This window comes from Cavia porcellus, unplaced genomic scaffold (assembly GCF_034190915.1).
Source record: "Cavia porcellus strain 051 isolate PalLab524CR breed Dunkin Hartley unplaced genomic scaffold, mCavPor4.1 scaffold_16, whole genome shotgun sequence".
In the NCBI taxonomy this organism is placed as follows: Eukaryota; Metazoa; Chordata; class Mammalia; order Rodentia; family Caviidae; genus Cavia; species Cavia porcellus.
The window spans coordinates 2669047-2741135 of NW_026947499.1; positions in this window are offsets into that span (position 1 = coordinate 2669047).

Below are 72089 nucleotides of genomic sequence, written 5' to 3' on the forward strand. Positions count from 1 at the left end.
GGCCTGGATCGATTACAGTGCAGTTACTTTTCATGGTCATCTTGACTTTGGAGAAGAGCCAGATGTAGCACAGTGCCAGACCTGGTGAGTGGCACTGTCATGTTTCTACTCGACAGGAATTGCTTGCAATGATCCATTAATGAGATGCAATCAAAGCAGACAGCAGATGTCCAGAACATTACCTCAGTGAAAGCTATTGTCATTAATCCCTAAAGACACTCAGAACATTTCCTCTCTTTGTGAGCATGCTTAGCCCATTGTTCTTGATGATGTGTACTTTACAGTAATAACCATTTTTCAAAAAAAATAAATTATTTGCCAAATTTACTGATCACCACTTCTAGAAAAGATTCAAGTACACACTTCTGGAGTGGAGATATTGAAGTGTGGGTGGAAAACTAAGACCGAGAGCCTTGGATCTTGTAGCTCTGAGACACTGCAGACACACAAACCTACAGCCCCAATGGCAATTTGGGGAAAGCCAACCTGGCCTCACAGCCAGGCAGGATGTGGCCCAAAGATCTGTCATTGAAGTGGCACTGTGCCCCCACTCTGCCCTCGGAGCTCAGCAAGGGTCTCCTCTCTCTACTCCCTTAGCTCTCAGCTCCCTACCTGGGCTCCCTCTTTTCCTTGAAGGGGGAGAGATGGCACACAGGCATCACCTGGACTGAAGTGCGTGATGTGTGCAGGAGAGGGACATGGCTAGGATTTTTAGCCTTCCTTCTGCCTGGTTTCCCCTGCTGTCCACAGCTGAGCCTGGGACCAGTGCGAATCCAGCCATCTTCATGTGGGATGTCAGCTCCCCCATTGGTGTCTTCCAGGGGACACATTGTCTTCCTCATTTTCCCGGCTGCTGAGACAAAATACCTGATATGCACAGCTTAACAGAAAAGTGTATTTGGGCTCATGCGTGGTATTTAGTTTTCAGTCCATGGTCTGAAGGCAGGAAGGACATGCTGGACAGGGCTAGTGGAGGAGAGCTGCTCACATCATGGTGGCCAGCAAGCAGAGATGCAGAAGCTGGGGAGGGAGAGCTCCCAGCTCAACACCCCAGACCCTGCTTCTTCTGCTCAGATCCCACCTCCTACAGAGTGCTTAGCTAAAGCCCCCAAGAATCCAACCACATTCTCAAAGCCCTGTGTCTGAGCACATGAGAGTTTGGGGTCATTCTTGATCTAAGCCATAGTGGAACACTAGTGGAGATGCTGCTAGTCTGGGGGATTCCTCCAAAATAAACAATTTCCCTAATTGAGGCTAAAGAGACACTGGTGAAGAACAAGCTTTGGAATCACTGAGGGGACTGGTGCAGGGTGGCAATGATTGCTCCCCTGGACATGGTCTCATGGGCAGGAACAGAAGGTCAGCAGGGACCGGGACCCACGGTGACAGTGGTCACTGAGCTCCTGTGCCATTCAGGTGCTGGAGATGTAGTCCACAGTGGGCAGGATAAAGTTATTTTCTCTGTGAAATGACATTCTGCAAGACAGAAAGATGAAAGGTAACTCTACTACAGATCACGGAGGAAAAAGCGATTGGAAAAAATAAACATTGGTAGGGAAAGACAGTAATCCAACAAGACATAGAATATTTTATATTTTTGCTTTTGTAAGTTGTAACTCTTTGTTGTGGAAATAATAATATTTGGAATAAAAGCATTATATAAATATTATTAAAATATTGTAATAAGTCCATTTGGTTATCAATTTACCAATTACTAGAAACCAAGTTACTTCATTTTATCTGTTTCTTTTTTTTTTTTTTTTTTTTTTTTTTTTTTTTTTGGTGAATTTGAAAGCAAACTGCTGACACTGTTCTATTTTAAATGACACTCAGAAAATAAATCTAGCAATGAATTTTGGCATACACGCAATGTAATTATGATCTCTAAAACATTAATGACAATTACTTAACATTATGGAAAGCTCAGCCAGTGTGAAATTTGATGATTGCTTCAATGTGTTTTGTGATAGCCATTTTGTTCGAATTAGGGTGAAAAGAAGTAATGTAGCCCCAGCTGCATGGGGTCCATAGTCTGCTCAGTGTCTTGTGAACTGTGAACTGTTTCCTTCTCTCTTGTCCTGTGGTGTCTATCCAGTGAAAAGGCCGTTTTATGTTTCTGCTTTTTCCTTTGTCAGCCTTGTGTCATTTCCCCACGTGGGACGAGATCTTCCCGTCTTGTAAATGTGTGCAGAGTCCTTGTTCGTGGCTGGTACTCGCTGTGATGTGGTGTCATCTCTCCAGACTTCCTGCAAGTGGGCTCCGTCCTTCGGGCCTGACCCATTTGCTGGTTCTGCTCATCCCTCCTGCTGCTCTGGTCCTGGGCACAGGAAACAGGCTCGTGGTGGAGTCTTGCCCGATAGCATCTGCCTTCTGTCCCCAGCGGGCCTTAGCGCAGGCGGAGGCGCCAGGCCCCTAGTTCACTCAGGCTTCTGAATGTGAACTTCTTATCTACCTTGCCCTCTGCACGGTGAGCCAGGCATTTTGAACACAGAGAACACACACACACACACACACACACACACACACACACACACACACACACAGAGTCCTTCCCAAATTCTTTTACCTGTAAACTCAGACTACCAAAAAGACAATGGCATTGTATCTAATTAAGAAGATTATGTAATGAATTCACAGATATGATTAAAACCTGCAATAGTAGAAATTCCTGGGGGACACTTAAACATCCTGAAATGTCAAGATCTGGCACTTAGAACCTCGAAAGTCAAGACTTAAAGCAACTCTGTCTTTCCGCCACAGTTCATGAGGGAAGAAACAAAAACATGCTGTAACGTACCTCTCTCCTCCTTTCATCCCTCCCTTTTCCTCTTCCTCTCTCCCTCTTTCTCTCTCCCTCTTTCCCCTCATCACTTCACCTCTTCTTCCTCTGCCTTGCCTCCCTCCCTCCACTCTCCCTCCTCCTTCTTCCTCTCCCTCCTCCCTCCCCTCCTCACTCCCCCCAAGAGCTCACACAAAAATTTGAGGGCGTGAAATGCACATGTGATGTGATTTGACTTTTCTGTTCTTTTTTTTTATTTAAACAGAAAAAAGAGAAAAAATCAAAGCAGAATTTCAAAAAAAGATATACAGTAAGAAACCACTAGTTAATAGATTACATATCGTCATCTTAGAAACAGTTGTCCAAATTAAAAAATTAAAGCGTACAAAGTAGACATTCATACAGTGACATTGCAGACAGTTCTGTTCAGTAATTCAACAAAAACTCAGTAATATGGTTTTCTATCCTACACACTTAAATATACATGCACTTATATCCTTTAGGCTACTTTCTTTTCCTCTCTTTTTTACAATAACAATTACACTTTTGGGGTTTTATTACTCCCATAGTTCTTAATACTTTTTGTTGAAGAGAATAAAACCAAATGTGACAAATCAAAACAGAGGCATTTAGAACAGAAGGATGGACATAGTAAATGATGCAAAAATATAATATCAGGTGATCAAAAATGATTACCATTAAGCCTCTTGCTATCTTGAATAGAGTTGCCCATATCATCAGTTATAATAGAATTGAACAAAACAGTATAGAACAAGACCAGTAAAACCTACACTGGAGACCTTACAGGACTTCAAAAAGAAGATAATAGTCAAACCATAATGGGCATCATAGTAAATCTTATTGCCTTCAAAGTGGTTGCCTATACCCTCAAACCTGATACTATCAAACAATACAGAATGTAGTAAAATCAGACAGAACAAGATGGGGAGAGCAATACTCGGGTTCAAATCAGGTTAATAGAAAAAAAAAGAAGTTACCACTATTTTTAAATTTAGTTTTCCTTTAATTAAAAAATAAGAAAAAAATAAATTAATTTTAAAAAAATATGGGAGATTGAGATAAAAGAGGACATAGTAACAGAACAACACAGGTGAGAACCGAACAATTTAAGCATCATTGTGTTACACCACCAGATAACCTGACATAATAGTAGTCACCATAGTGTCTCTTTCCTTGAATTATTTGAGTATAATTTCGTATACTATAGTATCAAACATATTAAGACAGTGTGAAGTCATTCGAGAGAATTTAAGAATTTAGAACCAGCTAACAGAAAACAAACAACAGTATCTATATTATCTCTTTGCCTACAAAAAGTTTTGTTTATACTATCACATAAAGTAAAATAGAAGAAGATACAGCATGTTAAAACCCATGGAAACTAACAAACAACAGATCACATTAAGATATTTATAAATAAATGGACACAGCTTGAGACCATGGTCATAAGTGAGATAAATCAAACTCACATGTATAAATACTGAATAGTTTCCCTAGTGTAAGAAACGATAAGAATACATAAAAGTATGTGTTAATCATGATTCCCAATCATATTGGTTTGAAGCCATATAGTGTTTTCATTGATTGGAATGGTTTTGGTCTGGGTTGTTCCATTTTATTGTCTGTGATGGTACGAATAGCAAGAAGAAAACAAGACATCAAAATAGCTAGTGCTGATTTAATTTCATCTTGTCTTGGAGTTCCATCAAGCTGTTGACTTTTCTGTTCTACAAGGATGTTCCTAGAACAAAGAGCAGGAATGTGCCCCCCAGTGTGTAGGGACGCTGAGCTGCTACTGCCATGGGTTCTCCTGGCTGTCTCCTCCGCGTGGGGAGCCCCTGCTCATCTTCAGCTGGGTTTCCCGGCCGCTCTGGGTCCCTCAGCTCCTTGAGTCTTGCTGTCTTTGCACTTGGCATTTTCCTCCTCACCTGGCCTCTGTTCCCCGTCCAGCTGCCTGACCCACCCGCTCCTCACAGCAAGAGGCACCTGTGTCTCTTCTGGATGTGTGGGTGCTGGCAGTGCCACCTTTGCTTCCCAGTGTCCACTCTAATTGGATGCACAGGGGGATACTAATTGCATTAATTATCTAATCAATTGTTTGTCCATTTGCCAAAGCCGCTTATTGGATTTTCCTCCTGAGAGTGTTGCTGATGTGGGATGCTGCAGGACTTTCACTTTCCACTCAGAAAGTCGGAGCCCGGGAGGTGCTGCTGGCGCTGCTCTTGTACACGCTTCGTTTGCTGTGAGATGATTCATGTGTGCTTTGAGCACCCGCGTACGATGCATGAACACTCTGGAGCTGCTCCACAGAGGAAATTCCATGCTTGGAGAAAGATGCTGCTGTTTGCAAGCAATAGTTTTCCTGTAAAAAATGTCCACTGTCCACAGCCCCAGAGTGAAGTCACCTGGGACTGAGCACATCTTCAAAGTTTAAATCAGGTTTATTTGTCATCTTTTGGGAACCATCTGGCCACCATCTCATTTACACCTGAATGTCTCTGTTTGTCATGAGGCTGACTTGGTGGCAGAGGCTTAATTTACTGTCCATATGTAACCATTTCTCCTCATTTTCACAGAGACAGGCACAGAGTACTGGGCCTGTTGGGCGTCAACAGAATTACCTGATAGCTTCAACATATCAGACACAACCGGAATGAATGAGCACACCAGACCCCGGTGTTTCCCTGTTTGTGTTGTCAGTCTCATCCAAAGTAACCCAAGAATTTCAAGGCTGCACTCAGATCACTGTTTTTGCAATAACTTTACTTAATGGAATGAAGTAGCTCATGGTGCTTATGATTCTGGGGTCCCGGAGAGCCAGTTACCACTGAGAAGTGAAGCAGGGGCCCCTCTCCTCTAACTCCCTTTTGAGCGTCTCTTTTCCTGTGTGTGCTCATAGCATGATGGCTGCTGGAGTGTTTCCTGGTGGACCACGCCTTTCTGGAGCTTCTTTGACCCTGAACAGCTCAAAGCCCAGGTTGGGGCTCTTCTGTCTAGGAAGACCTTCTCCGCTTGGCAGCTAGGACACTGTCCATCTGGTTCTTCTTCCAGGTCACGGCTGCTGATCTCTGTTCCTGCAGCACCTCCACCCCCCCTGCTGCATTTGCTTCTCAGGCTCAGCCCTTCTGCTGCAGCAGGGCAGGCCCTTGGTAGGAGGAGACCTCATGGGGACAGAGATGGAGGGATTAAAAGACTATGAGGTACCAGTATCTCCCTAAGGGGAGCATGGCCGATAGGGAGAAAATGCCCTAATATGAGGGAGGAGTCTTGGAAGCCATGCAACCCTCATTGTCCAGTGGAAATCACCAGGTCTTAGCCTGCTTCAGGGCACCAGGGAAATTAATCTTTTCTTTTGCCACTAGGACAGTCTGATTTTCTCTGCCAGATTCATGCCCCCTTCTGCTCTTTTTGTCTGTTAAACTAAGGCTTCTCCCCTGTTTTCTTTTGCTTCCTGACCTTTCTAACTCATCTGCCGCTGTCCCGTGCTGAAATGGTTTTCCTGTGATAGAAGTGGATGAACTTAATCCATGCAGGCAGGCAACTTGAGGTCCCATCTCCTCTTTGGAGAACCTTCACTAATCCCATATTGTGAAACACAAATTTTATGATTTCCACCTAAATTGCAGAACAGAACCCTTGCTGACTGGGGACACCACCAGCACCATTTTCTATCCGATCTTTCCTGTCTGAAGTCCTCAAATAGGTTTGGTGATGGATAAATTTATTTCCAGAATATATATTTACCTTGAACTCCAAAGTCCACTCCCAACTGTGTAATAGACATCTCAGGGCAGTGCCCATAACCACTTCAGCTTAGTTCACACAACACTGAGTTCCACATTTCCCTAAAACACCTCACACTGACTTACATGGCAATAAACGTGGTGTCCTTTGTTTTCATGGGCCAAGAAAAAGCATCCTTAGGTACATGTTCACCTCCCTTTTCTCTCACAGTTCACATCCAATCTGTGAGTAAATCTTACTGGGTCTTTCTCTGAAAATGCCCTCAGCATCTCAACAGTTCAGGACATCACCACTCACCGCCAGCTGCCTCCCGTCTACTAACCATGTTCTCTCGGTGGTTCAGAGCAGTCTGGAGGTCTGGTTCTATCACCATGACTGATTCTGTCCTGTGTACTGGAAATTGGGGGGAAGCTTAGGCTCCAAGGGCTCGCATCAGATTCTATACGTAGATATCAGCAGTGAGCTTGCCAGTGTGGGGTCCTCTGTCCAACAACAGGCTGCTCACCTTAAATGTGTTTCTTGACTTCTTAGTTTTTACTCATAGATCACGAAGTGTCCTTAGTTCTACCAAGGCTGGAAAGGAGGTACTGTGTGAATGCTGGGCATGCAGGACATACAACCCAATGTCTTTTCTGCCTAGTTTTCCCACAGTTTCTGTAAACCCAGAGTGGTAACGTACACTCTTATGCCATGGAAGGATCTCAGAGCCATCGTCACCGATGTTGGTGCAAACTCCCAGGTCTAGCGTGAGCTGAACACAGAGGTTCACTTGTCACTGCCTCCCACAGCTCTGCTCGTTGGAGGATGATGTCTATAGTATATGGCTCTACACAGTGTACCTGAGGTCTTGTTTCAGAAAGATTTCTGTCCTTGTCTTCTAAAATTTATCACGGGAGAAACTTCGAGAGCTTCGTATGATGCAAAGCTTTCCTGACACATATGCTTAGCAGGCTTTAAAAAAGTGTTCCTTATCAGAATATTCCGGCAGTTAGGTGTGGGTCTCTGCCCCCTGGCTGTATGTACATCTGAGTCACCCAGGAAGTTTCTGTTAGTTACTTTGTATGATTCTCGGGGCTGACACTAGACCAGGAATCTGAGTCTTCCTTGGGGGTGGGTTTTGAGTCACCGAGGAGTAAAGCTGGAAATGGGCCCAGTTAGGACAGTGGAAAGGGGCATCCTCTCTAGACTCCGGTGGCTCTGAGCTGCATAGCTGTTTGTCAAATCTTCCCCCAGATCCCCATCTCACAGATGTTAGCTCTCAAATAACCACCCCGATTTTCTTTTAAAATGTATCCTATTCTCATGGTACAGCTTCAGAAGTCTGGGAAATCTTGGGAGAAATTTAATATACCTTTTTCAGGAGAGTTTTGTGAATATTTAATACATCTTAAGGTGTCTTTAGTTGAACATGTGCATGAAGGAACTCAAATTCTTGTGTTGTCTTTGAACACTCAAAATGAAATTTAGACTCTGTCTTTCTGATGAGCTGCACTTTAGCAGAGTAACAGGCACAAGAACTAGAGTTAGAATTATGAAAGAAGGTAAGGGAGAAGCTCATGCATTAACAGAATGCATGCACACACACATGCACACATGCATCACCTGTAGAGTGCTACCCTGTCCCTCACCAGCATAAAAGTTCCACAGTTCCAGCAGTTGGATCTCAAAGTCTTCTGAACACAGTCATGGTTCTCTCCTAAAGAAAATGTTCCCTTAATACACTCTTCATAATAGAAGAATGTTATTTCTTTGGGATGTTGAAAATACAGTGATTGTTGTGGGCTTCAGGGGAAGGAGCGGTGGGAAGGCAGAGGAGATGGGGCTGAAAATGATGAAGATCTGACATCTATGCACTAGTATCTCGAGGGGAATGGAAATATTACGTGTTGCAATCATATCACAGCTTTTTGAGGGTGTGTTTTATGAAATTTCAATGCATCTAAGGAGTAGGTAATTAAATACTTATTTAGGATAACTCATTGTTTTGTTTTGTTTTGGTGCTGGAAATCAAATTCACGATCTAGGACTTGCCAGGTAGGTGCTTAAGCCATGGAGCTAAATCCCCGGCCCCTGATAACTCATTATTTATAAAGTTTTTAGTTTTCTTGGTGCATATGCACAGGACTTAATGATTACACACAAGCTGAAATATCACGTGGTTTCCCTTCTGTGGGAAATGCAAAGAAAAGGTAAAGATCAAAATAAAAGAAACTCGGAAACAGGGAGAAAGCATTTGCAAAGGGAAAGGGAAAAGGAAGGGAGAGAGGAGGGGAGGAAACATCAAAAGAACTGAGACGTGTTGTAAGGGGATTCTTAAATCAACACACAGAAGTTTTCTAAGTATTTCTTTAATTTCTACCTCATGTTTTAGGTCTGAGAACTTAGGGGCAGTGGCTCCCCTCCGGAAACCGTGACCACAGGACTTTACAGCCTGCCCACTCCCTCTCTGCATTTTTTGCACCTGTGAGCCCTGCAGCATCTGGCATAGTTTGCAATCCTTGGTGCAGGAGACAGAGCCAAGCTCACAGGCTGACTCCTCGGCCACCAGACGAGCTGATGCGGCAATCTCCATGCCCTCAGCTGCACAACGAAACAACTCCACCATCTCGGTGACTCACGCGTGGCACCCAGCTATGTCCAGCACTGTGACACACCCAGTCCCTGCTAAAATCACGCAGGAGCTCGGACATATGTGCAGCCTGTGGGCATCAGAAAAGAAAGCCACGCAAAGGTGAGTTCTCAGGATAGATGTGGTCACTAGGGAGCCACTGTCCAAGGCTGTCTCAGCCGCCTCAAGCTTCCAGGCTCTTGTTCTTCTCAAGCCAAGCAAAGGCCCCACCAATTATGCCCACAAGGGCTTAGCTTGTTTATGTGATGGATGGACAGACTGCAACACTCATGATGAGACATTAATAAATTGCTGCTTGATTTTGTGGAATATCACAAGCAATGTGTTCATTCATTCTAGAAAACGGAGTGGAGAGACTGTGGATTGAGTCTCCTCACTAAGTTAGTGTTGGTTCACAAATCCTCTGACCAGGACTGATCAGCCTCTCCTCAGTGGGAATCGTACATGTTAGCAGCAGAATGCGGGGAGCTTCTGACTGATGGATTCCACACAGACAAGCGTCCAGAGAAGTTCAGAATAAATGAGGGAGGAGGGGCTTTTGTTAACAAAATTACTAAGTCCGCACAGAAAGCTCCACTTCCCTGAGTTGAAAATACCAAGGGAGACTGATAAACTGAGGGGTTTTTGCTCACATACCACAAATCGAAAGGAAATTGGAAGCTGGTGTTTGTCATTCATCATGTGTGTCTTCACTCAAGTTTTATTTTCTGGGTCATACAAAATGGCAAGTGGATATAGACCAAGATCAGGAAAATAAAACCTAAAAATGCGTCTCCTGAGAATGTGTGTGAGTGCAGCTGACGACAAACACTGCGGGCTGGTTCACACTCAGGAGGGCGAGGCCACACCTAAGGAAAGGTCCCCAAGGGTTACTCCTGCATTGATTATTCAGCTTTTTCCTGGGAAAATTTCAAACCCACAGTCAACCTCCCAATCCGTGGGTTCTGCATCCACTGACTCAACCAGCCAGAGATCTGCAATGTTGTTTGTACTGAACAGACAAGCTAGTTTCTTCCAGTTGCACCTGTCCACAGTGCAACAGCTGTTTACACTGTCTTTGCTTTGTTAGGTGTTGTAAGTAATCCACAGACAGCTTAGAGTATAAGGAGGACACAGATCCCTTATACACATATACTGTGCCTCTTCACAGAAGGAGAATACACGTTTGGTCTCCTCCGCAGAGGCCCCGGAACCAGTCCCCTTGATACAAAGAGGGGATGACACTCAAGCAGGAAGGAGGAAAATCCAGGCAATTGTCCCTGTACTGTAACACTTTATACCTCTTTATTTCATACCTCCCATTGTGAAATCAGGTATATTAAACTCAGGCCTTGCTGACCCTGCCCCATTCCCCAAGGCGCTGGTCTTTAATTTCTGCTGTACACCAGTATGCTTGCCTCTTTCTCTCCCTCCTTCTTTTCTTTTCCAGCTTTGGAAGGTTTTAAGAAATTTCTGTAAACTTCCTACAGAACAGAAGAGCTCTGGGCGAGCACTTGGGGGCAGTGTGGTGTGATGTAAAAGGACCCCGGGAGCCTCTGCACACACAGCAGCGGTTCAAACCCCACTTGAAGAGCCCAGCAGAAGAGACTCAGGGCCTGCTTTGCCTGCCTGCAGGAAGCCAGGACCCCACAGCCCGGAGCTCACAGCTTAGTGGGAAATTGCACAGTAAATAATGACAGTGAAAACTACCTCTAGACATCACTTTCCAGGTAGCTGAGCCCTACTTTGCCCATTTATTCAGCTTAGTTCTTACCTCTGCCCCACTGGCGCCTTCCTCCCTCTCACCTCGGTCTCCTTTTCCCCAGGCTGACTCACTGTGTGTTTCTTGTTTGTGTTCTGTCTCTGTTTCCTGGGGGCATTTGGCTCACACCATCAAGCCCTCAGCTTGTGCCAGGGCCAGAGCTGCATTTCCCTGCCCACTGCCCCTCAGCACAGACTCAGGGGGCTGCGTCTCCCTGCTGGGTGACTGGGATGCAGACCGAAGGGTCACAGCTGTGACTCAATTCTGAAGCCAGCCCTGAACTCCAAGGGCTTTGGTTGATGAAGAAAAAACAAGAGTCAGGTTCGCAGGCCTCGGCTAGGGAGTGGCTCTGTATGCATTTCCTTTAATGTTGCATCTTAATATTTTGTTTCATAGCACACAAGTCCAAGAGCTCCCTAAAGCTGGGGCTTGAGAATCTCAGTAGGAAAATTCCCCCTAAGTATGGAGCTTTCCTGATACTGTTTCCTGCATACTTCTCAGTCCATTCTCTTTTCTGCTGTATATATTTTTCATTAATTTTTAATATAGAAATTAGAATTCTGATATTTTTGCCTTCTCAAGGCACACAAACTCAAATGCAGATATCTCTTTAGCCTGTAACTGTGAGGATTTTTTTCAGAAATAAACAAAAAGTCCACCTGCACTGATGGTTTTGCTCACTTTTATCCTGGGATTACTTCACCTCCAGTGGGTTTTCTGTGCAGGGGTCCTCCCCACGAGAACATTTCAGTGTGATAAAAGGTGAAGTGACCGAGGCCTCTCCCCCCTCAGCCTTCAGGGCTCCTTCCTTCACACCCAGACCCCTCTGCTTCCTCCCCGACACTGGCTCCACCCTTGAGCACCATCTCTGGACTGATCTGGGCATCACTGGTGCTGCTACAATCTAGGACCAGGTGATAATGTCCCTGCTTGCTGGAGGAGGGTGTCTCTGGGAACGCCTTGACCAAGACACACAGACACACACAGTGGAAGAAGCTTGAATAGATAATTACCTTGACAGGAGCAATATGAACTGTGCTAAGAGTCACAGGGAAGTGTTAGAAACGGGGAAGAAATAAGCCAGAAGGAAAGAGATGGAGAAAACAGCTCACACAGTGAGCAGCAGAGGAGAGGGCAGCTCTAGGCAGGCAGGGGAAGAACCAGGCTGCGGGTATCGGGGAGGTCAGATGAGCAATCAAGTACACAGGCACAGATTCTTACTGGATTCAATGGAGAGAGAGGTCATCTCTTTTCAAATGATTATAAAGCAATATTATAGGCTAAGATCTTGTTCTCAGATGCCCCCTAAAATCAATTTTTATGATTAAAAACACAAATGATTCCAGATTTCTCTGTGTTAACAAACAGGGTGTTGCAGACAACAAAAATTTACTTTGGAATATTGTCATTAAGTTAATAGGGCAATTAGAATTAACTTTTTAATTTTAGAAATTAATTTAGACCTCATTATCTCTAGTTAACTAGGCAGAATAATAGAATTGAGCTAACAGAGTATTTTGAGGATGAAATTAGTGGTTGTCCAAATGCCTGTGGTTTAGCACAGGAGGAGGCTGGTAATGCTATCTACCCCAGATATTTTAATTTTCTTGTAAAGCCCAGAATCCAGTTGTTCTCAGTTCTCGGTGAGTGTAAAACTGCCTTCAGCAGCTGTGTGAGAGCACAGTCAGGGCGCTTGCAAGAACACTTTGCTGACAGTCAGACGCTGACACTGTAGAAGCCGGTGCCCCTCACTCAGGTCCAGCAAGTGTGCGCTCTTTGCAAAGTCATTAAGAAAGAGAGAATAGGCAGAAAAAATGACCTCCTCCTCTGGGCCCTGGAAGAACTCGCTGAAATGTATCTCCTGGGAGCACTCACACCAAGGTGATCCTGGCCAGGAGAAAAACGAAAAAGATAAACATTGAGAAGTGACAGGCATGGAGAGGGTACCACTTCCACGGGGTGCGTCTCACTTGGAAACACACGGGAACCGAATTCAGTCTTAAAGCAAACCAAATAAAGTGGATGAGTTTTTCTTTTTCTAATTTCTAATTTTCTAATTTCTAATTGTAAGGTGCTATGCTAGGGATGTGGTTACATTATCATCTGTTCAAACTGTAAATGGTTCTGTGGAAGTATAATTCAAATACCTCACCATTTGTCCATTAAGGTGAAAAGTTCAGTGCTTTCTCTTTAAATTTACTAAGTACTGAAACACATACCAGGGTCTAAAGTTAGAATGCTTTCACTAACTCATGCAGAAGTCCCATCCACCAAGTTCCTCCTGCACTCACCCTGGCTCCATCTTTTGACCATCAGTGACAGCTGCTCTCCTCTGTCAGTTTGCCTAGTGCTGCTGCGGGGAGCTGTGCTGTGCGGCTGTGTACTGTCATTGCTATGACTTGATTTTTATGAAAACCTTCCCTCCTCTCGTGATTGAAACAAACATGTTTCACCATCCTGGTGGTTTGGTCTCGTTATCAGTAGGCTGAAGTCTTTTAATAGGTGTCATTGTCTGTTATCAATAAAATTCCACTGGTTACTGTATGCATATGAGTTGTTCTCAGTGTGACAACAGGGAAACCTCCATTTTTATTACCAGGACACTTTTTAATACTGAAATTGAGAAATACTGCAGGACATAAATTAAATCTCTGCCTGCTTGTGTCCAAGTAATGGAAATACTCCTGTGCCTCTGGACGTGGAGATATTTAATCAGACATATGACGACTCATTCATTGGCTTCTCTTTATCTTCTAGTTATCCTCAAAAATTGTAAAAAAAAAAAAAAAAGAAGAAGAGATAAATTTTCAAACTGTAAATCAGTGATTGGAGTGCAAAGCTTGAGGCCTTTTCCTCACTGAGATGAGAGACAAGGTTTGCATAGGCAGGGAGGCTCCCTTGAGCAAACTCTGGGGTGGTGACTCCACTGGTCTTCATGTCCCCACCTCATCAAGCATCTAGCACCCTGTGGGCTGCATCACCCTGGGAGCTCCAAGGCAGCACAAAGCTCGTTACAGAAGGGAGATTCCCCGTCCTCAGCTCCCGAAAGCCCGACTGGCCATTTGGAAGTGGAAACGTGGAGAGGGACAGAGCAGCCCTGAGGTCCCCTCCTCCTGTGACCTACAGGTGTCCCAGGAACCCTTGTGACACATGCCACCCCTCCCGCCAGGGCCACTCACCCTGCGGCCCCTCAATACCCAGGGCACAGGGCTTTACGTTAGGGAGGGATCTATCATCAAGCAATCCGGAGTACATAAGGTTGAAGGAAACCACCCAGAGCCTTTGGAGCACTGCACGCCTCTGGGAGCACTGTGGAAGCCACTTTATAGAGTAAATCGGAGCAACAGCGAGGCAGTGTATTTATGTAGTTGCCAGTGAAGGCTTGCAGGGACTTTTCTAACCAGAACACTCCAGAGACACTTAGAGCTTCTGTGCTCTTTGCACCTGCTTCCTTCACTCAAAGCTGCAGCAAGCATCTAACAAAAGAACCACCAGTCGCATTCTTCACCATTAGTCTACATGCTGCTCTAGTTATCCATCATTTCTGCAGTTTGGAGACAACAAAACAAAAGAAAACCTGACAGAAATTCTGCAGACTTCCAAAGAGATGTTTCCTATTTAGGGTCTTATATAGAATACTCCAGGCACGGCTCTCTCTGGTAGCTAAAATCAAGTCCTGGGTTAGTCACTAACATGTCATTCCCCTTCCTTTATTTGTGGTTGAAATCACATCTGAGCACTTGCTAGCCAATGAATAAAGAGCAGTGGATGTGTGAAGTGTCGCCCTGTGAACACGCTGGGCTCCCAAAAGGTGCTGAGCTTCAGTGATGAGGTGCCCTTGGGGAGGCACCCTGGACTCGTTTGGCATTGCTGGGCAGGAGCAAACTTGCACCCCGGGTCCCAGAAGTGGCCCATTAAGGTCTTGGCCCCTTGAAGCTCCATTAGATTAAAGGATGTGAACTTTCTGTAAGCAAAATCCCAGCAAATGCCCTATCCCAGATTGCAGACTCATCACCCCGGGTTCCTCTGAGGAAAGTGAGTCAATTGCCTTGCACGTTCACCTGACCTCAGACTCAAGCTCACTGCAGGGCCTGGCCTCCCCGAGAAGACTCAGCCTCCTCTCGCTCAGTGTTTTTGTGGGGTTCACAGGGTAAGAAAGGGAAGCTCAAAGATTCAGCTCAGTTCACAAGATCACACGTGTTTTCAGCTGCAGAAGGTGGACATGGAGCAGGGTCCTGCCATCCATCTACCCTTGACAGCAACCACTGTATGTTCTACAGCCATTAGCATTTATATCACACCTGTGGGTTACCATGCAATGTGCGAGCAAATGAGCAGTACTTGTTACATTTCCATTACAGGAGCAACCAACTAGACAGGCACCTGTGGGTTTCAATATTCAAGAGTAGAGAGCCCAACTCAGTGCCCCAAAAGGAACTGGCTGTGATCACTTCTTTTGTTTGGGGGATTACTGGTCCATGGTAGTGTCACTGCATAACACTGAATCACAGGACAATTCCTACTACATTTTCGATGCTTCCTGGTAGAACAATTGGTCCGATGGGGAGATTCTAAAACATCACTTGAGTGCTATTTAATCCTCATTTCATCCACAGCACAGCAAGTTTTATGCCAGGAGCCTTTGCCATGAAATGCGCTCAAGATACGATTGGACAAAACACCAGTGCACTTTCTCAGGACTCGTGCCTTTTTCCTCTTGTTTATGATCATTACCTGCTCCTAAGATAGTAAACAGGCTCCCCAAAATAGACTAACTCCTGTGGGTCTGGTTAGAAATTACACAGTGCACAGGACTGTTATAGAAATTGGAGACCCACAAATGTGGCTTATTTAATTACTTTTATTTTAGAGATAGTAATACCCAACAAAACAAAACCAATCAAAACAAAGCAGTAAAACTGGTACAGGACTTCATAGGAGGATACCAGGAAAACGACAGTAGCTACCACAAAATATCTTATGTCTTCACAATAGTTGATCATTCCATCAGGTAGAGAAAAATCAAAACCAAAACAAAACAGAATAAAACCAATCAAAATAGAACATGAATGAAACAAATTAATCAGAACTAACCAAAACAGCCAGAATAATATTTGACTTCAAAGACAGGATAGAAGGAATCCCACATATTTGCTATGTCGCACACTGTCCTCCTCCCAAGAGATGCTCAGACCGCTGGCCCCAGGTCTACAAAACCAACAGCACAGCATCTAGTCATTCTGTATACCTATCAGCTCAGCCTGTCCTCCAAACCCGCAGGTTGCTTGGGTGGTCTGGGGTGGAGGTGTTGATCCTCAGCCCGCACACTGGCAGGCTCACAAGAGGCCCTGACTTTTCTTTTCTGGAAGCACAGCAGCTTGCATAACTCACCAGAAAGTCTGCTGTTTGGCTTCATGTTGGATCCTCCCAGCCTCAGCATGGCCGATTCTTGGCATAAACGTGGTTTGAGGAGGCACAGAAAGAAGGAACGAAGCACTAGTGTGAAGTAGGTTTGTAAAAAATGGGAGAAGCCTGTTTCCCTCACGTCCACTCCCTATTCCAAGAGCCAGGAAAGATGCTGACCAAACCCAAGCTAAGGTTTGTTATGGGCCTTTGTATGTCTGAAGTTTGGAGAATCCCAGTGTGCAGAAAACATTGTGTCCAGGCAGGACCACAGACAGCACACAGCCATCCGACCCCTTCGTTCCTCCTGACTCCTTGGGAAGTTGAGTGACGATATAATTGATGACCCAGACCAGGGCACACTGAAAGCACAAAGAGTCGCCATTAATAATTCCATCAGAAAACGGAAAAAACAAATACAGACAAAAATACCCTGAATCGTACCAAATAAACTGGAAAAGTGCTCAGTTGTTATCCATATTAGTGAGTATACAATCATGTGTCAATAAAATCAGGGATTCAGATCTCAGCTACCCTGCAGGCTCCGGGGGTGGGGGTGGGGAAAGAGCTCTTCCTGGAAGAGAAAGAGTCTTCAGGAAGTCAGTTTAAGACCCAACCGTGTCCAGATCATGCAAGAAATTCTATCAAGGGCTGGGTTACCTCATTTTCCCTGGAGACAAGCAACCTTATTTTAAAACCTTGACAGAAGCTCACTACAGGATAAACTGTGATGTTTCTGTACAGGAGCACATGGAGGAAATTGGCACATTCATCCTCCTACACATTTATTACTTCTCTGTCATGGGAACTTTTGACACCCTATCTTCGAGCTATTTGAAATATGTAATGTTTTATTGTCATCTGACTCTGAGTTAGTACTTACTAACCAGCCTCTTTCCAATTACTCTAATAACCTCTAACACCCAATTAGTTATCACAATTATTACAGTTCCCCTAATAACCAATTAGTCATCAAAACTAGTACAATTGATTCCTCTAACTGTATTCTCAACTTCTATGAGAGCAAACAGTTTAGATCCCGCAGGTGAGTCAGATTATTCCGTGTGCGTCTTTCTGCATCTGTTTTTGACTTAGCATAGCGTCCTTCAGGATCATCATCCGTGGTGTTGTAAACTACAGGATTTCCCTCTTTGTGGTGGCCGAGTAATATTCTGCTTCACCTCCCACATGGTCCTCTAGGCAGACATGTGCTGCTGGGCTGCCTCCCTTCCTGGCTATGCTGTCATCAGAGCTGGAATAAATGTGCAGATGGGGATGTCTCTCTGACCTCCTGAGGGCCAGGCCAAAGCTACTGTAGAATCTCAGGCACTGATTCCTCTGCCTGAGTCTCAACCTGGAGCTCTGAGCTTCACCGAGGGCCCAAACAGACACTTTGGAAGTGTTTTATGCAATTTCCTCCCAAGGAGGCAGTGACCAGGATCCGTTTGGAGATGTACCCTTGCAGGTCTGCTTCCCTGGGTCTAAAGCCCCGTGCTGTCCCTCACCTTCCCGAGATGAGGAGAGATTCCGCATTATCCCAACACAATCCAGTCGCCTGCAGCTCTGCACTGCATCCACCATAAGGCGTCTTCTGTCCTCGGTCTTCTCTGCTGCTCATTGTCAGGACTCAGCTCTTCCAACAAGAAACCATGTTTAATCAAACACAGTAACGTAAATGCCACAAAGTGTGGAAAAGCAACAGAACTGCCCTCACTAGGGCAGCGAGCGGTCCTTTATGGACACCCACGTCTCGTTCCCCCACTGGTGACAGATGCTTGGAGAGGGCAGCTGGCGATGAGTCTTGCTCTGGGGAGTGAGATTAAAAAGGCACAATGGAGAAAGTCAGAGGGCAGGGCAGGCATCCACGCTGCAGCCTCAGAGGTGTGAGTAGGAGCGGAGGGGACTCTCTTTGAGGGGTGGACATGGCCTTTGGTCGTGGGGGGACAGTAGCCTGATTAACCAGGTCCTCTGCAGGTGTCCATGCAAGCCCTGCCCACTTCCTGGCATGTATGGGAACTCTGATTTTAGATTCTACTGGACTGGAAATGCATCTCCGGTGTGGCTCCTTTAGATCCTTATTAGATGCGGTGTTTTCTGTGGCTATGGGCAAAGGCAACCTCTGCACCTCACTGGTTATTTTCTAGAATGTGAGTGAGTTGTGCGTGCATGTGTGCATGTGTGTGTGTTTCTCAGTGCAATTCATGTTTCTCAGGCTTTTATATTTTAATTAAATTTGCAGCCTTCATAAATGTCCCTCAGACACAAGTTTCTGCAGTCACCAGGCTGTGGGCCTGGGACATACAGGGCCGTGGGCTGGGGACTTACAGGGCTCTCACTTCCTTTCAGCAAGCTCACTGTCACACATGCACACAGCCCTCCGCTCCCAGTAGGCTAGTGTGTGTTGGTGTGAACTCACCAGATGTGAGTCTGCCGGGCTCTGCTCAGGAACCTGGGGTGCAAGGTGGCCCTGGGATCTCATCCACCTACAGGCTCAGCTTTCTGCATCACTGGCCCTTCCTGGGGTGCAGTTACATCTAAGCTCACAGTGCAGCTCTATTTTTCTGTCAGCATCTGTGTATCCTAGATTCACACCAAGATATGCACATGCCAGTGTGTGTTCACATGGACTTGTAAAATGCACATGCTTAATGAGTACGGAGTTATATGTACACATACATGGCAACACAGCTGAGCTGTAGAGGATGGGGAAGGACGAAGGCCCCAGCAGTATTTAGGAGAAGCCGGTGGCTCCTTAGGAGGAGATGGTCACCTGTGTCATGCAAAAGATCTGACCATGCCCAGCTGTCTCAGGACACCGGCTTCTCTATGTCACACCGCTGATTCTCCAGAGGTCAAATAGCCTCCCTGCCTTCCCATTGTCAGTCTGTGGCACAGGATGACAAAGCAGCTGCTGCCCAGTTCATTTGTGGACCTCACAATGGCTGAAGAAGAGAAGGAACGCAGAGGAGCTCACCTGTCCCTGCAAGAGTCTCCATGGAGGTGACCCTGGGTGCAGAGGGTTCCACTCTGTTATGAAAGAAGGGTTGGCTTCCTTGAGTAGGTTGAGGATGTGCAGCCTCACCTTGGGGATGGGCAAGGCGAGAGGAAGGCCGGGGGTTGGAGGATCTGTAAAATCTGGTTGTCTGATTTTTCCTGAATAACATGAATTGCTGGTAATTTAAGACAGGGCCAGTGGAAACTAGGTTCCAAGGGAAGTGGCCCTCATTTCCCGGACTCTGCAGCCTAGATGTGGGGTTACTGTTTAACAGCTGGACTCAATACTTCCTGAGGCACAAAAAGAAACAGAGAGAGGGGCGAGGGGGAAGAGACGGAGAGAGAGGGGGGAGGGGAAATAATAGAAGAGGGACAGGGAGAAGGAAAAAAGAAGAGAAAAAGAGGGGAAGAGGGGAGGGAGGGAGGAAATGGAAAAGTTGATAACCTGCCCAGACTGAGTTTATTTAGCATGAATCTACTGAGATGTCACATGTGGAAATTTTCTGTACAGTTCCTTTAAATTAAAATACTCTACTCCTCTAGGCCAGTTATGGGGAACTTACACCCCTCACTGTGCTGCAGAGGCCCTTTGAACCACTGGAAGCCCTGAAAGGCTGGACATCACTGCCCTGGGGTCACTGGTACAAAACTCCGGGAGATTTTCTCGAAGAACTTCCCCAGAGGGCTGCCTTAATTCTCTGTGACCCTCTCCTGTGATCTGCAGGCTGCGGGGCCACCTCAAGGCCTCAGCAATGTCTAAGAGGAGACAAAGCGAGTTACACCCTGAGGTCTCTATGAGCTGCTGATTTCCCCGACTGCATGAACAGTGAGGAGCACAAGGCAGCACCCCCGTCCTGCTCCTGTCCTTTAAGGGTGACCACGTCATGGTCCCAGCTTGGTCTTGTGCCTCAAGAATGTTTGTTTCCCTGTTATCCATAAGCAAAGCCCAGCAGAGTAACCCTGGACCAGAGGATGCAAGGGCCCATAGGCTTAGAGAGGCCCGGCCACCTGTGGTTAGGAACAACAATGAGAGTGCCTCCCTTTGGCTGGGCTGAAGTAGAAAAGAGGCAGTGTCATCTGAGGCAGACCCCAGCCTAACACACTGGCTCCACACTCGGATGACCATATCATTTCCCGATGATTTCCAGCCACATAGTCTGCTCCAGGTGGAGCTGGACGTCGCTTCTGAGCAGCTCTGGGTTTCTCCTCTGAGCACTGTGCCGCTCCTTCACAGAAGAGGAGAAAGTGGTCATTCATAGCTGGATGCGTTAAGTGATGAAGCAGTGAATCCACAGCAACACAGTGAAAACGGCCTGGATTACAGAGCACAACCACTGCAGATGACTGCTGGTGCACACACTGCCCTGAGAGTGCAGGGGGCTGCCAGATGGGCCTTAGTCAACGCACTGACTCCTGGGAATTTGGGGGACACTCGGTGTGGGAGGGTTCCGGCAACATCTACATTCGCTAAGCTTACCCCTGGAACCCAGTCCCAGTGACACTATTAGGGACTTTGTTCTGTGAGGAGGAGAGGAAGGACACCTCCGCAGTGCATCACAGACTTTGGTCTCTCCTGTGCTGTCTGTTCTTCTAGTTTCTTTCTCATTTATCAAGTCCACACATTCCAGATATGTTTTCCTATTGCCTGAAGAGAGAAAGAAAGGTTTAATAGGGGAAGCAGGGAGCAAAAATAAATTAATAATAAATAAACAGTGGCATAAAATGGACAACCACATGTGTGGCACACCATGAGTCACCCTGGCATGCGCCAAGTGTTCAGAAAGGCCAATGAAAATATGAACTACTCCATGTGACTCCCAGCACATCATGGCAGTGCTGCGTAACTAGAATACCTAACACTCAGTCATCTAGAGAATCCATTTATTATTTCACAAGTCCCTGAGTCAGTGGGCTCTGCTGATCTTGGCCGGGTTTCACCTCCTGATTTTTCTGACGTATCTGAGGCCCATTCAAAGTGGGCACTGATTTTCTAGTGGTTGACCGACTTGGTCTGGCTTCCTCAGGCAGGAGCGCTGCTCCTCTCTCCCTGGTCCTTGATCTCATGTGCGTTGGTCCAGGCTTATTTTCATGTTGAGGCTCGGTTGCAGTGTGGAAAACAGGAAAAGGCATGATTTATTGAGCCTTGAGATAAGCAGGGAACTTTGTCATATCTGCTTCATGCTGAGGGCCAAAGTGGTCCTGTAGTTTACACTGGAGGACAGGCTGGGTCCTGGGTTTCCCAGGAGCCTTTGATTGAAGATGCTGAGAAGAGGGCAGACAGCTGACAGCGGCTTGAGGGATGCTGGGGCGATGCAGAGACACAGGTCCTGCCAGCTCGAGATGGCAGGAAGAAACACATGTCCAGGTGTGGCAGCAGCTCCTCTAGTGCAGGCTTCTTGGTCCTGCTGAAGAGCTCCTTTGGCCCTTTCCCAGCCTTTCAGTTGACCTCTGGTTGCAGCTCACAGGTAAACTGGAAAGACTCTCCTCCTGGGACATTCTGGTGTCTTTCTTTCCCTGCAAGAATGTTCACAGTTCCTGAGTGTCCTAGAAGAACACTGATCACACAGCCCAGGCTGGTGTCACACACCTGTAATTCCAGCTAAGTGGGAGGCTGAGGTAGGAAGGTCTCAACTTTGAATTCAGCTTGGGCTGTTTAACAACCTAGAGAGACTCTGTCTCAAAATGGAAAAACAGAAAAGGGCTGGGGATGAAGCTTAGTGTGACAGCTCTGAGTTCAGTCGCAAGTACCCCCCACCACAAACAAACAAAATGCCCCTGAACCTGTGGGTCTGTAACCCCACTGAGGCAGACACAGGCTCTGGGAAGAACTTGTCCCATGCTGTTCCCTGAAGTCAGTGCAGTGCCTGGTGCACAGCAGGCACTCATGCAAATGCTCAGTCTTATTTTCCCAAGGTAAGGTAAGAGCCTGGCACATGGGCTCTCTCCCTGAGTGTGGGGTGGATGCATCCTACCATGCTGTGTGCTCTGGTGCCAATGCTTGATGGCACCTGTGGATCTCAGGGTGGAGCACCTACAGGAACTCAATTTTATAACAAGCCCCAGCCAAAGTTTCCCGGATTCTGAATCCACAGTTCACAGTTTTTCAGAGTGAACAGGCACCTGACCTACATGAACGTTAGAAAGAACATCTGCTCTCTGGGGGGGGGGGTACAACAGTCACTGTTTCCAATCATCACATGGGACATGTAGAGCAGCCGGATATAGAGGTATTGCTGGATCCACTTTACACCAAGTTATTTGAATTCTAAACCTGTGCATAGGTGTCTTCTGTCATCTCCTACTAAACCATCCACAGAGAATATATTGCCATGAGGACAGTGGTACCCAGCAATGATCAGCAGACCCCTAAGGGGTTTCCTCCTTCACACTTGCAGAGGTGCAGGGCTGACGTGATGGACTACAAAGATGTGTGACTGCTGTGATAGCGGAAGGGACATGGAAGTGGGCGGTATGTGCTGCTTCTTGGGGACAACGTGACACAGAATCTAGGGAGCAGGAAGTCGTCACCCCAATGGGTGACTCCAGCCGCCTTGGGCCATCACCGGGTACAAGTGGAGTGAGCCTCCCGTGGAGCCTGGGAAGCTGCTGGACAGGGAGGTCCGCTCCTTCCCATCCCAGCTGGGCCTGGCCCTTGACTTACGTCACTGCCCAGGCTCCTCCTACCGCAGAGCCCCACCCGTCCACACGGTGCAGGGAAGCTTCCTTCTGGATTCTGCAGGGTGGTGCACTGAGAGTATGCCGTGACCTCAGCGCTGGGCCGCATTCTTATGCTGGACACAGGACAACTGTGGCCAGGCTGTCTCATTCTGTCAGACACTCCAGAGAACTTAAACACTCATTGGCTAATGCTGTGATCCCTCAACAGTCTCTGCTCACATCTGACCCCTTTCCTGTGAATTTGCCTGCTCTGAGGCACCGCCCCAGTCCCCAACACCTCAGTCCCTCCCTCTCCACTGGCTCCTGGGGTCCCTCCCCCATCGGGTGCACTCTCCTGTGAACAGACTGGGGAGTGATGATCATGCCCCTGGGATTGCTTGCTGTTGCCTGTCTCTATCAGAAACTGTCGGAATGATTTGCAATGTTTTAAATCACCATTTCCACATTAGGTTATATCTCTGCAGTGTATGGGAATCTGCAGGTCACCTCAACCAGCCTGCTTCATACTTTCAATCAAAAGAAAAATTATGAATCATAAATACTATTTGGGGTTCGTTCTATACCAGCCCTGTGGTAAGGATTCTGCGTGCTTTCTTGTATCTGCTTCACAACAGTATTATGAAGCAGGTTTGATGCTGTCCTGATTCCATATATTTTCCACTTGGAAATGGTTGAATGGGGGAAATTGTGAGGGACTTTGAAAAACATAAAAAAGCTTACCCATTGTTTGCAGTGGGGAAATCAGACAATGTTGATTTATCCCATTCTATGATAGTTTCCCTCCCCTTCACTGTTTCCAAGTTATTTTATAACTGCAGCATGTGAAGTGCTTACAGTCAATTTTCTTCTTCATAAAAATCCAACTTTTGCCTGCTGGAAATTCATTTGATTATTATACAAGTTTTTGTTTCTCATTTTGGAAAATGTATAGAAGAAATGGGGAGTATGATAGGGGAATGGAGAACAGGAATAGCTCCTGGAGACAGGGAGAGACATTTAGAAGCTTGAATCAGCTTAGCAATTCTACACCCCAGGGTGCAAAAGACCCACCTTAGGGTGGTTCATTGCCTGGTGCTATAAAAGGGAAGGAGGAAAAATGGATGGGGTTCATTTTTCGGAGGTCATCTCCTGCCTTCCAGCACAGATTCTTCACGTTGGATCCTGCCATGTCCAGGATAGACGCGTCAGGCTCCTGGTGTGGACTTGCATGGGATGCTGAAGTGAGCTCCAGATACTGGGCTGGACCCTCCAGCCTCCAGCGTGCAGACGCCCTCTGCATGCTTCCTCATCCAACTCTGTGGTGACCATCATAAGCTAATCTTGTGTACCCCACAGTCCTTTTCAATACAAGCCAGTTGTTTTAAGTGAGTTTTCCCTCTGATAAATTCAGGCTGGTGAACATAAGCAAGGTTGGTGACAGATGGTCCATCCTTATATACTTGTTAATTCAGAATTGTATGTGAATTACTGCATATCCCAGAAACTACACAAAATTCCCATGTGGGGAGTGACAAGCTTAGAAATTGTCACTGGACAGCGACCAAGAGGATTCTCCAGTGGAGATGGAGGCTCTCAACTCACCACCACTAACAGAAAAAGTCATCGTGATGTGTCCAAGAGGAGTAGAGGAAACAGTACAGACTCAGAGGGGACAGAGCACCTGCCCTGGAGAAAGACACATCACAGTCAGGAGATTCTGTCCTCTCGGGGGCCCTCAAGATGATGATCTAGGATGTGATCTAGGGTGTGAACCGTGACACCTGTCAGGTGGCCCTGTGTCAGGCTATGATAGGATGCAAACCACTTCCATGTTTCTGCAGCTGGGCTTGGCTGCTTCCCTTCTCTGGGAGGAAGAAGGACAGGTGGGCAGCTTAGGCCCAGGCTTGTGCTGCCCTTAAACCTTTGGTAAGTTTTTGGATTGAGTTTCCTGGAGAAGAAAACAGGCTGGGGTAATTTTTGTGTCCTGAAGGTATGATTTTTTACTTTTTCTTAAAAGCCCAATTTTAAAATTACAGTTTTCCTTGTCACTTTCCCAGCTGCCTTTATATTATTTTATTTTTGAAATCCCACCTCAGAACCACCAAAGAGGAAAGTCCTAAGGCATGAGAGGCAGCTCTGAAGTGCGGGCTGTGTTCCTCACAGTTTCAGGAGGGAACCTGAGGCCCCTGCTGTGGACGACAGCAGGACACAGAGCAGATTCAGACCCTCTCAGGCTGTTTTCCACCCTCTGTCTGGTGCTGGCAGCATCTCGCATCCTGTGTCAGAGGGGAGTATGCACCCTGCATATCCAGGGACCTCCGCTGACCTCCGGGGAAGGATCCTGACACAGACACAGCTAGTCAACAGACTCACCCAGTGGTGATGGGATAGTGACAAAGTGGGGTAAGATACTGACCTGGGCTCCTCCAGACCTGGCCAGAGAAGGTCCGGTGAAGGTCGGTGCATCTCTATGACTTTTTCCCTCACCCCACCTTCCTGTTGTCTTCCACAAGGATGTGCAATTTACAGAACACAGGGCTGCCCTGAGGCCAATGCAGCAAAGCACCCGGATGCATGTGGTGCTGGGCAGGGATAACAGAGTGCTCACAGCATCTCCTGAGCTGCGATCTCTCCACATGTGGATTTCCCAGCCACAGCTGTCCCTGGTGAGCAGAGCTGGACAAAAACCTGAGAGTTTGGAGCCCTCCACACGCCAGGAGTTCTGGCTCTGGCTCGGCACTGCCACCTCTTGCAAGTAGCTCATTAACTTCAGTGTCTGATTCCCGCCTCCTAATCTAAGCACAGCAGCCTTTGTTCTCAGTGTGCTGGGCACCTGGACACCCTGATTGGCCCTCACCCTGCTCTCCCTGGTGGCATTCTGCTCTCTCAGGAGCCACCCCAATAAGCTGTCCTTGGGAAGACACTGTCCTGGCCACTTGTGGATCTGCACATGGGACTCAGAGCATTCGACAGATGGCTGTTTCTGTGGTTGGAAGCCAGGGGTGTTGTCGGCTTACGCTTCAGGAGCAGATTATACAGTGTTAAGGATCTTCAAATGTTAGAAGTGCACACAGTCTAATGAGAGCTCAGAAGCTGCGAGTCTCTGTGGACTGAAACAGACGGAGAACAAAGCAGGACAAAGTGGACCTTAGTCTCTCAATCCCTGCTCGATTTTGGAGGCAAACACTTTACTAAATGGAACAGCCAGTTGGTTTACCAGAGCTGTATGTAACTAGTTTACTCTTTCTTTCCCTCAATGCCTCCGCTCTCTCTCTCTCTCTCTCTCTCACACACACACACACACACACACACACACACACACACACACACACAGATGAATCTGAGTAAGTTCAATCTGCCTATGATGGAGCTCAGTGGAGCTCAGCACTCTGAAGCTCTACAGGAATGGTTTTGTTTTGTCACTGTTTTATCTGCAGTTCTTGTGACAAAGACTCTCTTCTTGACCAAGCAGCAGTCCCCTGGGCTCTCACCTTATTGAGCACTCTAGATTTCCAGCACAGCCTGTCCGACACCCTCTGATACCCGGGGTAAACTCTGTCAGTCTCCACCAGCTCAAGGGTACATGCCAGGCCCCCCACTTCACCCCAGGTGTCACCTCCCCTGGCTCCCTCTTTTTCCAGCCTAATCCTGACCATGAAGCCCCACCTGGCCTCTCCATAGAGCACTTCCTCTAGAAAACTGGTCTCTGCAAATTCCTTCTCTTCCAATATGAAGAGAAAACCATCTCCCAGTCTCCACCAGGCTTTACATCCCAAGAATGTTTTTTTTTTTTTTTTTTTTTTTTTTTTTTGGAGGGGAGCTGGGAGCCGTCCCTTAAGTAATCATCCAGAAGTTGGGGCACTCTCTCACCCACCACCCATGGGAGACTCTATAGGAGCCTGATGGGCCAAGCCTAGTGCCTGATAAATCAAAAAAGCCCCTGAGGTCCTTTCTGCTCTTGGCTAGACACCCTGGGTTTAAGAGCCTTCCTTTCAGCAGAGTTGAGTTCAGTTTGCACTGGCATCTCTCTCCCTCGCTGCAGTAGTCAGAATCAAACTGTCTTACCACTTTCAGCAAGTGACTGGGCTGGTGTCTGATGGATGACACAGGGCAGGTGCTCACAAAGGACTCACCAAACCAACGGATGTGTTCCTAAGCATGTTCTCAAGGGGAGTGACCTGGCTTCCCTCTGCAGGACAATGTAGGACACCAAGTGCGTGGCCAATGCCTGAGAAAAAGCAGCCGGTGGAGGATGGAGGGAGACCCTGAGACCCCGTCCTTGGCAGACAGCCCTCGGGTGACCCTAGAGGTCTGAGGTTGATCCTAGAGGCTCGAGGTTTCTCTCTGGACTTCAGTCCTGAGGCTGCAATGCATGCAAAGTTTGCTCAGCTGGTCTCTCCTGTCCCTTCCAGCTGTGACTCTGTGACTTTGGGGAACACAGTTCTGCCACTGCAAGCAGTGGCCACTTACCAAGTGCTCATGGGAGAAATGCCTAGAGGCACCTGTGGCTTTGGGTGGCATGGAAGCCCACTGTGCCCTCTGCTGCTCCTCCCCCTTCCAAGGTGAGGGACATTTCAGGCACACCTTGTCCTCGCAGCATTTCTGCTGACTCCCCAGGCTTTTTGTGTGTGTTTTTTGGCGGCTCCACTTAGCTCTCTAACTCCACCAAGGAACTTGTAGGAGAATTAAATAATGAAACCAGTGAACCCATGATCTAAGGTGGGGGATGCTTTACTCTTTTCCAGCAGCAGTCAAATGGCTCATCCTAGAGGACCCTTCACTTCAGAGAGCATGCAGCATACACACTCACCCCGGGTATTTCTGGAGAATTTCGGAGCTGCTGTACACGCTGGTCCCACTCTGTGGGGGAGATTCTGTCAGGACCTGTGGCCCTGGAGACCTGTGCAGGAGACAAAAGGAACTGGAACTCCCATTGTGGACCGCGCCACCCTGTCAGGAGAGCCAGGCCCATGGTTATGTCTGAGCCCAAAAATGTCTTTGTACTTGGACATCTGACTCTGGAAATTCAATTAACATTTACAGTCTCAGAAATCTCATTTTTGAAATGCAAAGTAAAATACTGCTATAGTGGACTCTTTAGTGAACGTACACTCACCTGTTCCTGCCCCACCCTCAATGCCTAACTAAAATGAGCTCATTTACAAACTTCCTGGTTGCAGGCAAGGGTAAGAGAAAGTAGGTAGAACACTGATTTAGCAACAGCTACTTGGGGATAAAGAAATACTAGTACATTAAAGGCTAATATTGTTGATTAGAGTAACATGTTTGTTTATTCCTTGGGAAATATATTATTAAATTAATAGTGAACTATGGGCAGTCTACAGTGGAAGGAATATATTTATTCTTTCTTCTTTCTGTTTACAGCTACCTGCCATTCAAAATTCTAATTCTTAGAATCTTGACATAAGAAGCTGTGGGAACAAATGTGAGAAAATGCTGCAGAGACTTATGCAAAATCTTGAAACTCTATAATTAGTTTTCACCCGCAGTGACCTGTAAGAGGACTGATTTACAGGTGTGAGAGCTGGGTGACCTCTGCTAGGGTGGGCTATTCTCTCAGTTTCGCTGTCTCAAGGGTAAAATCCCTGGGGTCCTCCTTACTCTGCAGGAGAATTCCCTTGGGGTGTGACTTTCTGAAAATCTCAGGAGATATACACTTTGATATTCTTCCTGAGTAAGTTTACTGTATTTTTATGAAAAGCATATTTGACTCAGTTGTTCAAATTGACTCTTTAAATTTTAGACTATTAATTCTGAATTTGCATCAGACATTATTGCTATGTAGATATATTTTTAGATCAATTTGTAATTTGTTGTTCTGCTTCCCTTCTAGAAATGTGGTTCTCATAATTCCTTCTGGAATTTATTTATTTATTTCTGTGGTATTAGAGATTGAACTTCAAGCATCAAACATGCTAAGCATGTGCTTAACCACTGTCCCCCAACCCCTCTCCTTTGGGATTTCAGTTAACTACTATTCAAAGGAGATGTCCAGTGGTTGATTGATCTAATGAGTGAGTTGATTACTTTTCTCTTGTTGCTGACACAAATTATCTGACAGCCAAAATGAAGGAGTGAAAGGTTTACTTAGCTCACAGTTTGTGGAGGCTTCAGTTCACACTCAGCTGGCTCCACAGCAGGGCGGTTCATGGCGGCAGAAGACAGCAAAAGCAACAAGCACAGAAAGGGAGGAGAGTGTGAGAAGAACCTTCCGTCCCTCACACTGTGTGTAGGCCGCCCACCCTGGGAGGGTACAGCACACACACTCATAATCCCAGCCTTGGGTCAGGAGTCAATCACAGAGTCCAGAAGCCCACACCACGTGACTGTGTGAGGTTTTGGGGGGCTCCCAGACTCAAACCATAACATCTACTGTGTATATTTCCTTCTTATCAGTGGTTCCCTTATTCAGGCCACACTGACATTAATGGAGAAACATATAAATGATAAACCCATGCATTTCCTGAGGCTCTGATGGGTGCCCCACCAGCAGTAGAATGTGGCCAGGGACACAATGGGACACCATCTCTCAGCAGGCACAGAGACACTCAGTGTGGGTGAACTATCCTTTGCTCAGCAGTCTAATCAGCACCTTTATCCATCGTGTAATTTAACTGCAGTAGAAACCAGATAAAGGATGTCTTTGCCATTTTACATTTAAATCTTCATCTTTTAAATCGACAAAAAAGTATATGTTTGCAGGATGGAGTCCTCAGCGCTGTATGCAAAGCCCACTGCCACCTTTCTCATCTCCTCCCTGCCCTCCCACCCTCCATCTCCAGCTTCTCCTCCTCTTGGAGAAAGATCTGCCTCCCTGCCTTCTGCCATCTGCCTTTTAGTTTGTTCTTTGTTTATATTTTGAGCTTCTCGTGTAAAAGAATCCGTTCAATGCTGTGACTGATTCATTTCCATTAACATTATAGTTTCAAGGTGCAAATAAATTTAAAAACTGAAAGATCTAGAAAATTTACTAAAGTATAAAGCAATGTTACTATTCTGATTTTGTTTTGAAAAATGTGATCTTTATTAATATAAAAAGATAAAATTGAACACGTTTGTCACATGCATGATGCTGTGAAATGTATAACCTGTGCGGAATGTCCAATGAAGCTGACTAATGTATGCATTATTTCAGGTCTGTGTTTGGAGAGGTCACTTAAAATCCACGCTCTTAGGACTTTGGAAGAATACAGTGCATGGTTAATAACTCTAGTTATGGTGCTTTCAATTATTTTCCTCCCTTAAATTTTGTCACCCTGGACCACTGTAGCCCGACTTCCCTGCCTACCAGCCTTGCATAGATTGAGAATCAAACCTCAGAATGGTCCAAAGCAACCATCTGGTAACCAGGCACATGAATTAATTCTCAAATAATCCCTAAAAGAGTGGGATACCCCACGATTTGGCTCAATAATTTTCCATGTGTGGAAGAACTCAAATAACATAAAATATTAGTAGGCGTTGGCTGTGATTTTTTCATAGAAGAGAAACCACAGGACATTTAAGCTTGTTTACATGAGTTACTTCATTTGGTCCCGAAATGCACCCATTTTCCTACACATCACTCAGTCCGTCCTTTTTATGGCACTATCATATTCTACTCTGTATAAATACCACATTTTTATCCATTCGTATAAATCCTACCTTTCTACCTAGAAAAAGGAGAAAATGATGTTGTAATCAAGCATGGCCAATGTATCTAAAAGTGTACTTTGAAAAAAGTAGATCTTACATGTTTTGTAAGTTCTTTGGCATCTTAGTCTGGTTTTTGAGCTCTGTATATGATAATTAACATTACAATTCTTGTAAAACCAATAAATGAATCTGCTACTAGGAAAACATCAGGGATTTAGGGTTGTGAATTAACATGTATTACCCACACACACTGACCCCTTACATGGAATGTGATCATTGTGTACTGCAAATATGCACTAAATAAAGCTCAAAACAAATACACTGGCTGATTTGAAAATGTTTGTCATACTGCTCTACACTGATAAAGGGGTATGAGTTTCCATGAATGTTAGTGATAGTTTTCTCTTGAATAAATTAATATTTTTAATAAGTAAGTTAAGCATATGACTAATGCAGTTACTTAATCAGGTTGAAAGTTTGGGAGTGTTAGTGGAGTTTAAGTATCACTGAATCTATAATACGTATGTAGAAGGAACAGCTGAAATGGAAAAAGAAGAATAAAGAAAGTGGGTAACAGATTTCCCTACCATGGTTCCTTGGGAAATCTGGACTCTATGTGTGGGAACAGAATTCAGCAGTGTCATTTGGAGGTGAGGTTTGTCAGTTGGATGTGTCCCCTTGGTGGAGAACAAACTCACCAGGCAGAAGAAGAAAACACAACTGCTACTCAACTCCAAGTTCAAGAGCAGGTGCACAGTGGCACAGTCTGAGCTGAGGAGTTTGACCCAGGGCTGCCTGAGTTCAAGGCCCTCCTGGGACCTGCACAGTCTGTGATCGTTGGCCATGAGTGACCTCTGGTGGGTAGATTCTTCCCCATCTGTGGACTGTCCCCCACAATAAAAGGATGACAGGGACAAACTGCCACACCCCACACTCAGTCTCTGTGGGAGACAACTCCAGTGACTCCCCTTGAATGCAAAACAATTGCTGCAACTTTGATTATATCCGGACTGATTTCCTTATACTGATATGTACCGAGCTGGCTTTGGGATTTCCTTCTGTCTTCAATTAGCTCAAGCATTGCAAATAAGGCAAGCTGAGGTACTGATATGTACTCTTTAAAGCCATCAGACAATCTCCTGTTTCCTCTCATACTGCTCTCTGTAAAATATATGAGCACAGTGGAATGTTAGAGCCATCAGCTCCAGGAATGTCAGCTGGGTATGAGCCTCAGCATAAAGAGGCTATGACTCCCCAGAGCACAAAAGTTGACATATCAGAAACCAAAGCCACAGCCTCCTAAAACAATTCATTTGCCGGGGCTGGGGTTTAGCTCAGTGGCGTAAGCGCCTGCCTTGCAAGCAGGCAGTCGTGAGTTCGATCCCCACTACCCATAAAAAGGAAAAAAAAAGACCAAAAAAAAAAAAAAAAAAAAATTCAGTTGCCACCTTAACTGAATTATGCAAATGGATCCTTCTGCATATCCTCATCTCTGCACTTTTCAGAGATGCTTTTCTCCCTATCCGCCTAAGGAGCTCAAGCTACTCCTGTAATTCCTGCCACCCTCACTGTCACTCATCCCTGAGCCACCCCACTTCTTCACAAGATAATAAATCTGGGAGAGGACTAGGATCAGGACCTTTGTCCATATGTCCTCGCGGGCATTGGACTTAGGACCCCTTGGCTGCACTAAACTTGGGACATGTCTTGGTGTCGTTACTCTCACTGTGGGTTGCAGTAGAGGTGGTATATTGGAATTAATTTGCCAGGATTCCAATAATGTCTCAAAGGGATTACAAATGTAACGTTTTGGATTGTGAGGAAAACTAGAAAAATGATTACAATACTTGGACAACTGTACACTATGTTTGGGATTATAATATTTGGCACTGAGTGTGGACAGAACACACAAGCTTCACACCACAAAACCTGACCATCATCCACGATACAACCCACTGGACCTTGAGTGACAAATTTTAAGGTAAGAGGAGCATTTTTCCTAATTATTTTGCTCAGAGGCAAGTAGTAGTTTATACTCTAATCACCAGGGTTAACTATGGGCCAAAAATACTCATTATCTACAGAAGTGAAAGACTTTTGTTTATTGATTATAAAATTATTAAAAGATGTAAACATTACTGTACCACCTAAAGAAGTTTTTAGATTGCTCCAAAAAATAGCTATGTTCTGCCCTTCCTTCACCAAAGCTGGTAAACTTGATATGAGAGTTTAGGATAATATAGATAAAACCGTTCATGAAGCCACAAGAAACAAAAATAAACAACTCTACACTGAAACTATAGCTACTTTTATTTTAGTAAAAGTAACTCTCAGGTCCTTACAAATTAACTTAATAAAAGACACAGAGCATCACCAAAACTACATTACAAAAGACAACCTAATGGCTAAAGCAACTGAAGTTGAAAAGAGCCCTGAAATAACAAAAGTAAATAATTCGGATCACCACAGTAACATGCCTCTGAATGAGTTGATATTTTAAAAATTTTATTTTAAAAATGCAGAGAATCAAATGTTGCTAGATATTCACAAAGATATTCATAAAGAAATACAGAATCTTTCCAATGTACCTACATACTCAGCTTCACTCGCCACACCCAAATCAGAAGCTGTTGCTGTGATTCCTGCAGGTCCAGCCCCTCCCATGCCACAGACTCTCCACAGCACACCTCCTGCTTCCACACTCACAAAAAAGCTTAGGTACCCTGCCATGGTCCATGCTCAGACTACGTGTTCCCCAGTAACCGAGGAAAACCATCTGGATAATCCCACAAGAAAATGTGGAACACACACTGCTTTTAATTTCCTACCCCTCAAAGAACTCAGACAGTGTCCTTGATGATGGGGTTCAGGCTCCTTACACCTTGGGTTGTTTAAATAACATAATTCAAGGTTTTTAAATGGTGCAAGTGATGTGATCCACCTAGGTTTCTTGTCTTTCACCCACACAATTTTTACATTTTGTATTACAATTATAGAAACTCATTTATGAGCAAACACAGAATAATAAGGACAGGAAGATGAAAACATTCAGGCCATAACACAAGAAATGCTGACCGGCATAGGACAATATGCTGATGTAAAATTCAAGCACATACTTATGTTGGGTGCCAAATATTGTAATCCCAAATATTGTGTACAGTCATCTAAGTATTGCAATCCCTTTTCTTGTTTTCCTCACAATCCAAAATGTTATATATTTATAATCCCATTGAGACATTATTGGGATTGCAGCAAATTAATTCCAATTTTACCACCTCCAATGCAACTCACAGTGAGAGTAAAGACACCAAGACATGTCCCAAATTGAGATCAGCCAAGGGGTCCTAGACCCAATCCCTGTGAGGAAGTATGGACAAAGACCCTGATCCTAGACCTCTCCCAGAATTTATTATCTTGTGAAGAAGTGGGGTGGCTCAGGGATGAGTGACAGTGAGGATGGTGGGAATTACCTGAGTAGTTTGAGCTGGCTGGCCAGGTAGGGAGAAAAGCATCTCTGCAAAGTGCAGAGATGAGAATATACAGAAGGATCAATTTGTGTAATTCAATTAAGGTAGCAACTGAATTGTGCTAGGAGGCTGTGCATCTGATATGTAAACTTTTGTGCTCTGGGGAGTCATAGCCTCTTTATGCTGAGGCTCATATCCAGCTGACATTCCTGGAGCTGTTGGCTCTAACATTCCACTGTGCTCATATATTTTACAGAGAGCACTATGAGAGGAAACAGGAGATTGTCTGATGGCTTTAAAGAGTATATATCAGTACCTCAACTTGCCTTATTTCCAGTGCTTATAGCCAATTGAAGAGAGAAGAAATCCCATAGCCACTTCTGTACATATCAGTATAAGGAAATCAGTTTCAGTATAATCAAAGTTGCAGCAATTGTTCTGCATTCAAGGGGAGTTACTGGAGTTGTCTCCCACAGGTCTCCCCAAAGATTTCAGCAAACATGAGGCCCCATCATTTGGGGATCTTAACTTCTCAGTGTATTGGTTAGGAGACCATTTTCATATCACTGAACACATCTAAAAATGTAGAGATAAATGGACAGATGTCTGAATAAACAGATAGATGATAGATGGATAGAAATGTGTGCATTGACACAAGTTTTTATGTAAAAATTGGGGTACCCGGCAGGCTGACAACTTACTGGAAGGTGTAAATGGGCTAACATGTGCCATGCCTAGTACTTTGTATGTGACCACTAAGTAGCAACTACCATCTTCCAAAACTGGAAAGTAAACTTTCAAGGTGCATCCATTTCCTGTTCAGCACCCAGTCTTCCAAAGAGCTCTTCATTTGATAACTGAACTTCCTGAGAAGCTCATGGGACAGCATGTGCCATGGCCACATCCAGTTCTCAGACAAGAACAGCTCATCCTGGGGAAGTTACACAGTGGGACACGCACACAGAGAATCCTTCATAAATAACCCAGGACTTTTCTGTCTAAGAAACCATGATGAATTAAGAACTCGGGCATCATAAAGTCTGTGACAATGATACATCAGTTCATGCAATTAACTCTTTCCACAATGCTGGTCACAGAATGCTTTTGCAACCAGCATCATGGAAAGAATTAAACTCATGAACCGAGACACCACAATGTCAAAAACCTCCATGCTTATGTTAAATTAATAGTCATGGTGTATGTGACTTTTTGGCTTTTTGTCATATGCTACAACAGTCTAGGCAGTGCATATGTTTACTCCCTTAAAACCCACCACTGTATGAGATGGGTTACATCACCTTCTGCAGACGGACTCAGGATTGTGAAGCAGAGCTGATCATGGAGCAGAGCCCTATACCGTTCTTTCTAACAATTGCCTTACAACTAACTGTGCACATGCCACAGGCTGCATGCTCCGAGCTTGCTGAGATACCCACAGAAAGCTCCAGGTGAATCTGTATTCACAATTCCAGATTTCAGGACACAGGTGAGCATGGAGAGAGGTGGGCATCTGCCATCCGCTTATCTAATCCAGCTGTGTAGGTATGAGTAGATCTATGTGTGTATTTACAGTGTGCGTGCACACACACATGAAGAGAGGGGAGGCAAGAGGTAGAGGGGCCTCTTCCTGTCAAGCTGTGAGATTCAGGCTACATTCACCAGCGCTAACACCTCTGTTTATGTCTAGAGATGGCCTCGGTGCTTTCATTTATTTATTTCCTGCCAATTTTTGACATGTTAGCTGAATAACTTTTGTGACTCATTTTATCGGAAAAGCTTTATGGTGGATTTTGACGTGTGATGAGGAAATCAAGCCTTCCCTTTGAGCTTCAGAAATTTTCCTTTAATTCCTCAATGCCAATGCTGAGCACCCCAAGAATCACAACCCAGGGTCATGCTTGTAGTTTATGTACTGACTTCACCTCTTTGGTTTGCACAGGAAAGGAATCTACCCAGCTACAATGTGGGACACCAACTTCGTGGACTCCCCAAATCCTGCCTTCATCAGTGCCATGAAGTGCCCAGCCTCAGGTCCTTTAATCCCGTGAAGCCTGAGCTGAGACATAGGGTGCCACACTGTGACCTTTTCCTCTGTGCTGCTGTGCTTTTCCTGCGAAGGACAGAGCTGCCCCATTGACCCACACTGCCTTCTGTTCTCCATGTTGTGCAGGGAGCATGACCTCTCTCTGGGTGCTGCCCCTTTGCTCCCCATACTGATGTTTGCTCACTCAGGCCTTCTCCAGGCTAAATGCTGAGGGCATCTTGATTTTTTTGTGATAGTCGTAGAATTTCTCTTCCATACAAATTCTTATCCACTCAGCGTCGAATGATGCAGTTCTCTATAGAGTAACCTGGAATTCCTCTGAAACAACATCTTGGTTTGTGTCACTGAGATTTTAGTTTCTTCTTAGTATTCATTAACACGTGCACAAGAATATTCAGTCCAAGTGTATTGTCACCTCACAGTCTGCTGCCTTTATGTTTGCACCTGCTGATCCTTTTGGTTTATGGCGTTTGATATTAGTTCCCCTACACAGAAGTGACATACATTCTCTGTTGAAAATTAATGAGTCTTTAGTAAAAATAATTATTCTATGCTAATATATATATGCACCACTTTCCTATGAAGAATGTAGGCATCATGTACCACACTCGTGTGCTAATATTTTTTAAATTTAAAAACAACAAAAATGTGTCAATGTAAAGAGAGACAAATATGAATGGAGGCAGAACTTCAAAAAGCAAAATCATGATGCTATTATTCAGACACTGAGCTTCATAAGCAGGTAATAGACGAGTCACCATTTCCCTCGGGGGTGGTGCAGCTGAGACTTCACCCATGGGTATCTGGCTTCTGCCATTGCTGTGTTTCAGTCCTGTGAAAGTGACCCCAGCAGCAATCACTAGAGTTGTGAAGCCGTTGGGCACAAAGTCTCCCTGGGGGAAGGAAGCCTCATCTCTCTCTTTCCCCAGGACGGAACATCAGAGTGAGTTGGGTACCTTCAGGGAGGACAGAACAGCTGGACTTGGAAGAACAAGACTACTTGTCCCAGAGCCATCTCAGGCTGGTAGGTCACACAGCTACAGGAGGAGGAGCACACATGAAGAAATAAACGCAGTGCACTTCACAGCCCTGGGCAATGGCCACAGAAGCCACATATGCCTTTAGAGTTGGACGGTGCAAAGGCAACACCTCAGAACTAAATCCTCACACACTTTGCAAAAGTGAGGATGCGCTGTAAACACCCAGCTTCATGAGATTCACCAGCATCCACAGATGCATCTCAGAGTCAACCAAGCACTTGAGAGAGGAGTGCGAAGAGCAGAAGCACTGGGGGACACTGGACAGGACCTTTCCTGAGAAACAGGGTAAGATTCTTGCTCCTGGCTGGGTGCTGTTCCTGCAGAGGGCAACGGCACTTCCCCCAAACAGTGCCCCACATGTCCATGGTCACAGAGGACAATCCAAAATTAAGGCCCAGAATTACTGGAGTTGCCGAGTGGTGGGTCACTTTTCCCTGCCACTCAGCAGCATGGAAACAAGCTAGTTGCTCACTCCCATGGGAGGTGGGCAGCCCTTCACACTGCTGTCAGCAAAAAGTCTGCCCCACCATCTGGCCACTCACTCTGTCCCCAGGTCAGTACAGCCCCCGCCCGAACCTGCATGCACTGAGCAGTGTCCACTCCTCCAAGATTGAAGTTCCCGTGAGCGATCCAGTGCTACCAGCTCATCCGAGCTGAGGGAGGTCAGGTGCTCAGCAAGCTCCAAACCTTAGCGTGGGATTCCCATTGCTCAACGGGGTGAAGCAGTGATTAAAACACACCTTATCCTTCCACATAGCTGTGGGTGAATGCGTGTGTACATTACCAGGCATGGAGTCCCAGGGTTAGCACTTAGCTACATTCTGCTCTGTTTTAATTTTTCATTTGTGACAGGGTCTCCCTCAATCACTAAATTACCCAAACTGGGCTTGAACTTGGGGTTTGCCTGCCTCAGGCTCCCAGATTTCTAGGGTTACAGGTCTGTACCACCATCTCTATCTCACACAGTCTTTCAATCTTAATTAGTGAATGGTTTTTGAACTAAATTCTAAAAGAGGGGAGATAAAGCAAGTTGTTACTTGGGAGGGAACCTCACACTAGAGCACCTGGGTGAGAAGATGTGTGCTGTCTAAGTTATTTTCTCTGTTGCTGGAGCAAAACAGCAACAATTACAAGTTGAAGAAGGAGTGGTTTATTTTGGCTCAAAATGTACAGAGGTTTCTGTCCATAGTCAGCTGGTTCCAGACAAAGCGCAGAGGAGAAACAGTCCATGGCAGGGCAGCAGGAAGCAGTGAGCCAGATCAAGGGTGAAGGGAAGGAGACGACTCTTCTATACCACACCACCAGGATCCCTCCCCTGCAGCCAGGTTCCATCTTCCCACATCCTGTTTAGCTGTAAATTAATCAGTGGACTCATCCACTCGTGGGTATCAACCTCCATGACCCAGTCACCCCACAAAACTCCACCTCTGAGCTCACGGGGCTTTGGTGGCCCATGTAGATATAAATTATAACATGTGCTGTATACTGGGTTGGCACTCAGCTTCACTATGACCCAGACACAGAGATGCTGTTTTCCAGAATCAAGACTTGTGATGACGCTCTTGGCTGAGGACAGGAAGTGAAGAACACACTAGAAAGCTGGGTTTGAGTAAGTGTCTCTCTCCCTGTGTCACAGCAGATTTGAACGTAGAGGCCCTAAGACAGCTGCAGATTTGTTATTGCTTAGCTTCAGAATGTGAACTAGAGGCTACAGTGCATGATTAGTAGATTCACTGCTAAGAAAATTCTGTAAGCACAGAGCACTCACTGTATCCAGCTGCCTCTCTGGAATTACACTTTTAGCTTTGGTGAACATTGTGAGACCCAGCAAGATAACAGAGCTCTAAAGGTGAAATGTGATTCAATAGCACGCTTTTCAACAGCTTGAGTGGGAGTGCCCACCACTATTGCTGTCATAATCTCAGGGTCCAGGAGGCAGGGCTTATGGGGTCCCTGCAGGTCTAGCAAGAATAACTGTACAGAGAGACCTCTGATGTCACAATGCTATGTCTGCCAATGCTCTAGAATGTTCTCATGGCAGACAGTGACCTTAAAGCCAAGGTGGAAATGACTTTTCTGTTCTTCTGGAAGTGACCAGGATTCACAGGAATCAGAAAAAGCCATAAAAGTAGGTCTGTAAGCCTGGATATGGAAAACTCTTAAGGATTACAATTTAGCACGTAAGATCTGTACCAAGGGTGGGACTGCCACCAGATGCATTATATTATATTATATTATATTATATTATATTATATTATATTATATTTTGTCTTATTTTATCTTATTTTTGCAGTGTTGGAGAATGAACTCAGGGCCTTCATACTGAGCTGCACTAACCCCAGCCCTTTATAATTTTTATTTTTTGGAGAAGTATTTGGCTAAGTTCCTAAATCCCCAGGCTCAATAGAACTTGGCATTCTCCTGCCTCAGCTTCTCAGGGTCCTGCGATGACAGCCGTGCCCCACCACACCCAGTCCTTACGTATGTCTAAAGGGTGGTGTATCCAGAGAGGCATTGGGGGCTCACACACCAACAAAAGTTAACAATGGCTCACTGTGGACCAAGGAGCTGAGAGGCTCCATGGTAAGGCAAATAATTTTAGTGCATTTATCTCCTGCAAAGGTTCATATGTTGTTTGATTTTTTTAAATCATGAAGAATATAAAGTGTTTTTAACACATATAAACATTCTTTGCCCCCTGCACAATAAATGCACTGGCATTTGTATTACCAAACATCTCTTGTTTATTATGAACCAGACAATATACTAAGGACCCCACTCACGTTTTATTTAATCATTGCTAAATTTCCATGACCCAGGTAGATACTTATATTAAGCAGCCCCATTTCACAGACTGAGACATGGAGGTTGAAGAGGGGTCTATAATCCCTTAAAGACACATCCCTGCCTATGGACTCCATCCCATGTCTCTGTCTCAGATAGAGGTTACTTAGGCAGTGCTTCTGGAAATCTTTACATGTCACAGGTTAGAGACTGAGGCCGCACACATTTTTATAAGCCTTTTGTTCAAACGTCTAAGTTTTTTAAGTTGTATCAAGGAAGCTGGGTTGTGAATTTAGAACAATTGCCAAGAAAAAATTATTATTGGTGATAATCTCAAGCTCATTTAATAACTTAGTTTTTTCCCCAAAGTCAAAAGCCAAAAGAGAAATTTTTATTCAGTTTTCCAAATTGCACGAAATATTTTAAAAATAGTGTTTTGTTTTGCAACGCAGCTAATTCCTGGAGTTTTTATATTACTGCTCTATCTTTAATCTTTTGGCTGAATTGCCTGATGATAATTTGCATATCATTATAAATAATTACTTGCAAATTTCACTAGTTAAGCCCAGCTTGAAACTCTGACATTTTCCCTGAATAACTGGTTCAATAAGCAAAATTACATTCATTGATCCAAATTAAGTAAATATTTAATAAGATCCAAACAACCTACTCGGGGGACACAGAGGAACTGTGTCAGGATCTGGGGTCACCCTGCCCAGAGCTCCTGCTGGGGTTGGGTTAATTCTTATTACAAATGGTTACAGTAGCAGCCAATGTGATTTTTGCAAGAGGGCACCTGGATGGGTGATACCACACAAATTCTTTCTCTTCCTCTTCTTTAGGATCATTTCCTGCAGAAAAGGAAATCATAGGTCTCATAAATGGAAAACAATTTATTGCTGTGGTATCACAGAAATATAAAACATTGTAGTCATTTGTTTAAGGTGTTTAAGAACCTGGAAAATGAAACTACTCATTAATAGAAGGACAAATAGTTCAATCCTTTGTTTCAGTTGTATATTATGGTCAATTCAGGGGGGGCAGAGGAGGTGGTGGTAGGAGTGAGCTCAAGCTAACAGCAGTTGTAGGAAGTCAGGAGTCATGGATGTGACTTTGTTAGTGTGGTACAGGCTCTGTCCTGGGAGACTGGGTGGGCTTCTCAGCTGCAGAAGCAGACAAGTGAGCTCGGTGATCTCTAGATGTCATCTGACTTAATTGTAAGTCAGTGTCAGAGAAGGAAGAATGGAAAACAAAGAGAAACCCACAGAGAGGGATGTGGGGATGTCACACACAGAGAAAGAAAGAAAGAACGAAAGAACCAAAGAAAGAAAGAAAGAAAGAAAAGAAAGAAGAAAGGAAGAAAGAAAGAAAGAAGGAAGGAAGGAAGGAAGGAAGGAAGGAAGGAAGGAAGGAAGGAAGGAAGGAACGTGGTGGAAGGAGGTGCTCCACGTCTGTGGAAATGGATGCTCATGTTTTTTTCTGAAAAGGGACGCACTCAGACTTTCTTTAATCTCAAATCTTTTGAATCAGTGACTATAAAGTTCTTTTTTGCTACTTATCTCCCCTTCCCATCTCAACAACTGAATCTAAGGCTTTTGCCCTGAGCTGTATTTCCAGCCCAGTATACACATATAATGTCATAATAATATGCATGTGATTTGGGGACAGGGTCTCACTAATTTGCTTGGGATGGGCTCAAACCTTTAATCTTCCTGCCTTACCTTCCATAGTGTGGGGATTGTAGGCCTTTGCCACAACAGCTGGCTCCAGTTGGTATCTTTATAGAGGGTTTGTAAATTTACATGAAGTCTTAAGACAGTACAGCAAGATATCATGTATCATTTGCTGTCTTCTGATGGTGTGGGACTGTGCTAACATAGAGCACAGAATCACACTAAGACAGCGACTCTGAAACAGTCCCTGGTGTCCCTCGGAGTTTCCCCGCCTTCCATGTACTCACTCTCAGAGTGTCAGCTCTTCACAGTGTGATCCTCATTTAGGTTAAAGCCCTTTCCATGTTGGGATTCCGAGCAGCTGCATCTCCTCCAGGACACAATCCTTTAGTGACCTCATTCACATGATACCATATCCACCATGTGAACCCCTGGGAAGTATCCACGGTGACTCCACTGTATCATTGCAGAGTGGGTGCATGGATGGAACCACTGTCTAACCCTCGGGCTCTGATGGTTTCACTGGGCCCGGTTCCCTGGGGACTCATCCAGGGGACACATCGGGCCCCTTCCCTTGCTAAGCCTTGTCCCACCATTCGGAGGGACCACACTGTGCTTGCGCACACTCCCATCTGAGAACACTGGACTCTGTCCGCTGGGTACCACTGCCAGGAAAACAAGATGTAACAAATCCCCACACAGAGAGACACTTGTGGAGGTCACTCCTACTAGGAATCTCCTGAACTCCCTGCCTACTGTGGCTGTTTCTTTAACAACTGTGACTATGCTCCTAGTTATTTCCTCTCTACTGTGTAAACAGCTGATGCCATCTTTTCCCTCCACTCCACTGCTAGGAGGTCTATGGCAGTCTGACCTCCCCAGCAATAATAGGCCAAAGAGATAAACCGATGGATAATGAATAGATATTGAAGTGTTTCTAATGCTACCATAAGCAACCCAGTTAAAACACTGATGGCAGGCTCACCCTAGGCCAGGCACTGCCCATTGCAGAGATATTTCAAGTACAAGGAAGCAAAATGTTTTCCTGTTTATAAAATAATTGAGAGATGCACATAAAAATTAGATGCACATAAAAAAAGGAGAGAGCAGTGTTTTCAAAATATGTCATGAAAAAGTTTGGAAATTGTGGCGATAACAGTATACTGTATGTGTTAACAAAGTAAATACATACATGAGATTATGGATTAAAAACTGTTGGTCAACTTAATGCCAGCTGGATTTCATCAGCATGCTGCTGAGTGTGAATGTTCCACCTGAGGAAGGTTGCCAGCCTAAGCAGAGATGTGGAGAAGCAGATGCTGTGCACTGAAATGTTGACGCCTTGAGGCATTGTGAGTTCTCCTATGTGTTACTGTTTGAGCTATTGGTTCTCCTGGAGAAGCTCTGGTCCTCACATCAAGCATTGTTTCCTGGCTCCGGAGAGGAAGACATGTGCCGCTTGCTCTCCAGGATGAACTTATCCCACTGGCTTCCTGGTATGTACTCGACTGTGCTTGTTGAAGGAAGAGCTCGGAGTCTCCATGTCACTGAAGATGGCTGAGGTGCTTTTCAGGACAGCCCTGGTCTCTGCTATGAGTATGACTTCTTGGTTCCTGCATAGAACCCTCATCCCACCAGCACAGCTCCTTCATCTTGCTGGCATAGACTTTCTAGCTTCCACCGCTGACTTTTGGGCCTTCCCGGCATGGATCCATAAAAGACACTGGTGTGAGTCCTTCTTGTGGGCTCTAGACCTCCAGTCAGACTGCTGGGAGGCATTGTCATGAGCTCTATGTTTTCATCTGTGCTCATTTGGGACATTGCAGTAAGATTCAGGCCCTTGGCTAAATAAATAGTCTATGTCTTTAGTGTTGTGGATAGATTTCCTGAAAATTCTTGTGTTAACTCTGGGTGATCATCAAAAAAATAATATAAATTCCATGTCCTATTCTAATTGTTCTCTGCACCACCCCTGACTACAGCACATGATATTTGTGAATGATAAAAATATGTATAAGAAAACATACACACACATATATATATATATAAAACATACAATAAATATGTATCCTGCACACTTACCATGTATATACATTTTCATGTATGTATTTGTATTTGCATATGTTTATTCATTTGTTTATTTCATTGCTACATTCTGCTTTCCAAAAATGATGTATCCTTCCTAGAAAAAATAACGAATCCATTGAAAACATGAGAACCATTTGACATGTGTAGTGTATTTTTGAGTATCAACTCATATTCAGTATTTTTATAATTTCAACACACAATTGTGATTTTTCTCAATGAGTATGATTTAAAAGCTAATTCTTATTCAATGAAATGCTTATTAAATCCTTTATACTTTATACTTTTTCTGAAATTATATTACAGTCATATAATTATTCTATAATTAAACTTGTCTGAAAAATACTGTTTTAGATAATGTCCATAGGTGTTGAACTAAAATACTGAGAAGAAAAAGAGATTATAAAATCAACAAGTTATATGGGAAACGTCTGTATTTGCAAAAACATCATGTTCTAACAATCTAATATATAGACAAGTACCCATTCATTTAACCATTAATGATGAAAAGAACATGAAAAAAAGATCACACTTTCTCAACAAAATATTCCTAAATTGCAGTGCAGGTACCAGTAGAAGACTGATTTCTGATGTTCCAAAGGCAGCGTCACTGTAACAGTAAATGCATTAATCGTATTTGATAGGCACCTCTGGAGGCCACCTTCTCTGCTAATACTGCTTCCCTATTCTGAAGGCATGAACGTGACCTGAGATGCCAGCTTGCTCTGTGTTTCCGTAGCTCAGACTCACCACCCTGAAACCTCAGTAGGTCACAGCAGGAAGTGCTATCTTTGCTGACAGGTCTAGGGGAAACTGAGTCCAGCAGTAAGTTGTTGTAAAGTTCACAAGTTTATTGAAAGAGAAGCTCAGTTTTTAAATCCGGGCTCCAGGCCACAGGGCAGTGCTGCTTCCAGTGACAGATGTGCGGTGAGATGTGACAAGAGATTTCCTTTCGGCTTGAACTCACCTGTCATCCAGAGAGCGACTGAAGCAGGGGTTTTCTGCGGACCCCGACACACTTCCTCCTGGGGCTGGCTCTGCAGCCCGGCTGCTCCTTCCCGTCCTCCTCTCACACCTGCTGGCTTTTCCTCTAGGGCTTCGTGCTTCAGGGTCTCCAAGAGGCCGCCTCCATTCACACTACGACATCACGTGCAGCATGGGCAGAGGTTTCCGGGAGCCAACTTTGTGTGTCAAGGTCCCCAAGGACGATGAGGCAGGGCAGGCACAGCCAAGTGGGTCCACAGCTGAAGAAGTGACCGGAGGGCAGCAGGCAGCGGCAGTCCCGTGTCATCGCTCATTTCTTCTACACATTCCAGCGTCACTTTGGAGTGATTTGTGCTCTCAAGACTTTTGAGGGAGTAAAAGAACACGAGGCTGGTGAGTTATGGGGCCCAGTGGAGTGAATATGCGTTGACATGGATTAACGACTGAAAGCAGGAACATAATTTCCTCATCACCTGAGTGACAGCAAGAGGTTAAGGGAGGGGTGATGTGTGGGTGGATCCCGGGTTACAGTGCAGCCTTGAGGACACTGTCCAGTCCAGCAGGGAGTTCTAAGGAAGAAGCCAACCATGGACAGTTAACTCTCTGCTGAGGGAAAATGTCCAGAACCTCCTGTCCCATGCACTGTCACAAGTTCCACAGCTCCAGGCTGCCAGCGCACTGGAAATCACCTGCAAACTTTCTGGAAGGAGCATCTGAATGGAGCAACTATCTCATTTTTTTATTTTAATCGGTACCCGGGATCAAACTCAGGACCACCTGCTTGCAAGGCAGGTGCTTATGCTGCTGAGCTAAACCCCCAGCCCCCAACTACCTCATTTTACTATAGCAGTATTGTAAATTATATTGTAGGAATAATTTTAGGAAAAAGGAGGAACTGTATGCAAAACACAAGTCACTGAAATCACCCAAACTGAGGAGAAAGATGCCTGAGGGTTTGAGTGCCATTTGGCATGAGAACATCTGTCTACACAGTCGTATCAGATGGAATGGGCACAGCCACGACACCTCATACCATGCAGTAGCTCTGGTTTCAAGTGACATTTCCAATCTGATGGCATATGTACACCAAGGTACAATTCTGGAGAAATCTGCCATGGCTTGGTTCTCTCATTCATTACTAATGAGCACTGAGCTCACATTTGTACACTGAACCCAGAATTTTGCGACAGAAGCATCCACAGTCTGCTAATGTCTTCTATCCAGAGCTGGACTGCAGCCCGCTGGAAGCGAGTTCAAAGCTTCTGCCCCTGTTTCCTGCTAATTCCTTCCATCTCTGCTTTGCAGCCACTCTGAAATCCTTTTCAGCCACAAGCAACAGCTCTTCCACACTTCTGCTCTGTTGAAATCAATAACCCATTAGTTCAATTAATTTTTAGGTCCTCTGAATTTGGGGATCTCTGGATAACTTCAAGGAGTTTTAGGTGATGGCCTTGACTTCCGGCCAGCTGAGAAGGACACGTGCTGCTCACATAGCTACCGGCACCGTGTCGAGCAGAGCAGCATTTTGGTGAAAGTCTGAGCGACTGAAAAGACACAGTCACTGCCTTCCTCAAAGGAATTAATTCACTGGGGAGAGAAATTCTCTGTACTTGGAAATAGGCAGATAGGTGCAGCGCTGCAATTTTATAAATGAACTTGTGATCCTGTTTCTATAACCTACCTTTCTTTCTTTAATGATATCTTGTCTAACAAAAACGCTGAGGTCCAATTATTTACACTGCCTGCTTTTCTGTTCCCCCTCTGGCATGAACATTTTAATGAGAAATGCACCCCTCTCTCACCACCTACTGAAAGTTTCATAGACAAAAATATGAATGTATTTAATGTGTATGCAAGCACTTGTGGAAATTACAGGTATGGACAAGACAGGGTTTTGCACTGAGGGCTTGTGTATTTCCTGCGCAGTTCTGTGCCATCCTTACAATCAAAAGTACTTATGCAAAAAAAAAAATGATGAAATATAAAACTTTAAAGCAAACAGTGTCATGGAAGGAGAGAATATCCCGTGTTAACGCAGAGCTGAGTGAACTTTAAATACTAATAATTGCACATGCTGTCCTGGTGTTGTTCCCAGTAACTGAGTATTCACTCTTCTCCATGTCCTGCTTTCCCGAGATGCACAGAAATACTGTCGGAGTGAATCTGGGTAAGCAGCTGTTTTAAGATCTCCAAGGTTGCAGGATTAAGTGGATCTCACCCCAGGAAGGCCAAAGGCTTTTAATGCAAACAATCAAACTAATCCCATACATCAACAGATTAAGAAAGGAAAATATAGTTATCTCAACAGGTGCAAATATAAACATAGTCACAATTCAATATTTATTCATGATGTAAAATCCCTGGAGATCAAGGTAATCCTTGATCTACCTCATCACCCTGGTAAGGGGGCTTTACAGAATTCCTACAGTTCCCATCATACCTAATGGTGATAGATTGATAATATTTATCCCCATGACTGAGAATAGCTCTAATGCCAGAAATCCTTCTCAAGGGCTTCCAGGAAACGCAGTGAGCAAGACAAATAGATACAGGAGACAGAAATCTGCCTGTACTTGCTCACAATCTGATCATCTATGTGATGACATCAAGTATTTTTAAAGTGGTATTAGAATCAGTGAGTTTAGCAAGATTGCAAGATACAGAATCAAATAAAAAACATATTTCTATGCATATGCAATGAGAAGTGACAAATTGAAATTGAACATCTAGACCTAGTTCCACTAGCATCAAAATATCAAGTATCGGGGGATAAATTTATAAACAGATCAACAGTTCCTGTGCATTAATATCAAGACAGTGACGTCATCTTTGAAAGACCTTCACAGTAGCTGCATGTACTTTGTTGTGTATGCATTGGAAGTTTATTAATGTTCTAGTCAGTGAATTAATTCTTCATACATAATAATGGCAATTGCAATATACTTCCCCACTCAGTATTCCTGGAAAATTTTGTCACCCACAATAATCTCATTTTAAACTTCAGATTCTTTTGTAAAACAGGAAGCAGCAGAGTGTAGCGTGCAGTGGAGGGAAGGAGTTAGGGATGGTGAAGCGTGGAATTTAGGCTCAACACGTCCCCACTATGCATTCTCTGTGCTCACACAGTTACCATGTGTTCACTGGTGGGTGCTGGAGCATGGCGTTTCAGATAGATGGTTAATGAATAAATTTGAAAATAAAAAAGGAAATTACAATACCTCTTCTCATTGTAGTGCACATTTTAATCAATTGCACACTCAACAGGAATGTTGCTTAGCACTGTGGCAGGTATCTTTTACTCTGGATCCAGGGAAGAGCTCCTCTTCTTGGTTTCCTCAAGGTAGGCATGGGATGAGCCTCGTCCAGGCAACAGTGTGCGGGAAGAATTTCACACAGGTGGAAGCACTGTATTACAGATGCGTGCTTCATCTCCAACCTCAGCCTGTGGCCAAACCAGACTTCTCCTTGACTGGACATGACAAGCGGACCCTCCACTAACACCAGCAAATAGTGGACTTTTCCCGTGAATGCAAAAGAGATGTGTTTTGCTTTAAGTTTGAATTCAATGTAAGATTTCCCTACAGGGCTGGGGATATAGCTCAGCAGCACAAGCACCTGCCTGGCAAGTGCAAGATCCTGAGTTCAGTTCCCAGTACCAACAGAGAGAGACAGAGAGGCAGAGAAGCAGAGAGACAAAGAGAGAGAGACATACAGATAGAAAGAGAGAGAGGGAGAGAGAGAGAAAGAGAGACAGACAGAGAGACAGACAGAGAGGGAGAGAGAGAAAAAGACAGAGAGAGACAGACAGAGAGAGACAGAGGGAGAGAGAGAGAGAAAGAGAGAGACAAACAAAGTGAGAGAGAGAGAGAGAGAGAGAGAGAGAGAGAGAGAGAGAGAGAGAGAATGAGAATCCCTAATAGACCCAGATAGTAAAAACACTCAGACCTCTGCAGGCAGAGTCTCTGGCTCAGCTGATCATGGCTTTCCCGGAGTTCAAAGCAATCACAGATAACACTCACACCCATGGGAATGGGTGTGTCCATGGAGATCATATCCATAGAAACAGTCCCTGGTTTGGTTTGGCTCTACAGTCACGGGCTGCCAATCTCCTCTCTAAACTCGTCAGACTTGAATGGCTGTCACATCTCCATGATGCACACAACTACCACACTCTAAGACCCTGGATGGCCCCACAGTGACTGAGAAGGCTGACGGTGTCAGCGCCCAGCAGCACAGCACACAGACGTCCTGCTCAAACACTTTCTTATGGATTATTTTTTTCTTTTCTGATGCAGTGAGTGTCGTAACACTGCTGGTTCGTGGTCTGAGGAAGCCCTCTCCTCCTTCCCCACTTCTCCTGCTTGCTGTTTTCTCCTCCACCACTAGGATGAGAAGCTCTGGGACCTGTCTGCCACCAAACAGCCCCAAGTCTCCTCCTGGCGTGGCGCATGTGCTGCCCTGTTTGCTTCTTCCTTCCATGCCAGAATCCACTACTCAGAGAAGGACGCTGTTATGGAGTGATTTGCAAAAGTGTTTTAAGTCATTACTGAGCTTGGGAGAGATGGGTGCCCTGCAGGGCACAGGCTCAGTACTGATATCTTCTGCCTCAAATTTCAAAACATCTCAAATAATCGCTGCAAGCTGGCACCTCTGATGTTATCTCAGTGGTGGTATTTGGTACGATAAGGAGTGTTCCTTATAATTTGTAGCACCTTCCAAATTACCTCTGGTCAGCATGTACTGTGTTTGTACCCAGTACCCAGATGGATTTATGTGAAGGGGAATATGTTGCCCTTGTTACTTTCAGTATCCCTCTCATTGTTGAGCAGTAGGGAAGTATGCCAGGCCAGGCTTCACAGGACCACAATGGTCAGGCTCCAAAGACCTCTCTGGAGCCGGGATGCCAAACCAGGGTTTGCTTCTGGGCTCTAGGACCTCAGAGGCTGTGTCTGCCTAAGGTGACCTGATGGCAGCAACTCATAGGTCAGAACCTCAGCTGAGAAGTGACGGTGCTGGGTGGCAATGGCTGCTGTAGATTTAGAATGTGGAACTGAGCTGAACCCACAGTCTGTGTTACTTACCTGATACACAGCACAAGGACCACTCACCAGTGATCGTACAGAGGCAATGATCCAAGCAAAAGGCAAACCACATTCTTCCTGTTCTGCAGCAAAAAGCCCGCGTGTCAGTAGCGAGCACGCAGACCCAGAAACCAGACACTTCTCCTTACATCGTATTCTCACTACCACTGGGCTGGCATCTCCACCTCAGTGTGACTCCCGTCACCCCACAAGTGCTGCCACCACCCAGTGACTGAAGGGTGAGACCCGAGGAAGGAAGCAAGCTCCTCTTAGGATCTTTGGATAAGTAACTCCAAAGGTGATATTAAGGAGTAATGTACATTTATTCATATGTGCAAATCCCATTTCCGGAAAAGACATGTGGTAATTAAGCTTATCTGTTCACCCCAAGCTAAAAATACGATGATTAATCCTTGCTTTGTTTTCCTGTAAGCAGCGTACAAGCTTTCAAAAATTTGAATCTGATAGATGACTTTGTAAATCCTTGAAGAAAATCACCGCATTTACTTTTACATTTTGGGTCACTTTCACATGAAAGACAAGCAGCTCAGTCACCCCGTGACAGGAGCTTTGATACACATCAGTTTAACTCCTCTTGTGCTGTTTGTTATTCTCTGAAGTTCTCTGTTATAGTCTTTTTCCATAGAGTTGATAAGATAAACTACATGTGTTTAAAGTGTACAATTTAAATGTTTTGAGTTACTAAAGTTATTAAAGCTTTAACAGGCATTTAAGCCCATGAAAGTATCAGCACAATCAAGATAAGGAAAACATGATTTTTACAGATTTTTCACATTTCTTCATAATTCTCTCTTTGTCTAGGCACTGAACACTTTTCTTTCTGTCATTATGGATATTTTCCAGTTTCATACAATGCTGTTGTGTAGTAACAGCCCCGTTTGATTTCCTCTCCTTTGTGTATTTATTTGGACATCACTCATGTGGCTGGGTATACCAGTAGTCCACACCCTTTCTTTGCTGATTATCATCCTTGGTGGACAGTTTCATGATGGGGTCCTCTGTTCACCTGTCCACCAGGTTTGGGCTCTTTCTAGGATTCTTCCCACTGTAAATAAATCAGTTATAAGCATTGTCATAGAACAAGTCTCAACATGCATTTTTAGTTCTCTTGAGTAAACATCATGTGTGTATTTTTTAAAGGAATTTGCCAAACTATTTGCAAAGTATTTCCAAGAATGTGCTCTCACAGTGATGGTGACAGTCACCATGGCTCTCATGCTCGCCAGTACTGGACACGTGAATTCTTTCAAGCTTGGGGGTTCTAATGGGAGGAGAGCAGCATCCCACTGTAGTTTCAATTCGTATTTTGCCAAAGGACAGTGACAACTAATATCTTCACAAATGATTGTGCTAGATCTCTTCACTTTTTTATTATTTTGTTTGATTTCATATTTGGAGGGATATTTTAATGTTCTGGTCCCAACCTTATCAGGCACATGCATAACTCATAAACATTGACACTCCTATGTGATTTTTTGATTAGCTAGTCTTTAGGTAAATCAAACACACTGTTTTTAAGATCTTCTATTAATCAAACTTAGGTGGTGTGGTGAGTATAAGCAATTTTCCCAAAGTGTCAATATTTTCTCCTAAGATTTCTCCCAGGAACTCTACAAGTCTATGATGCATTTGAGTTTATTTTTATACACAGGGGTGAGTATGCACAGTTTGTTTCTCTGGGATGTGGGGACTGAAATGTTGTAACCCGTCTCAGCTATTCTTCTGATTCCCTGGATTCCCTCATCTGCCACCGTAGCAGACAGATTCCCAGAGTTCCTCTCTTCACCCCACAGCCTGGGCAGCACCTGGTGGTGATCTCAGGTCCTTGTTTCTTTCTCTTCTCTCCATGATCAACTGCTCCCAACCATCTGGAGCCGGGTCCTCGGCACCCTGGTTTCACGTCTTTTTTCCTGCTCGTTGTATAAGCCAGGAAGGTGTAGGTCCTGTAGACCCTGCTGCACCCTCTCATCAGTTACAGAAGCTCACTGTAACTCAGAATCTGTACATTTCCTATCCAGTGCCCCAAGTTAAAGTGAATCATAGAACTTACCCAGTTACATGCTGTGCCCTGACTGACAGTGCCCAGGTTCCTTACCTAAGGTGATGTGTACAAGGCAGGTGTGAAAACCACCGCTGTGGTGACATTTCCTGGGGGTCAGTCCAGACACGAGTATAATTAATACTAATTCATGGCCACTGGAGAAGGCACCTGGGTTCAGCTTTAGGGTGGAATGTCCCAAATTAGTTTCACATCAGCTGCATCCACTCTTTCAGCAGAGTGATCTTGCGGGGATTTTATATGTGCATGTTCCAGTTTACATATTCACATCTCACAGGCAGCAAATATTATCCAAATATGTGCATAAATGTAAGGCATTTGCATAGCACTGTAAAAATATTTGTGTTTCAAAAATTCTCCATTCTATCACCCTGCTTTATGTTTTGATATAGACAGATACATTGGCAAAATTTTTATGATTCACAATTTGTAGAAACTATCTTGTAGAGTAAGCCAAACATTTTGTTTCTATTGATTCCTCTTTTTTACATACTCATTGCTTGGGAGCATTTCTGATGCTAAAATGCAGCATCAATAATGGAGAGAAATGAGGAAAATAAACTACGGTGGTGTAAACACATCTATATCCCAACGTGCATCGTCTTCACTTTCTGGGTTTTACAGGAGTGCTGTTCTGAGCTAGCTGCTGTATTTACTGGCAGATGCTTACTCAAGTGGAGGCTTCGCAAGTTTCCAGAAAGGAAAACCTAAAAGCCTGAGTGGGGAGAAGCTGTAGCTTTCAGTTTTGCTCTCCTAAAAATTACTGTACTTTTACTCTTCTCCCTTTTTCTCTAGGGGAATAATGCGTCACTCCGCCTTGTTCAGAACACAGGGCTTGACAGCACCTTTTCTGTAATGCTCGACTGAGGAATCTGATGTGGTAACATTTGGAAAGAGCGCTGCTCTCACAAATGAGTTTACTTTTGTTATCCAGGAGAAAGGTAACATCACTTTTAATATTTTTCTTCCCCCAAGTACATCTTACTTATTTACCATGATTATGCTGACCACAAAAGTGAAAGAGAAGGGCAGGAAAGGAAAGGGAGCTGGTGAAGAAAATGAACCCACATTCACCATCTAATATTAATATGTCACAGGCTGACTTTTAAGGGTTGCCACTTGTATTAACTATATTCACCCTAATGCATAGTATTGTGTGGGTTCTAACATGTGACCAGAATTTTGTGCCTGATCACAGAGTCAGCTCCTACTTGCTACATACCCACTCTGTGCCACAAAGTGTGTGACACACTCTAACATGTGTTATCTTATCCTGGGACAGCACAGGTGTGGTGGATGCTATTGTCACTCATGTCTACAGGCTTGGCATTTCCCTGAGGCTGAGGTGCAAGGCTGGGACTTATTCCAAAGCCCTGGCTCTTAACCAACCAATGACACAGCTTCTGCCTAGGAGATTGCAGGTGCTTGCCAGAGATTATAACACTCAATAAAAATTAGCTTCAAAGAGTGTGACTGTGAAATCAAGACTGAGCCAAACAGTAGTTGCTGCCAAGTCTAGAATTGCTGAGCCAATTATTGAAATGGAAGCAAAATAATAGACGACTTTCCACTAATTATCAAGCCGTATCCTTTTTCTGCACTAATTAGGATTGTGGTGTGGGAACAAGCGTAGCCAAACTAACAGATGGAGCCATCCTATTGCCCACATAGGTAATCTGAATGAAAAGCTAATATGTAATGGCGATGCCAATGCAACTTAATTATAAAACAGTAACAATGTAATAAATCACTAGAAGTTGTAATAGAAATCTCTATACTTAGATCCCTACCTCATACCATACACAAAGTACACTGTGAAAGGTTCCTTGAGTGTATGTTAATATATATATATATATATATATATATATATATATATATATGGGTTTTATGTGCCAATCCCACTGCAATAAGGTTTTTAAACGCAGAAAAAATAAGTATATATAAGTTATATGAAGTTCTTCGGACAAACATGTATGAAGCAAGACACTAAATACTTGCAGGAAAAGTTCAGAATTTTATGTAGAAATGAAACATTTCTGTAGAATCATATAAGTTGTCTATTTTTTATTGATGAGGCATTCTTAGTGATTTCAGCAGCAAAATGTTAAAAAGAGCAAAAAATCATTTACACAGGGGAAAATACATCTCCTGTAGTGATTTATTCAATCAATATTATGAAAGAACATTGTGGAAGACCTGAGACCCAGCTGGAAGCTAAACGTTTAAGCTCAGTGGAGCAATGATTGGACTAATGGCAGCTAGACAGGTGGGGTGATATGACCAGGGGGGGCTGAGTGTGTCGTGCTGGGGTCAAGGACCAAGCAGGCATTGCCTTGTCTCCAGGCTGACGAGCAGAAAAGGCTTCAGAGAGAAGCGTGTCCTCAGGGGAGAAGGGTAAACTGATGGAGACCCAGGAGGTGAAGGGAACGCTTCCAAGAAGACTACAGGACGAGCTCCCTAGGAGATGCAGACCACAGAGTGCGCTTAAGGAAGTGTGGAGACTATAATTGCACAAGAATTTGTAGATGTCCCCTGTCCTGTTTCGCCTATACAACAGATAACAAACATCAAAATCCTATCAAAAAGAGACCCTACCATGCATTAAATATTTGCCCTTGTAGTGAAAGCTGATTTCACTCAAGGATGCAACTACTGAAGTAAAATATATCGCTATAAAATGATTGAATGTAAAATATATATATATACATTTCAATAGATGTAAAGAAGATTGTGTATGAAGAAATCTTTGAACATATCAGTGATATAGTCTACATTTGATTAAATCAATACATTTCCAGAAAAAAATAAAGGAACAAGAAAAAAATTATCTTCAATAATCAAGAAATTATATAAGTGTTTGGAAAACATGAGCCTATTATCGCAGTCAAAAATCTAGTCCATGATCACAGCTTTAATGAGCTATGCTCCCAGCCCTGTTGCCAGCCCAGAGGCCAGAACCCCAGCCAGACTCAGAAGAGCACTTTCCTGGGTGTTCATGCATGGCTCTTCCTGTCATCCTGGATCCAGGAGTTCCTACTCCCCATTGAAAGAGTTGCTGGCCCAGACTGGACACTTTAACCAGGAAAAGCCTCAGCCAAGTTAGGGGGCTCCTGCCTCCCCCACCCCTATAGATTTACCTGTAACCCTATACCCCCATCCCTAAGAACTTGTCCCTGGTGCCAAACGTGTGCCAATGAAATACCTGTGCATCCCTAATGCCCCTTAAGGTCCACCCCAGACAGAGGCTACTTATGGGCCTCACTCCACGTGGAGAAGAAGAAGAAGAAGGAGAAAGGGAGAGTGTGTTCCAGAGAGAGACCACGGGCCCGGAGGTGGAGATGCTGCGGCCCGGGGCCGGGGGGTGGGGGTCTCTCCCCGCATTCCCGAAATAAAGGTTACTTATATTTCATATTTCTTATCTTTGCAGCCACCGCCACTCCACTCCTTCCATGGACCTCTTTCCCTTCCTTCCTCTTCTTCCCCCTCTTCTCAGACCTAACAGATGGTGCCCATGACACAAGAGCAGGTGAGAGACTATAATTTTCCCAGTTTTTTTTTTTTTTTTGGTCCCCTGCTGATCAAGATTCTTCACTTCTACACTCACAAATCCATATCCTCAACTGCTGTTTCTCAACCAACACCCACCTGCTGAGTAACTCCCCGGAGATAGCCACTAAAATAGGCTCTTTGTTTCCCAGCGCGCGCTCCCTCCTCCCTCTGTCCCTGTCCCACGCGCCCTTCGTTCTGCTCCAGTGCGCGGCATCAGCGGCCAGCGGGGGGAGGGGGAGCACCGGTGGTGGTCACGAAGCAATCTCCCGCAGGGCCAGCGAGGCCCAGACACCCGGGGGGCCGACACGGTGACTCTGGCCATGAGCCAGGCCTTTCCCATGGATCGCCCCCGCCCTCTCCCAGCTCCTCTCCCTCCCCCCTCCCACCGCATTATAGATCCCTTTGTTTCCCAGTGCGCACCAACCTACCCCCGCCACCGCCGTTCTGCAGAGGTTTAAATGAGACCAGACAATAAGAGATTCACATAAAACTGCTTTAGATTTTAAACAGCTTTTTTTCTTCTCGCTCTCACATCACGTTCCAATTCTGTGGGCCCCACAGTTTCGGCCTCTCGCCCAGTTCATTCCATGTTGCGCCAGCTCATTTCAGCCCGTCATTTCTGCTGCCACCGCCACAGCACTGCCGGGCCCCCGCGCGCAGTGGCCTGTGCCCCTGCCCGCGCAGCCGCCCCGGCCCGGGCGCCCCATGCCCACCGTCTCGTCCCTGCGCCGTGCCACCCAACCCTCCATCACCGCCCGGGAGCCACCGCTTTCACAGCGCGCCCGGGGCCCCGGCGTGGCCCTTGCGCCTTCAGAGCAGATCCCACTCGACTTCACGCTGTGCCTCTCCTGCTGCCACAGCGCCACCCTCGCCCCACCCCACGTGCTGGGCCCTGCGCGCAGCAGGCCCTGCCCCTGACCGCGCCGCCACTGCCTCTGCAGCGCCTCGGACTCCGCCCTGCCCCTCCAGGGCACGGAAGGCGAGCTGCAGCTGCCATCTGTCTGTGATGCCAGGCGTCACTCCTGGCCACTACTTCGGGCCTCCAAGACCCACCCCCTTACGTGGTCGCAGTGAAACTATGTCATTTCCCTGCGCAGCTTAGTGCATCATAGTAAGTGTCTGGGTAGAAACTCAGCTGCCCCGCTTACTGTGCCAGCATTCGCCCCGCCCACTCTACATGTTCCTTGCCAGCCCGCTCCTCTGCGACACCAGGCACACAGGCTGCCACTCCCGCCCCACGGCACCGGACACACGCCAGGCACGTGCCACGGCCGCCATAGTTCCATGGCGCCAGGTGCCACCTCTGATCACCACTGCAGGCCTCCAAGCCCCACCCCCTTACGCGGTGGCAGCTCCCTGTGCCCTCTTAGTGCATCATGGATGGTGTCTGGGTGGGACCTCAGCCTGCCCTGCCTACCATGTCCCTGTGTTTGCACCGCCCATGTCAGCCTCCCCCCTGCTGTGTGGTGGTGCTTATCCCACCCCAGTCACAACTCTGCTCTCTTCCTATAGGTGCTATCTAGCTCAATGTTTCGAGCTGCCTTAAACACTGCACATTTCCAAAGTCTCGCGGCCCCGCCCAAACTTTTTTTTACAATTCAGTTCCACTCAAGAGAGGCTATTTTTTTTTCTTACAATTTTTCTACCATTTATTCACTATTACTGGCCACCTGATAATTTTACCAACCTGCCTGCCTTATAATCTTAAATGCCAATATTAAGCTCCTACATACTTACTTAATTCTACAGATAACTTTTACTATAGTCCAGATCTCAAACAACAAGGCAAAACTTGACCTTCAAGCTCCACAGAGACCTTGCTATGGTTGTTCATATTTTAAATAACACTTACAATTCTGAGACAGACAAATCTACACAAGGTGAAGCTACCTGCCCCCCCCAAAGGGCCTCACTCAAATTCTTCAGAAGACATCAGACAAAATCCCCCGTCCTGGCATTCTTCAAGACCTTACTCCAGGGCTATTTAGGCCATCCTGGCCACCAGAGAGCGGCCTGGCCACCCTAACTGGTAGCCCTCATAGGTCACTGCCAAAAGACCTTATTCCAGGGATGTTGGGTTATCCTGGCCACCAGAGAGTGGCCTGGTCACACTAACTGGTAACCCTCAAAGGTCACAGGGGCCAAGCGCCTTGGTAGATGTCTGTCTCAGAATCCAAATCACATTAAAACTCTCAAGGTAAGACATTCTCTATATTCGTGGACATAAGAGGCCACATATACAGAGTTCTTACCTTGTTGTTAGGCTAATAAATCCTCAATGTCTCATGGAGTATTAAAGGTCAACCTATGCCAGTTACAAACAGGGCCCATTTTTATACAGGTCCCAGTCCTAAATCCTAAAATGCTTTTATTCCCTTTTAAACTGCCATCCTGGTTTCACATCACTCAGGCCTTAGATGTAACCATCCTTTTGAGACTCATCTCTGCCTTATGACTCACAGGTTGTCATGTTTTGTTGCCCAGTTTGGTTCTTAATTTCTTACATTCTATTAATGATCATCTCTATAGCAGGACTCCTAACAGGATTGCCTACAGACTCCAACATCATATATACCAGAGACAAGCCTTACCTACCTACCTTTTAACTTTTATGCTTTCATAGAGGGGAGTAAACACCTCTCATAACTTCACTCCTCCTAATCCCACGTTTAATTTTTCAGAATTCTGCCTTGCCACCTCAACGTCATCCTGATAAAACAACAGGTCTAAATCAAAGACACCTTTCCCTCTACCTCTCTTGGATCCATAAATATGACAGTGCCATGTCTCCTCATAACATCTTGTCTCTTTGTTTTCTGCAGTCTAACATACGTGCATTCACCAGTGAAGTTGTCCTGGCTAAAACACCTAACATCAGCGTCTACCTGGGCATCAACCTTCATCCCATCGACTCCCCTAGACCCCAATACAGCGCCCTCAGCCAGCAGGAAGTAGTTACAGAGAGAAATCTTTGCCCCTTTTCCTAATAATCATAAGACGGGATATGAAAGAGTTACTGCCCCAGACCGGACACTTTAACCAGGAAAAGCCTCAGCCAAGTTAGGGGGCTCCTGCCTCCCCCACCCCTATAGATTTACCTGTAACCCTATACCCCCATCCCTAAGAACCTGTCCCTGGTGCCAAACATGTGCAATGAAATACCTGTGCATCCCTAATGCCCCTTAAGGTCCACCCCAGACAGAGGCTACTTATGGGCCTCACTCCACGTGGAGAAGAAGGAGAAGAAGAAGAAGAAGAAGAAGAAGAAGAAGAAGAAGAAGAAGAAGAAGAAGAAGAAGAAGAAGGAGAAAGGGAGAGTGTGTTCCAGAGAGAGACCACCGGCCCCGAGGTGGAGATGCTGTGTCCCGGGGCCAGGGTGGGGGTCTCTCCCCGCATTCCCGAAATAAAGGTTACTTATATTTCATATTTCTTATCTTTGCAGCCACCGCCACTCCACTCCTTCCATGGACCTCTTTCCCTTCCTTCCTCTTCTTCCCCCTCTTCTCAGACCTAACACCCATGTCTGGTGCACATCACTGCACAGGTGTCACTGGTCCTGAGCACCTGTCCATCTCCTCTGTGCCCTTCACTACCTTATCCTCAATGCCCTTCGGAGAATACTGCCATGCATCACCAATTGGCACCTTCAGAATCATCACGTCCTTCAAGCCACCCCACCCACCACTCTTAGTCACTCTATGCTTCTAGCCATTCCACTCTGACAAATGGTTGCACAACCTGTAGGTGAGTTAGATTTCTTGGGTCCACACATGTCCTAATGTTTCATGGGACAATGGAACAGAGAGTTAGGAATAGACAGAGACAGAGACAGATATGAAGATAGCAAAAGCCTTAACAGAAATAGGGAGAGAAGGAGGAAAGAAGCATATAAGAGAGGAGAGGTAGAGCAGAGGGAGAAGCAGAGAGAGACAGAGGGAGAGGGAGAGATGTGGATCTGAGGACTGGAGTGGAAGACATCAATAGAAGATGATGTGCTTAGTACATCAGGTGCCACCTAGCCCTACACAAATCTACCCCACTGCATCTTAGTGGGTGAATATGTTCAGCATTTCACCCCTTGTCTCTGTGTCTGTACCCTTGGCTGTGTAGTGCCGTCCTCTCTTCTTTGAATATGGGATACATCAACTGACAATTCTGACTGCCACACACGAGTTGCTTCAGTTAACAAAATACTTATAAAAATGATACCCAGTGTGCCTCTGTATTTCTCTGGTGCAGGACACTTGTGCTTGTGTGGCTACCACCTCTGTTTATCTCACTGGCAGTCAACTGGGCAGCTCTGTCCCTGCCTCCCTCCTGAACTGTCCCTTCCGTCTTCCTGAGCCCCTCACTCAGAGCCGCCTGTGTCTTCTACTCGGGTCTTCTCAGTTATCATTCCTGGCTTCCAGGACCAGCTTTTACCCCAAATCCACCAGATAATGGCCCACTCCAGTGGCTTAGACCCCATGGAGATTGTCACCTGGTCCCTGCAGGGTGCCCGCCTTCTGTGGGAGTGGAAGCATCAGCATGGCCTTCCTGGAGATGGCATGGGAAGCCCAGAGCAGGAAGCTCCCAGTCAGGTCTCCTGGCAGGCACTTCTGGTCAACCTAAGGGCCAGCTGTTGTTCTTCCCTCATCCCAGTGGACGCTCCCCATCATGTGTGCTGGTGGGGGACAGAGTGGACTGCTCAGGACACAGAAAGCAAGAGAAGGACGGGAACCTTGAGTACTCATTGCTATAGAGTACTCCACCTCCCCCTAAATAATTTGCCTTTATCTTTTTAAAAAGTATTGACCTTAAGAATTTCCAGGCAAACTCAAGAGTTTTCATGCATCTTGACAGCACTTGATTGTGTGGGCCAGAAAACTCTTCTCTCCACCGAGAATCCCAAGCGGGATCCACGTCACTGTCTGGAGACGGAATCTGCCCTGGAGCAGTTAGTGAAACCGCTGGTGCTCAGTTGGGCCCCAGCCGGGTCCTCTGTGATGAACATAATAAAACTCCTGCCCCAGTTCTCAGTCGGGAATGCGGTGAAAGCAATGCTTTATTTACTTTTCATGTTTTCACAATTCCCAGGCAGCATGCCTTGGAACCATTTCTGATATTAATTAGATTAAAGATGCAATGCCTAATTTGAAAACTGTCACTCACAGGAGGTTTAATTATGTGTAAATTAAAACAAAAAATACTTTACCTCTCATGGCAATGATTCTCAACATTAGCAAACTTTTCAAGTGCAGAAATGTTTCCAGAGTCCCAAGTCATGAGAGTCTAACTCTTCCAGAGCCTGACTCCACAGGGGGCTCCAGCCCTCGCAGTGTGGCTGTGAGTCTTGGTTCCCACAAACACCTGGCTCCTGGCATGCAGGTCTGTTCAGAAGTCGTGGGCTGCTCACAGTCTGCTCTTTCCCTGTCATTAGTTAGCATCCAAGTTCCTTTGTTTTGGGGTTGCTGAGCCCAAGGATGTCACTGGCAGGAGCCTGGAGAATCCAGAAGGGAGCAGTGTCCTCCCTCATCCCCACCCATCACATGACATCATGACTCTGACCATTTCCCACTGGTTTAGTTTACTTGCTCATTCTGAGACTCAGGCTCCTGGCTTTCACAATGCTCCTTCCCTTCACCTCTATCTGAGGGTGAAGGCAGACTGCGTGGATCGTTAATCTCCAAAAAGACCTTCAGGCCATCCATCAGCTCTGGAAGCAATACCCTTAGCTAAATTCCCTCTGCTTAAAATACCGGTGACACCCACTAACCTGTCTACTATAGGATGAGATCATTCACCACCACAATGGTTTATTAGACATCTACATTTTTCCAAGAATGAGAAAATCCCTTATTGCCCGTGAGGAGATGTCTCCCAATGAGGGCAAGATGTCCCAGCTGGCCGCATCACGTCCCTAGTATAGCTGCAGGACTTCTCTCTTTCCTGACCAGTGGACACTGCCAGCAGGTGACACGTGTCACACCACAGAAAGTGGTGTCACTTTCTAAAGCAGGCATGTGCCATTGCTGTAACACCAAGCAGACAGTTCTGGCCACAGCATCTCTCCAGCATGTCAAGCATTTTCAGGACTATTCCAGTTCTAGGCTTTGTGTCCCCTTGTTTTGAGGGACTAAATTTCAGAATCTTGTTCCTCAGGTGGCTTCCAGTGAGAGGCGAGCATTCCCAGCTCAGGGTGGAGCACTCTCAGTGCACAGAGGCTTCCTCAAAGGACTTCCTATCTTGAGTCCCACACACGCTGGGCTCTCAAACCTTCAGTCCTACATATTCTGCAGTTTCCCAGCATCCTGAGTAACGTCTAGAACCTGCTGTGGAATACGGGGCCATTCACACACTACAAGTGGGCACTGCCCAGCCCTGCAGCCACCATAGTCCAGGTTAAGATCACTAGTATGTGGGCCCAGGAAACATTGCACAAAACCAGCCAGTGAAAACCATCAAGCCACAACCAGGTACCTGACTGTGCTGCCCATGGAAAAGAGCCTGTCAGACTCTGAAGCGATGCAGCTGAGGAGCTCCAGCCCTCTTCCCGGGACTCAGCGCCATGTTTGTTGACTTACAAGCAGGATTTTTGAGATGTAATTCACTCCCCACGCAAACCAGTCACTGAATGTGCCCAGGTCGTATTTCCTACATCTAGAGAGTGGTGGGACCAACACCTCCACCAAGCTTTCAGCATTTTCACTGCCCCTCAGAGACAGCGGTGCACATTAGCAGCTGCTTTCTGGTTTCTTCATATTTGTTGTTATTGGTGTTGTTTTGATTTTCCTCCTGAGAAGCTATTCACTGCTTTCTTTCACTGCAGACTTACTTATTCTTGGAAGTTCCCATCAGTGAAAATATGCAATATGTGACCTTCTGTGACAGCACCAGGACACTGGACCTTCTGGGATGGAGACTTCAGGCGTCCACCCTGGGTTTCTGAATACACCCACTTCACAGTCATCTGAATGTATCCACTTGCCCACCTCTCTTTCTCCTGCAGATGTTAAGACTCTCTTCTCACTCTGAAGGCTTCTCCTGTGTTCTCTGTTTCCTGTCTGTTTTCCACATCTCTTGCAGCACTGAAACCCTCTTGGTTCTTGGGCCATGAAAACTCAGAGCAACACACCAGTGCTCATCCCAGGGAGAGGTTATTAAATGCAGCTGATGCTGGTACATGCCTGCCCCAAGCTTGCCAGAGCTTTTCTGCCCACTTGAAGGCGGTTATCTTTCTAACAAGGTCTATCATCCCCAGTGGTGCTCAGTGCAGGGTGTGGGTAGGCTGCACCACTACACCTTCAGTGTGCCAGCTACAGCTCCAAGGCAGTGCATCCAGGAGGACAATTTGCATTTAGACTTAGTGTCGCTGGTCCTAATGGTACCGTTATTTCATTTGAAAAATGCTTAATCTCTTTCATTATATTTCACGTCGCTTAGCCTAATAAATCCTCTACCACTAGCCATAATGACAGATTAACAGGCTCAATGTAAAATTGGTCGGTATTAATTCATCTGCATGCTTATTCTCTCTTTGGAAACAGGCCTCATGGTTACTTTGTACTGCCTTCTTGTAGACAATCCATCCTTTATAATTACCATTGATTTCAAGTGTGACAGGTATTTAATCCTATCAAATGGGAACACTGGCCAAACACACGAAAATGAATTTGCCTCTAATTACTGGTTTGATAATCCTGACTTGATTTTCTGTTCTCCAGGGATAGAGCATTCTCAGCAGTATTTTAACAAGATCAAAGAATTAAAGATACTAGAGAAAAATGAGCAAAGTTCAAAGAACTACCTGGGACGGGTGTTGGACTCATAAAAAGCTTCAAGTTGGATTTGAAGTGCTTCATTCTGAAAAGAAATATTAGTTTTAGGTCTTTGACTTCTGACAGCAGCAGTCTCATGCGATAATGCTTGGTGAGCAACTTAACTTCATTTCTCACCCAGATTAGGAAATGGAAATTCTAGTATTGGATTCGTTGTACTCTAAACATTTTATGTGCATATTTAAAGCTGAGGGGGCATGGCGGCTTCTGGCTATTCCTGCTAGCTGGAGGGGTCCTTCTGGGCATCCCCCAGGCCTGCACACTTGAGGTGTGGTTTGCGAGGGGAGAGGGTGCGACGTCATCCAGCAGGGGGCGCTGCACCGCTGTGAACGCTCCCATAAACTTCTACTCACTGATTCTCCAGCGCAGAAGAAAACATTCATTTGCTCCTCAGACAATGCTGGAAACATTTCCTTTGGGAAACATTTGAAAATGAAGCCAACGTTCCTCTTTAGAAAACAATGCCGGCTGGTAAGATATTGTGTTTAGAAAAATACCATCTTTCAGTTAGTGAGAGATAGAAAATGCTTTATTTGGCAGCTTTGGAATCAAACCACAATAAAATCTGAAAATGCCTTTTCATAGTTGGGTGCTAATGGATGTTTAATTGAATTTTCAGATCTAGAAAGAATATATTTATTAAGCACGCAAAGGCAACACGAGCACTTACCAGTTAAATTTTCAGCTCTCTCTCCCTGTATCATTTAAAAAATATATTTATTACTATATTTTTGCAGTGTATGGTGACCATGTGCCGTGGGGAGCTGGTCCATGTACATAACACATCTTGGTTCACTGTACATCTCCTTTCACTCACCCTCCCTTCTCCTCCATCTCTCTATAGACACCTCCTCTGTCTCCCTGTTCTTGACATCTAGCTTTTCTTTGCTCTTTGACATATTTACACCTGGGGTTACCTGTAAGGAGACCAGGCGACGTTTCTGCTGTGTGTCTGACTCACTGCACTGAGTGCTGTGGTCGCAAGTGCACCCATTTTCCTACAGATGGTGCAGTCTCTTCCTCTTTATCCAGTCCCAGGAGCCAAGTCATACCCTTGTTTCCTTCCGAATGCTGACTTACACTATGGCTGTTTTGCTCAGAACCTCACTTGGAAATGGTGTCTGTCCTTGATGACAGAGACAGCTCTCTTTAGTTGAAGTGGAAAGCACAGAATGTATTGATTTCTAATAAACCCCATAAGAGGACATGTCAATAATGGTCGAGGTTGGAGTTGGGATTGGGGTCTCCATCCAGGGCCAGGTCTCTAGGAGATGCGTCCATGAGCCGGTACCCAGCAAGTCCTTGTGAACCTGTTGACCATAAAGACTGAGCTGGTCTCCATCTACCCATCCCGGAAGTGCAGTGTTTAGGTCCAACCTGCAGGGTCAGTGGGAAACAGGTACTTCCTGTCTCCCCCAGGCTCTCCACCTCTTGGCTGCATCTTCCCATGAGGGAGAAAGCAAGCTCTGGCTTCTTTCTGTTTTTAGTAGATGTTAATTCCAACATGGAAGCTGCCCTCAGGACCTCATCTGAACCCACTTCTTCCAAAGTACCACCTCCTAACATCCCGCTGGGGTCAGAGTTTCAACTGTGAAGTCAGAAGGGACACAGACAAGCAGCGTGTGACAACACAGACAGTGTGTGTCTTATTGTGCATATCTGCACTTTTGTGTGTGCATATCAGTATCAATGCCAACACTGAAACAGTTTTAAATAACTTAAAGATTTCAGATGTTCACATTTTAAAACTCCAACACTACTCTTAATAGACGCCAGAATAATACTTATGTGGAGTGCACATGATGAGCTCTCATTGCAAGATACTGGCGTGGCTTGTGAGAATGTTCACTCACAGCGCGCTGCCTCTTGTTCTGTTCGCCAAGCGAGCAGGAGTGTTCAGGGTCTTGGTGTTCAGGTCCTGTGTTCCTCTGCCCCCGCCCTTTGGAGCAGTTCTGTGATGGGTGTGTAGCAACCCCTGCAGATCGCGCCCATGGTCTTCAGCACAGCTCACCTTTCAGTGCTGGGTCCCAGGGAGCCCATGGGGGCCTTTTTCCATCCCATTCGGGAAAGGGTTTGCTGGACGCTTTGTTCTTTGTGATGACTGCTGTAGCTTGGCATACCTGACACCGTCTTTTGCTTTGTATTTGACCCAGAAGAGTGAAAAATTACTCACGGTACAAGCTCCATGAGAAGAGCAGAATGAGCTGCACCCACAAGAGGGAAAAATTAACCTGCTCAACAAAGAAGCAGGACACAGGTGTCAAACAAAATTAATGTAAGGTTCTAGCTAAATTGGTTCCAAGAGGATGCCTTTGCTTTGTGGTTTTCTGCTTCAAATGTCCTGCAACCCTCCAGTTGGAGGCCACTCATTTTGACACTGAAATAAGGGTCTACAGATGGTTCAGCTGAGTTCAGATAATAAAAGCCCAAAATTTGTCAGTTTGGCTGCTTAGATTCCTACATTGTTTTCAAACCCACTTCAATGGTGAGCCCAGCTTTGTGATTAGAGAGGGCTGGGTTCTCTCCTACCCACAGGACTTACTAGGAAAGACATTTGAACTTCAAGAAAGGCAGTGTTCCCATCTGAAAAATTATAAGCTACTAAAATGTGAACTTCTTCATAGGACTGTTGGGATATTCTACATGACACAGTTAGTGTTGTGCAGTTAGCACAGTGATGTGGTGATATTAGGTAAACTGAAAAGTGTACCACTGGTGACAATTAAAACTCACGGCTGCCTCAGAGTTGGTGCAGTGAGGGTCAGAGGCTGGAGGACCGGTGTTGTAATGCAGGCCCACTCCATGGTGGCATCACCTCTGGGGAGAGGGTGTGAGGGATGTCTGCACCTTAAATTCATTGAGTAAAATGTTAACCACACATTTTGTACCACATCTTTAGAAAGTGGTGGCTGCCTGACAATAGTGATAATCACCGAATCAAAATGTATACAATTACGCACATAAATATCTTAATCAATATAAAATAATCAGCTTGAGTGGGCTTATCTGGAATTTTTTAAATTAAAAAATAGTTTAATAAATTAATTTTCTGAGTGAGTCTCAGCATTGTGTTGGAAGAAAATAAACTTCCATTGTGCTGACATGTGCTCTTAGACCAAAGAGGGAGGTCAGCAAATTTGCACCCAAAGGGAAATTGTAACTATTCTGGGTTCAGGGAAGGACTTTGCAGGAATATGGTGGAATCATGATTATCTGGATTGTTCAGGAATGTCTGGAATGTTCTCCATGGTAACAGACCCAAGTAGCAGGAGGATGAGATGATAGATGATGGTGGCACTCAGTGGGCTCATCCAAGAGCAGAGTATTGCCTGTGTGCTTCTGTCCACCAGTACCAGCCATGACTAGGGGCCAAGAATCTACTCCCCAGGCTGCATTTCTAATAAAGTTTTTACTGGAAGAGATTTGTGTCGTTCTGTTTATAAAGTGCATCTGGCGGCTTTCCGTTATTAGCAGTGTTGTGTGATGCCAGCACAGACCCATGTGTTATCTCATGCATTTGCTGTCTGCTCCTTGGCAGAAACAACTGCCAACCCGTGCAGTGGGCACCCACGTCAGCACAGCAAGAGGAAGTTGCACTCTTCACCAAGGCCTGCGCCAGCTCTGAGGAGGAATTTGACACTGGGAAGGACAGGAGAGCGGTTCTCCTTGGGTGAGGTCTTCCCTGAATCTGTTCCCCTATTCTCAGATATGCAGCAGGCATGCTGGGGCCTCCAACTCACACTGAGACAAGGGCCAAAGGCTTCAAGAGAAGCAGCCTGAGATCCTGACATTCACTAACTGGGGTTTGTGAGTCCAGGAACAGCCTCCAGTTTCATCTCAGACAAAGCCAGTAGTGAAGGACTGGGCTCGAGGCTGCCCACTAGACTAGAGGGCAGAGAGGGTTTCGTGGGGTGAGCTGCTCACTGGTGAAAAGAAGCCAGCCCTGGAAATGGCACAGAGGACTCCTCCTGCAGGGCTGTCCTGGAGCAAGAGATCCACGGATCCATGTGGATTGACCAGGAGAAACCTGGAGCAGACAGAAGGGATGAGCATGGGGAGAAGCAGGTGCACATGGAGGAGACAGAGTGGAGACACTGGGCACAGCGCAGAAGGAGGAAGAGCTGATGCCCTCAGACGGCAGCTCTAGGTGTGCTGTGCAGCCGACCCGATCTGGGGGACTCTGCCTTCTCTCTTGTGGCCCCTGCTTGTTCTGACCTTGTAAACCTGAGAGCCGACATTCACCAGCGAGCAGGGCAGGAAGAGCAGGAGGGTGCTCCCAGGTAGTGGCTTCCTCTTCTGTAGACTGGACTTCTGTCCTTGAGGCAGACCCAGGAAGATGTGTGCGGTGACAGAAGATGGCTAAGACAGGTGGTTTTCCTCATTCTGCACCCAATATTGGAAAAGAGACTTTCCCCATGACTGAAAAGGAACAGAGAAGCCATGGGACTCAACAGATGTTTTACCGAGCATGACTACAAACCAGTCCCAGCTGCAGCCACTTGATAGGAAGGGACCAGGGATGCTGGTGCAGCTGGGAGCTCCTGCTGTGGGCTGTGTCCTCTGGAGCATGGGCCAACCATAGAGAACACACTGGGTAACGCCCATCGAGCGTAGGAATCCCTGCTGAGTTACTATGGAGCCATTTCGTGGACTCAGGAAGCTCAGGTGAGACAGGAAACGTCAGACCCAGGGCTCTGGCCTGCTGAGTCATTTAACATAGCTTTGCTTACATGGTGAATGCTTGGCACACTCTGAATCCAAGCATGGGCAGAGTGGTGAAGCACAGAGGAGTGCTTCCTGCCCTGCTCACTGACAGTGCCAGGGTGGATCTCATTATTTGAGGCAAGCTTTGCCCTGAGAGTCTTGAAAAGCAGGAGCCTTTCATCAGTCTTCTAAGAGTGAAGGGAAACTGCAAAGAACCAGCACAATGTTACAAAGGCAGCTGCACCCTGGTGGTGGTTATACAGAGGTCCCTGCAGTCCAGCAACACCCAGAGCACTCGGGGATGGCAGCATCTGTTTCTGCTCAGGAGACCTGAGACTCGGAACTCAGCTCCCTCAAGGGTCCCCACCAGTGCGGAGAGGGAGCTGCAAAGCTCCAGGAAGGGAGGAAGGACACACCTGTCCCAGGGAGGGTGCCTGCAGCTTGATTTTCAAGACTTTCTTACCCTTAGACCTACATAACATCTATGCTTTCATGCAGTTTATACTAACTAGGCCATCCAACAATCCATCTACTACTTGGAAAAGAATTAATTTTGTGGTCATCATAAGATGATTTTTAGCCAATAAACAAGGAAAGTTAAAAGGAACATCAGGAGCAATCCTGATAGCTCCACTTCCCTGGCACATTAGCAATGCAACTATAGAGAAAGGGAGGAACAGTGTGGTGTAGAATCTGGGGGTTTACCAGAAATGCAACACAGAGGTGAGAGATGGGGAATGACGCAATGCTTACCAAGGCAAAATTTACTAACATAATTTGCAGCGGAACCAAACACACAGATACGATGTTGTGGACAATACAGTGAGTGTTTGATATTGTTTTAAAATTACAGTAAAACACACATGTCCATGAACCATCTTTAGAGTATTCCCTCAAGCTTCTCCCTGCTGAACCATGCCAACGTGTACCCTGGGACACGGCCCAGGTGCCCAGATGTGACTCCCTGTCCTAAGCTGGTCCACAGAGTGTCAGGATGGCCACAGCAGGAAAAGCCACTTCATAAAAACTACCAGGCATCAAACACTAACATTATTTCTCTCTCTTTCCCCACATAGGTGAAAATTGCCATTTCCCCGCAATCCTCTGCAGGTTGGCCTACAGCGGGAAGCGTCTGCACCCTCCCGGCTTCCTTGCTCCCGGCGCTCCTATCTGCTCCTGCTGCGCCCTATCCCCATCGCCCCTCACAGTCCCACAGATTCTCCGAGGTCTCATACAGCATCAGCCTCATCTTCTCCTCCTCCATGGATTTTTCCCAGTTCTTAGAGATGTAAGTCTGTGCCAAGGAAGCTGCAGAGGGAAGATAACTTAAACAGTGTCCCCTTACAACTGCCACCTGTCACCTCTAATCTTAAAGAAAAATAAATTAGATACGAGAGACTTATGCATAATCCATGCTGCAAGGAAAATCATATTTAAGATATTTAATAAATGTCAATTTTAGATACTAGAATTTTTAAGCAGGCAAAATAAAAACATGGTATTTCTATAAAAGATAGTGTCAATTCTTTCAAGTAAATGTTTTATGGGTATAGTAGATAAAATTGTATAGTATTTGGGAACAAAGTAAGCCAGAAACACAAATGTATCTCCTTTTCAAGTAAAAACTGGGAGGACCACCCTACAGATGAAAAGGTAAAGAATCATGAACAGCAGGCATAGGATATTTGGTATAAATTTAAAACTTTGGAAGTGATTGAATTAAATCACAGCAAACCACTGCAATTTCATTAGGCCCAGCAATTTTAGGAAGAACTTCCGTTTAGGAATGCATGTTCCTGTCATGTTCGCTGTCTACAATCAGTCCATGGATTCCCCAAGTCTAATTTCCCACAGGTTATTCAGTGTGAAAGAGCCATTCCCCAACAGATTGAAAGCAGGAGGCAAAATGATCTGCTAACGGCCTGTGCGGAGTGTGTGTCTGTTACTTCTGGAAGGAATGAGGCACAGAATTCAGTGGGAAGAGAAAATCAGCATCTGACTCCTGGAGAGACCATGGGTTTCCACACCTGTCTGTCAGTCATCAGTGGAGCGACCAGGACACTGATGCCTGGAAGGTTGGTGAACAGGAGCACCAACCTTCCAGGAGGAGAGGGATGGCCGAGCTGGTACCTGCCTGTAAGAGAGCCAGGTGGGCAGCTGCCTGCCGAGGTCCCCAGCCTCTGTCCGCAGCAGACTGCGAGCTTGACTGTGATGTCCCAGTGCACAGTCAGCACAGCCCCGTCTGCAGAAGAGGATGGATGGCTGGGGAAGACCCACAGGGAGGACTCCCGAGCAAGCTGTGTTTGTCCCCGGCAGCACTGTACATCCTCCTATGGCACTGCCCACAGTGAGGTAGGTTTAGGCAGCTCCTAGGAGCATGGCAGATCCAGTGGGCCATCCACATTCACGTGCTGTCAGAGGGGGAAGGGAGCCTGTGTGTTCAAGGGTAGCCACATGTGATTCACTCTAGGTACAGTGGACTTCCAGTGTTCAGGGAAGGCTGTAATCAGTGGCATACTGTCCCCAAAAGGCTCACTGTGTGGAGGGCTTGGCTGCCAATAGGCACTGGGGCAGTGGCTGGATCAGGAGAGCACTGACTTTGGTTCTGTACCTGTGCTCCTGAGATGGTGATTTAAGATGTGATGGGAGGTGATGGAGGCAATGTTCAGGGGCGAGGAAGGGAGCGTATCCTGCAGCCCTGACCTGCAAAGCACCCGCATCCACTCCACAGCATTTTCTTCTTGGTGCTGTCCCTGACTCTGCTCCTGGTTGCCATGAGGACAGCTTTCCTCATCCACCCCTGCCGCAGGCTGTTTCCACCTCACCGCAGATCTGACAGCATCGGGACCAGCTGGGCCCTCTGACAGCGTGAACCTTTCAGCATTTAATTCACTTGTGCCAGACATGCTGTTGCGACAGTGGAAGCTAATACATGAACCAACTGTCACATGGCACAGAGGACAGCAGAGCTGTGTACAAGGCTCAGGGGACCAGAGGGGTGACCTCCTGCTTCCCTTCATAAGCAGCAGCACAGGAAAGCACTATGAAGCCCAAGGAACATGGTGAGGTCAGGGAGAAGTGTCAGGGCAGACTGGAGGGATGGGCAGGAAAAGGATTAAGAAACCAAGGGCCTGAGAAGCTCCCCAGTAGGGTGTCTCATGAAAAGGGACCCACATTTGTAGAGAAGGGTCTCCACAGACCAACAGGGTTCACAACAGTAAATGAATAAAGTGACCAGTCCCCTATGGCATGGCATTTCTCTCTCTCTCTCTCTCTCTCTCTCTCTCTCTCTCTCTCTCTCTCTCACACACACACACACACAAACACACACACACACACACACACACACACACACACACACACACACACACGCATGCACTCTGCTTTAGACACTGACTTTCCAGTAACAGGGCTGTTATGATTGATACATTGTGTCAATTTGAGAAGTTTAAAAGCTTAACTAAGGGACTCAGCAGGGAGCCAGGGTCCTTACTTTGTGAACATCCTCAGCCTGTGCAAGAGGAGGGCAGGGAGGTGGTGTGAATGCTGCACCGCCCTGGGTAGGGGCAGCCTGCTTAAAGCATAAGGGAGGAGAAGAGGCGTGTTCTCCCCTCCCTATTGTTCTGGCTGCTTTTTCTCTCTTTCACTGCCTGGAAGTGTTGCTCCTCTGCCATGAGCCACCCTGCCTTGGAGCCAGCTGATTATGGGCTGAAACCTCCACAAACTGTAAGCTAAATAACTCTTTCCTTCCTTCATTTTTGATGTTACGTGTTTTCTTTCAGCAATGAGAGACAGGAGCTCTCTCTGGAAAGATTCTACAGAGACCTGCTAAAATGTGGTGGCCTAAAGAGCACCAAATGTGTCTCTGGATGTGCAAAAGAAGTCTTCCTTTTTAACAGGGCAGAAGACACCCACACTTTCCAGCACACTGTGGCACAATACAATATTTCCACACAACAAGCTCCTTCCCAAGAGCACCGCATTCCATCTGTGCCTGCTGTGGCTCTTGTTTTATTTTACTGTGCTTTGTCTTCAGCCCAGGAAGGGCCTCCCACCCCAGGCGGTATGGCCAGTGGGTCTGGTCTGCAGAGATACACACCTGGCTGGAACCTCTAGGACTTCAAGGCCTGGCTTGAAACTTGGAGCTAAGAAACAGC